Raw genomic sequence first — 60,948 nt, forward strand, 5'->3', positions numbered from 1 at the left:
CCGCATTGTAAATGCAGCACACCATAGGTGACGGAACAGCGGCACAGAATGACTAACACATCCCTGGTGATGCGCCAGTCATCATAAATCTATCCCTATGCTTCTTATCTTGTTAGAGATGAACCGCCATATGTATCATCAAAGTTATTTGCATTTCCTAAATAGCGAACTTTAAGGAATAAATAGCGATTCTTTACCATTCCTAGTTTGCGATGAGCTATTTGCTAATTAGCCGAATGTAGCCCAATGAAGCCCAATGTAGCCCAATGTAGCCCAAAGATGGCCGCCAGACACACAAAAAAACAAATGTAGCCCAAATATCAGCCAGATGTAGCCCAACTATAGCCCAGTGACAGAATGACCAATCAGCTTCGCAAACCTCCGTTACGCGAAGCGCAGCGCTGTTACAGATATATATCTTTTTTTGAACGTTAATTTCTCAAAATCCACTGGAGCACATATATTGAGACCTAGCAAAGGCACATCGGGCTACCAGTCCCTAATATTTTGCCAAGTTTCGTGCAAATCCATTCAGCCGTTCAATTATTATTTTTATTATTTTTTTTTGCCCCGCGGGGCCCTTTTAAAACCTCCACATCAAACCTAGGGGGTCAGCGAGGATCTACTATGCCCCCTTATAGTTATTTCCCCCTTTGTTTTGACCTCCTCTTGTCTCTCGATCCTACCGAGAGACAAGATGGCGGCCGCTACGGACTGTTTGGAATGTTGACAGACGCCGGAGAACCAATCAGCTTCGCTTCACAAAGCTCCGTTGCGCGAAAAGTCCGCGAACCAGAGCGCTAACCGGTCCGCTGTTACAGATATATATCTTTTTTTAAACGTTAATTTCTCAAAATCCACTGGAGCACATATATTGAGACCTACAAAAGGCACATCGGGCTACCAGTCCCTACAATTTTGCCAAGTTTCGTGCAAATCCATTCAGCCGTTCGGGCTAAAAGTGAGGCCAACCGCCCTATGGAAAACTCAATGTTAAAAACACGTTTTGGGACCCCCCTTTTTTCTCGGCCCCCACTGGACGAACCCCCCCCAAATTTTCAAGGGCTGCTCAGAAACAAAATGTGCCATTTTCCTGAAAATTTCAGCCAATTCCGTCCACAAACGCCAAAGTTATTAGACATAGAATTTTCAAAAAACCCATAGAGAAAAAATCCTAACTATATATACCTACTGGCGACCGCCAGTAGGTAATATATATATACACATATATATATATATATATATATATATATATATATATATATATGTATGTATGTGTATGTATATATATATATATATATATATATATATATATATATATATGTATGTATATATGTTTTGTCATGAAATGTGGCAGGAATATAGACTCATCCCCAGCCATCCTGTCAGGAAGACCCAACCTTTTACACCAAGGCCCCTTTGTGCACTGACTCCAATGCGCAGGAAAAAGCTAACTTTCTAAAAGTGGCATTTCTAAAGAATGTGTTAATAAAATCTGGCCTCATCATTAAAGAGGATTTTAAAGTACAAGTCAAAAGACTGTAAGAAATATTTTTCTAGCAGCTACGAATCTGAATTCCGCATTTAATAAATCTAACAATGTAGTCTAATGATTCCCTATGGCAACAGACAGCCTAACCACAGTGAAAATATTTTTTTCTGTTATTCCACTGTGAGGAGATATTCAACATTACTTTCGACATGCTCTGCTTTTAACTCTCTGCACCATGACTTTATGGGCACAAATGGGTGACTTAGCAATATTTAAAAAGAAGGTTTAGGCCTGTCAAAAGTTGTATTTTGACAGGTAAAATGTGCAGCTTAAAACTGCCATAGGGAGGCTACCTGTGTGCAGTTACCAGACTGCGCATGACTGTAGTCTTTCACATGCAGGATGTACCCAGCTGCATATGTTTTCACATGCAGCCAGCCCAGTGCCCCTTACCCTAGCTGCATCGTAGTGGCTTTATCTGAAAAGGCCAACCCTGGTGGTAAACATGTGCAGTCCAATTTACCAATAAATTACTGGAAGTGAGACTCAGGCAGGGAGACTAACCCACAATAAAGGCCTATACGTGGTGTACCAAATGGGCAGAACCCATTTGCAACAACATGTTTAACTCTGCATGTCAGAATATTTTACTGAAACAGATAAGCAAGATATTTAAGAAATCATAGAAAAAGTGATCTCTTTTTAGTATGTTACAGAGCTAACCATAAATTCCTATTAAAAAACGAAACCCATCAGTTCTTCATTTACTACAGTATCCTCTAAAGGAAATGCTTTTAGTTTTACAACTTTGATTCCAACAAGATGGTATTCAGGGATGCCACACTTTTGTCATAAATTCAGTGTTAGCACTCAAGTTGCTCATTAGAACTTTGTGGTAACTCTGCAGTTGATCGCAAGGGAATAAACTGCAGGCTGCTGATGTTGTTGGTATTTTATTGAAATGTAGGAGGGTGATATTTGAGAAGTCATAGAATGTGTGTCCTCGTTTTAGCTTTCTAGAGCACTAACCATAATATCTATGCCAAACAGGACCCTCTAATTTTGTTCATTTCTAAAAGGAATGCTTTACGTTTTACAGCTTTCATTCCACAAAAATGGTTTTAGGTGTGCCACACATATCAGAAATACAGAATGTTAGTGCTCTAGTTGTTCATTAGATCACTGTGGAAGGCTGCAGTAGAGCACCGATCAGGTAACTTACAAACTGTTACTTGTATTGAAAGTACGTGTTTCATTCTGCATGTCAGAATGTTTCACAGACCTGGATGAGAAAGATATGTGAGAACTGATAGACATGTGTCCTCATATTAGCTTTCTTGACCACTTTCTTGACCACTATGCATAATTACTATGACAAAATAAACCCCCTTATTTTGTTAATTTGTACAGTAAATGATTTACATATTACAGCTTAGATTCCATCAAGTTGGCTTTAGATGTGCCACAGTTGTGTCATAAATACTGAATCCTAGCACTCTAGTTGATCATTAGAGCACTGTGGGAGGCTGGAGTAGTTCACTGGGGAATCAACTGACCGGACTGCTGCTGAGGGAATTGCATGTTTTATTTAGAATGCCAGGCTTCATCTTCACATGGGTGAGAAAGATGAGGTGAATTTACAGAAAATATGCCCTAATTTTAGCTTCTGTAGCAGCTTGCATAACATCTAAGAGGAATCATGAGAGAAAACATGGTCAATCAAATACCAGTAGAGGATCAGAATTTGTCACAGGGTAAAATCACCATAGAACACACCACAGTTCCTAAAATTAGTATGGTACCACCAACACATGTTTGATATTGTGATTAAAATATTTTATACATTATATGTACTACTTTTTGTGACCTTCAAAAATAGGTTTTCTTTATGATTTAATTTAATGGAACACTGCCCTCAAGTCATGTAATGGCTGTCACAACATGTTGTCCATAAATTCAGTATTTCGGTGGCACCCCTGGACCCTGAACTTTAGATTTGATGGCCCTAAGAAGACAACGGACAAAGAAGAGCTGCTGACTTGAGAGAGAGAACACAGTACCTGCTGCTGAAAGTTTGGAGCAAAACCTGGCCTGCTGGGACTCGACCATTGTGGTGTGCTGCCTCGTCCTGCTGCTGAGGCCTCCAAGAACCCCAAAACACTTCATTTCCTCACCAATTGCCAGAGAACTCCCTTGGAGTAGAGGAACTACCCTGCAGTCTGCAGGCACCGAAACTGCTAAGTTTTTTAACTTGCTGCTCCCGGGCAACTCCGACGCAGTGCCCAAGCAAGAATAGGTACATCAGCTCCGGAGGGTCAGATCTGCCCCCCTACCAAGTGAGAGGCCACCAGGACCTACCAAAGCCACGCCATAGCGATACCCGAGGTACCGGACCACCTACAACAAACACAAAGATGAAGAGTCCAACCCCTACTCCTACTGCCCAGGAAACAAGATCCCAAGGAAAGACATCAAAACCCCTGAGACCCACTTCATGAGTGGCCCAGCTGTCCGGAAATCATCCCTGCAACCTACCTGCTTCTGACCACAAAGGAGCAAAGGTAGCAGTAATGTACACAGCAACTTTGTGCAAATGACAATGAAGTCATACGCTTTTCTGTGTGGTGTAAATGCAATGTTACTGTGAAAATACACCTAGAGACGTGCAGATGCTGTTAAAAGGTAATTAATCAATAAAAACAATGAAACTTTGACGTTAGGTATTTCTTCTGTGCATAAAATCAATTCGTGTAGCTGAGCTCTTTCATTTTCATTTAGCTCCTTTTTGCTGGAGCCTTTCACTGTTACTTATACCTAAATTTGCAGCTCTTGCACTCATTTGTGTAAAAAGAGTAACAAACTCAGCTGATGCAGAGCGCAACTTTAGTGTACACAGACCAATTTACTATGAGAGACGGGAGGGCTCTCTGAGGACATAATTAAACAATTAGTATTCCCGTGTTTCAATGCCAGACAAATATATTCAATACATATTGATGAATAACGTTATGTACTGTATTTATTTTATATATATTAAAATTTCAGTCTTAATCATTTGTGTCAAAATTATTGCATTATTTTTCTATCACTATTTAAGTGTTAGCATGCAATAAATAACAGGCAATTAATGAAGCTATAAAAGGTGTAAAAAAATACATCATTAGAAACATAATCTGCAGCATAAATTGCTTTTTGCAACAAACAGCCACGTCATTTGGATTTTCTTGCCGTATTTTTTGCCAATCCTGCCGCATATTTTGGTCTTGCACTGCTGCATAATTCCAGTGGCCCTGTCTAAAACTTATCTATCGTAGCTTGTCATCAGACTAAACTGTTCTATATCGTAATGGCTGAACCTCCATTCCAAGGTTAGTCCAAGGAATACAAAACTTGAACCACGAGAAGATTCAGCTATTCTAATCACTCCAGGAAACCTGTAGGTAAGTGATCTCATTTACTTAAGATGAAAGGGGGAGGGGGAGGGTGTATATGCGTGTGTGTGCGTGTGTATATCTTTGGCATGAGAAAATATGCTCCCCAACTCAGTATTACAAAGGCAACAGCAAAAAATGTCTATGTGCAGATGTTGTAGAGTTCAGATCCCAGCATCTGCACATTCACTTAGATATGGGGCTAGGTTGAAAGCTTAAGAACTAGTACACATGAGACTGAGTCCCAGCTTTCAAACGTTGTCAATTAAGTGATACTTGGCAAATTACTTGGAGATTTGAACAATTTTGCTTACTTGCGTACATTTCATTGCTCCAGTATAAGCATGCATGGGGCAAAATCCCTCTGAAAGTTCACAGAATTAGGAATGCTGCTTTAATGCACATATAAGGGATTTGCTCACACAGAAATGCAATCATTATGAAACAATTCCGTTTGATCAAATTTCCTTTTGTGGGCGGGTGTGTGGACTTTTTCGAGTGGTACCACATGATCAGGGGCTGCAAATTTGCTAGCTTTTTGATAGTCACAAACCTTTTGCTGGTAAACTTGCTTCCTCTCCAATGTGAAGGAAACCAGACATAGTGTTTTTATATCTTTTTTAACACTTGTAACCTCAGGTTATGGTGGGCCTTCGCGCGCCCATACCGCCGAGGATCATCATTACACTCCACTGTTCCTGACGAATGGCTGATTAACTATTTACACATAGCAGAAACATGTTCACCACAAGTTTATGGATAAAATTGGACCTATAGGTTTGGTCCTTTATCCTACACTTTTGTTTTTATTCATGTCCATTTGGCAAAACGAATAAACTACCTTTTTGACACGAATTGGACATTTTTAACTCACTTATTTTCACACTTCACCTATCACTCAACCAGCTCTGCAGTAAACTGGCATTGCAGCACACTAGGGTGGCATTCGGCCAGTACTGGTGGGACCCGATGATGAAGCATGTCACCAACTAGGTTGGCGAGTGAGGGCTTTCCGATCAACCTGAATTGGTTTTCCTCACATGTAATCCCTACCGTGAGTGTTGCTACATGCTTGCTCTTTGGCAACCTTTATTGGTATTACGCTCCTTTGTTGATTCCTTGATTTCTCTCGAGGGGAGTAGGAGTGTATGTTTCATTCCCTTCCTCTCTAGTTGTTACAAGTATTATATGCTACATATGGTCTCCAAATATATTAGCACACTGGAGTTAATAATGATAATACAATGTACGCCCCATAGGACGATATTTTGGTAAGTGATATTAACAACATTATACTTATGTAAGGAGATCTTTCCTTGGACACTATTCAGACATCAACTCTAAGTCTGTCTCAAACTAGAAATGGTGATGGAACACCCTAAGTATTGATGGATGTGTTGAAAGAAGGCTCTTCACATTGAAAATATTTTCCCATAGTGATTTTGGTCACTCGCGCAACTAATCTCTGTATGCCTCCTGTCACCTTTCAGAGCTGGTTTTGCTTACGATAGTAAACAGCTACATCACCAGGCTGACATCTTTCCCAAGGTACCACAAATGAAAATAAAGAAGTGAAATCTATTAAAAAAAGAGCCACTGCCCTTTTGCAACAAGGCAAACCTACATCTTGTAAAATGGTTGAGTGAACACTGCTGTTTAGGAGAGAATTATTCCTAAGTTATTATGCATTTTAACATGCTTAGGTGTAATAAAAAAATGGGTCCACTTGCTTATTAAAATATTGTTTTATTATAAGAAAAAAATGTATACATTTATCAAACACCATGCAACTGTTATTACAAACATGAAATCATTTTTGTTTTTGAATTGAACCACAACAATATTATTTTAAATGTTTCTTGCAATTACTCTCAACCTCCCATACTAAATGAGTTTCTGTAGAACATAAGCTTACGTTTACCCACCAAGTAACGAAATACCATTTATGTCTTAACGCCTGTTTCCTATGATCCAGTACGGACTATGGGCAGCACCACATTTCATCCTTTATGAAAAGGAAAAGGCCTGGAACAATCCAACAGAGTAGACCAGTTAACAGGTATTATTTAAATATCTCACTAGGTGTTGCATTCGGATGCTGTGGAAATAAAGGCAATTGTTGACATTCTAACCAGATATTCAATAAATAAAGTCTAGATGCAGAGTTTAGGAAAATGATACCTTAAGAACATTATGAAGAAAACATAAATTGGCCTCACCACTGAAACTAAACTGTTTAGGAATGACGAAAAATATCATTTCAAAATTTGGACGGACGGGTATGTATGTATTATCAAAATGTATATATATATATATATATATATATATACACACACACAAACACATATGTATATATGCATATATATGTACATATATATGTGTGTACATATATGTGTACATATATATATATATATATATATATATATATATGTATGTGTGTGTATATATATATCCAGCACACGTGATCGCTTAGGACACCTACCGCTTCCAGTGGCGGGCCTCGGACGGGATAGCGAATCCCCTCAAATCCAACCTTTCACTCCTCCTTAAGAAAAGATTGTCCGGGCCACTTGCAGTTGCAAAAGCGTGTTTATTGGGAAGGTTTCGCTCGACGCGCTTCGCAGGAAGAACCCGCTTTCTCACGAGAACCTCGGAGAAAGCGGGTTCTTTCTGCAAAACGCGTCGAGCGAAACCTTCCCAATAAACACGCTTTTGCAACTGCAAGTGGCCCGGACAATCTTTTCTTAAGGAGGAGTGAAAGGTTGGAGATATATATATATCCCACAATCCAAAGCACTGACCTCCCACACCTATTATGACAGCGAGCTCGCAGCGGTGGCCCATATATATATGCTTAATGACTGCTATGTGTTGTTTCTTACCATGTATTGTACACTGAAGCCAATCTAAATAAAATGAAACCAAATGAATTAAAATTAGGATCATCACTCACTAGCAAATGTAGGTGAAAGACATGAGAATGTGTTCTCCGCTGTGACAAAGATGCTTTCAGCATTGTCAGAATAGCCATTAAAATCAAAAGATGCTAGTGGTCACAGTGGGATGGAAGATTCTCCCAAACTATAGTGAAATGGAAATGACAGCTAGGACCATGCTACTTTTCCATCACCTTTCATATTGCTACGATATTTGCCCAGTTTGTAATATGCATTCATCTCACTATATTAAGGATATCTTTGGTGCGACCTCCACAGTGGCTGTAATCGTGATGCAATCAAAACGGCTATTCGTGTGGACTTGTTCTCATACTGTAAACTTTGGAATGAGTTTAAATGATTCATTTTCACCTGTAGAGAGTACTGCAAAATAGATAAATTCTGGACTGCTTAAGGATGTATCTGTTAATTAAAAAGATGCTCATTATTCTTTGAGAAGCTACCACAAGTATTCTCCTCTTACCAATGACAGATTTACTTTATTACATAATAGCTGCGTATCTATATGATTAGCATATATTAGGCGATAGCATGAATAAGTCCGTTTATTTACAATGAAGAAAATCGCCAGTGACTAGAATCGCATGAAAGACTGTCAGACAGTGGTCTTTATGTTGACAACCCAATGTCCTTAGATGGGCTCTCGATCAGTTCATCAATGAGTCTTCAATTTCCGGTGCCTCGCCATTCCCAGAGCCTGACGATGGCACGTCTGTAACAGTGGTCCCTATAGTGATGGGTCCAAGCTGGGAGTCCCCGGACGCAGCTCCAGAACCTGTTTCTCCCGGTTGGAACCGGTGTCTCTGATTCCTGGTCCCTTTGGAAAAACCAGTTCTCAGACATGGCAAGAAATAGAATGATTCCTTAAAGAGGGAATAAAACTTGTCTGAAGCAAAACAGTACAAAATGGGATCCAGACAGCAATTGGTTCCTGATAACATCCAGGTTATGTAATAAGCAACTTCCACCCGCTCTAATAGTCCACAATGTGTTGGAAAAAACAGCTTAATTGTGACTCCCATTGTCCTTGTAATATGCACCGGTACATAACAAATGATAAATATAACTAAAGATACACTTATGGCTTGGATGGATTTTGATTTCATTACTTTGGTCACTGTATTCATTGGGTTCATTTTTAATATGAATCTGCCCAATAATGTGTAACAAATGATGGTGATCCCAAAGGGAATAAGGAGTCCAGAAAATATGATGACCCAGTTCCACACAAAGTATAGCACGGCCATCTCAGTTTGATGGAAGCTCAAACATTTAGTAGTATCTTGTATATCCGTTGTTTTTAATATAAGAAAAAATGGAAATCCTTGGAAAAGGAGGCATCCCCATACTACAAGGGAAACTTTCTTAATGAATGAGTTTCTGGTTAGGATTGATCTCTTCACATTGTGGACAACCGTGAAGTACCGGTGTAGGCTGATGAGGGTAAGAAAATAGATACTTCCGTACATGTGAGTACTCAGGAGGAACACTTTGAACTGGCAGAGGAATGTACCAAAGGTCCAGTCGTCAGTCAAGGAATAGATGATGATAAGAGGTGCGGCGGGTGTTATGATGGCATCAGAGATGGCCAAGTTGAACTGGAGGATAGTGGTTGAGTTCCATTGCTTTATGCGAAACCAAAAAATCCACACACTGATGCAGTTCAGTATAAAACCACAGAAAAAAACAAAGCTCAGGAAAACTGGGATGAAAATGTGTATCTTCTGCGGCAGGCACTCTGTGTTATTGTCTGAAGCGTTCATTGCCAAAGCACCGATTGGCTACTACTTGACTAAAGTCCAGCTTCTAAGGTAAACCTAAAAGCAAACAAATAACAGAGTTTAAAACAAACTTTTTGCATAATTTGCTTTACAAATAAAAGGACAATAATCCAAAAACCAGTCACACATTCGCTTCTAGTTATTGTTTCATTATTTTCACACGGAAAAGGTCAGTTAAAATCTGAATCATCATCATCACTGAAAATGCAGATGTGGAAGGGGCCAGGTCGTGTTGTCCAGGTTCCTACTCTGGTGATGGAAACATTGTATTTATCTACTAGTTATGCTATTAATAGTGAATTTGACATCTTACATGTAAAAAACAGATTAACACTGCATTGGAGAAAGTTTGTGTCTACTAAATGCCAAAACCAATATCCCCAGTCCATCCGCATCAGTAAAGATAGAATTTACAACTCAGAAATAAATTATACTGTACAGTTCAGCAACTAAGAGGGAACAGATTCTGATCGCGCATGCATTTGAACAGAGCCAGGAAAAAGGAACCCAAAATTCACTGGATAAAAAAAGCGGAAAGAGGAAGAGCCACCAATCCTGAATTTGGACAGGCCTAACAGAGGAAGTATCTCACTATGTGGCCTAACAACGTTCAGAGCTTATTAACACACCTTCTTCCCTCCTTGCTGACTACTTACAAATGAAGGATCCCGAACATGGAATTGAATAGGATAACTGCAGAGTATTCTTTAATCACTGGAAGTATCCAGTTGTTTAGAGGAACAAACTACCCTACAAGTCTTAAAGTGGCTGGATGGCATCCTGATTAGAGGAGGAGGAACCAGACATGGATGAATGTATAAAAGATCACTGAAATGAAGATATGCAAAATGATAACTTTAAAAACTATAGGAGCAACGCGGAGACGTAGCAAGGACAGGGTATTTTAACTTTTGAACAAGTATCCCTCTATGTATCATTTAACAAAATGTTTTTAGAATCAATTGTAGCTTGTCAAATAAATCCACTTAGATAAATATATAGGGACTGTAGAAATTGGCACCTATAATATATCACGGTGAAAGGAAGAACCCTCCAAATGCTTCGATGTGGCAATGATGAATATTGCAACTTTGAATAGAGTGAGTCAGTTTCCTAGAGCTGCAGCGTATGCCTGAGTCCTGCTGACCTATTAAAAATAATGGTGTAACCCACAAGGCTGAAGGGCCTGGGTACAAAGTGATGCATTAAACAAAACGGTCCTAGCGGACACCTAGGATAAACTGAATTAATTAACGTTTCTTGATTCAACACAGCTAATCCTAGATTACAAATCTACAGAAAAGGGGTAAATATTGCTTCTGAAAAGGGAAAAGTATGCAGAAATTACATCAGACAAAGAAATACAATTAAATGCAAGACACTCAGATAGTATTGAAAATCAACAGCAGATATACATTAGTTACATACAATGGTTGCTCAATTGAGTGCAACAAGGTGCTAAGAAAAAGTGCTGGTGCATAAGTTATAGAAGAAAAAGGGAGAACATCCACAACATAACCAATTCCATTTGAACCAGAGCCTATCTGTACATCACATCAAGCAACTAAATTGTCTTCCACTATATAGAGGTAATTGCTTGAAGCAATATTGCCTCTCTGTGGATAGTCTATTCAATCCAGGCTGTAGAAAGTTGAAATTGTCAATATTTCAACCCGAAACTAGGGAGGGGCCAGTTAGAACCTTAGATGCAGGTCTTCATAATGACAGGGTGATCGAAAGGAGGGGAGCAACCTATGAAGGAGAGGAAGTATGCGTCTCATTAAAACCATAGTAATAAAGGTTTGTTGCATAGAGTGGTACGTACTCTTTTCCTAATGGTCAACAACTCTGCACTCATTCACAGTCTGATGAGAGGACTGACGGATGGATCCTGATGACAGGGAAGGCCAACCGGCTCCTCATCTGTAGGGGAAGCACCTTCCTTTCACTATAAATTCAACATGAGACTACCATTAATTGTGGAATCACAAAGAGGTGGCCCTACCTCTGATGAAGTCATTATGAAAAAGAGCTCACCCTGAATCTTAAATGTAGAGACTGGGAGAAAGCGGCCTTATGGTAAAAATCAAATCATGATCCGCACTGTAAAGAGAAGCGCTGTGGAAAAGTAAATTTTGCCATGTTCTGTGTCCCTACGCGTCCTCCATCATATGTTATGTGTGCATGATTAATATGCATATGTATTCCCCATGTTCGATTAAAGACGCAATTATAGTTGTGTCCACCTCTAGTATGTCAGTTTCCAGTCTTCGTGAATACAACGAATATTAGGCCTATGTAAAGTTGCGTTGCCACGTTTCCCAGTGTGCACGTTAATTCAGTAAAAGTCCCCGTTTCTAGGCCTCAAAAGGGCCCGGACACCAGATTCAGCTTCTGTCTCCTGAAGCCCTCGCTGAGGAGCGATACGGCCCCCACCTGTATCCCTGACCCTTCACTTACTTCCTGCCTCACAGTGCCCGGCTCAGCATGGCTCTGCCTCTGAGTCTGCCAAGAGTATGTTATGATTCTAGTTATCAGTCCAGCCCTCCTTCTCTGCATTCCTAAAGCTACTGAATCGCATCAATAGTTACCGTCATAGTCTAGCCTTTACGTCTCCATGTAAGAGAAATACTGCATTTAATGGTCATTTAATATTCTTCATCACGCACTACATGTAGAATATTGCATGCTCCAGTCTTAGTGTCTGTTAGCCTTTCCCCTCTTGACTTCTAGTTTATATCAACATGTTCTCTAAACATCAGATACTAGATAGGGTTTAGGTACATGTCGCCCTGACTCTCCAGACTTCAGTCTCTGCTCCTAGCACAGAGTTCATAGCCCCCAGCTTCTCCTAGTAACACGTCATCGCCAGTTTGCGCGCACCATTAGGTTAGAGGTCCCGGCTCCTAAGGTAGCCCCCTCCATTGTTTCCGCCCCATTCATGACATATTCTGTTACGTTCGCATCACATGTCTATGTATACACCCTGTTACACCCTCTTTCACCCTTATCTTTCGCGACTGCTACGCGTCACGTCTTCTGCTCCACCCACTGCTCCGCCTATCATATGTACTGTAATGCAACTGTTTTACTATATATGCTTGTGTATTGTTATTAAAAGTTGCTAGCCATTCGAGAGCTCTACCCTTCCTGCCCCCGGCAGCGCTTGCCATTCTGTTCCCGTGCAGGTTGTCCTGTTCCTGTCCTTTATGCTGTATTAAAACCTGCAAACTCCTACTACCTCGAATCTTGACTCTTATTTATTGAGCTATCTGTTATTGCTATATCCAGACAAACCTAGATCAGGTATTATTTATTTATATACCACATAATGGCGCCCGAATAGGGACTTGCCCTTTCCCCACGCGTCGGTGAAGCCTCGCCGACCCCCTGACCCTCTGCAGTCGTGACGGAACTCTTCTGCGCACCGGCAGATATTTCTGCTTCAAGTATCCCTCAGGCCCACGGAGGAGAGGGAGGAGGCGGTCCAGCATCCAGACGAGACGGTGGAGGAACGCGGCGAGTCCCGACCAGAGCCCAAGCCGAGAGTTCAAGGTCCGAGGTATCCGGAGGCCCACCCGTAACTGAAGTCCGAAGTTCGTCGTCCGGCGTCGAAGCAGTCCAGTCCAGTCCGAGGCCTTCCGTTCTTGCTGCCCGGTGAGTACCGTCGCTGGGGTAGTATCTAGACAGGGTCAATCTAATTGTCTCTGGTCCGTGGGTTGGTGGTACACAGACCCACAAAACGAAGTGTCCACTTCGGTGGATGCGGGTCCTGACGTGTCTCTTTAGGAGACCGGTAAGTTTCGTACTGTTTCAGCAGTACATCTAGTTTCTGTTCTAGTCAGTTCTGTTCTCGAGAAAATTCATGTATTCTGTTTTCAGTATTCCAGGTAGTATTCTGTTCGAACTGTTATTTTAAAATGTTCTTCATGTATTTTAATGTCGTGGTATGAATGTGGAGTAATTATCGTGTTCATTGTGTATTGTATTGTGTCTAGATTACTGTTCAGCCATGCCCTTGTTTTCTAAGTTACGTCAGTTAAAAACTAGAAAAGGTCTGCTGGAAGCAGCAGTTCCTGTCCCGCCCAGGGACAGCCCAGGTCACTTTATGTATCAGAAGCATGGCATAAGTGCCATATTATATCTAGATTTCTGGGTAGAGTATACCAAAGAGTTAGAGGAAAAGTATAGATGGCCCGTATCAGGTACGTGGGATGCCGAGTGCATCATGAGAGTAGAAGAAGCATTATGGAAAAAGAAAGCCAGACAGTCACAGAAAGATGCCATCGAGTTATGGCGCAAAGAATCTCATAAAAGAACCGAAAAAGAAATCAGAAAGTCAGAACTAAGTAGAGAATCCTTAGAGCGAGCCCAAGAAAAAGAATTAATCGAGATAGGTGAACGAGTTAAAACCGAACAGTCAGACAGACAGAGGAACGCCCTCATTAAGGGTATGTATCCTCTTCTTGCCGAGGGCTTGCCAAAAGCGACCCCGGAGGCATCCAGTAACTTTCCGCCACCATTAGTTCCGACCAAGATACGTCATAAACCGACCGCAGCTGATATTTTCATTTCGTCCTATTTGGACGACACAGTCCCGGAATATGCAAATCCCGCTCCGCCAGTCCCTGTAAATCAGGCACTTCCTGCTCCTCCAGACACCGGGGCTCCCCTTGCAGTACCTGCTACGGTACCCCAGATCCAGCCTGCATTTCAAATTCCCACTCTGCCAGCACGAAGAGCATCAGTCGATGGTTCTAGTTTAGGGGCCGCAGGAGGAGGTCCTCCTCAGACCCCGCCGCCAAATAGACGTCCAGGAGCAGTCGAGTTACATGAACGTGCGTTACAGCGTACGCCTAAATATCAGTCCATTGCAGAAATCAGGCGAGCTCTTACTGAATGCTGTTATGATCCAGTTCCAGGCGAAGATAGTATGGTTATATTTTCCGTGCGTGTTAGGCAGGTGTCCGAATACTTGGTCACTTTACCGAATATGAAGGAAGATCTAGACAGAATATACCGTTTCATCCGTACAGGGGATGATCCAGAAAGTATTAGTGACGTCATGTCTCAAAGGAAAGTTGAGACCCAGCTCATGATATTAAAGTTTCTGATTAATTGTCTAATAAGGGAACAAGATTATCCGACCAAGGATCAAGTCGAAATGAGAACCCTGACAAGGTGGAGTGAGAACATAGCCGAGGGTAAGCACAAGACTATCAGTAGTATAGAGAGTATGTACAAGAAAATTCGTAAAGAAATAATAAGGTTACATGATCAACGTAAAGCAGCACAAGTAAGCGAGAAAGAAAGTAACTCTGATACTGAAGAGGTAGACGACGAGAATCCCGCTAGAATAGCGTATGTAGGAAAATCCAGATTTCCAGACCGCCATTTACGCCTAGAACACAAGTCAACTTCCCATCATCCAGCACCAGAACAAGGTTCTCTAGAACAAGTGTTTCAAGCTACCGATCATATTCTGAAATCACGAATCGGTTATAGTGAATTAAGTACCATGCATGAACAAGAACTAGCCCGATCAGCAGTCCGATGGACTACTGATTCTACCACTTTTCCAGACGAAATAGTGGCACAAATGTTTCTGAAACTGCCCCCAGCCGAGCAGCGACTGGTGGGTATGTATATGATCCAGCACCTCATCACTTTGTATGAGGGTCAACATTCTGATCCAGGTCCATTACACGATGTCCTGAACGAGTTACTCCAGTATAGATGGAAAGGTCTAGGTACCGATTTGATTAGTGTCATTCTAGAACAGCGCCACAAATATAGAACGTTTTTGAACCCGCATTTTGTTCATGTCTCACCCCCAGAAAGTAAACCCTTTTACATGGAGAGACAGAATCCGTTACGAGAAGTCCACCCAGTTAGAGGAACGGGTGGCGAACTAGAACGAGTGTTTGTTTACACCCCGATTACAAAGATGGAACTCTTAGAGATGAAAAAATTAATTCCCTGTCATGATAAAGATCCAGCAGGGTTCCATAGAGAATTAAAAGACATGCTCCGTATGGGAGAATACACGTATCCAGATATTATTAAAATGTTAAAAGTCCTGTTTCCCGCAGGGGTATATGAGAAACTCAAAGAAAAAGAATGGGAGGTGGGAGAGAAAAAGATCGATTGGGCAGTTCTAGAAGCTGAAGATAAGGCACGAGTACCAGGTACCGGTCTTGGAGCGAAATGTAAAGAATTACCTGAATTATTGATTCAAGTTTTACCCAGATTACTAACAACTAAAAAGGAAGACTGGGATGCCATCTCAGCCTGTAAACAGAAACAAGATGAAGATATTAGTGATTTTTATTCTAGATTTGAGAAATGTTTTAGCATCAACAGTGGCCTCAAGACCAGTAGTGAGTCATACCCTCATCTCTTTGTTACTAAATTAGTCGAGAATTCAAGTCCCCAAGTTAAAAATCGGGTTTTGAAAGTCGAAAGTACCTGGCAAGCTAATACCCCGTCCCAGATGTTACAGATGCTCCAATATCACCAGAATAGAATCAGAGAAGAACAAGAACATGAGAGAAAACGTATGAAAGACACGAAAATGAAAGTACTAGTTGCACAATCTGTTCCTCAAGACAGTCAGAAGAGGGGTCCGAATCAAGCCAGTCATCCTGCAGCTCCCGTTAAAGGGACCTGCAACTATTGTAAACAGCCAGGTCATTATATAAACGAGTGTGCAGTTCTGAAACACAACATAGCTACCGGTAAGACTAAAGAAAGACCACGTCCGCCTAGACAAGAACAAGTTTCACAGACTCCTCAGCCACAGAATGCACCACAGACAGTTACAGTACCGCAGCCTATTGCTGCAACACAGCATGTTACACAGCAGATGTACCAGTATGCACAGTCTGAGTATCCAGAGTATCAGCCATATTCATGAAACAGCCTGGAGAGGGAGGTAGGCTTGCCTCTCATCGAGATACCTGTAGATCAAGACGGTCCCTATGTTCACAGTCAAGTATTAGGGAAAGACAGAAAGTTTTTGATTGATACAGGGGCAAGTAGGACCACAATTAGTCACGCCGAAGTTCCAGGGGCTCCGCTCTCAGGCTCTAGAAATGTTTCCCTTGGATTTTCAGGAAAACCCATTGTAAATGAGATATCAAAGCCAGTTACCCTAGAAGTAGGTCCATTGTCCCGTACTACTGATCTGTTACTTACTAAGTCATGTCCAGAAAATCTATTAGGCATTAAAACACTGAAAGAGTTAGGTGCAGTTATATGCTGTTCCCCAGAGGGAATACGTCTGTTCCTACGTGACTTTAAGGGTCACTATGTTTTACGTGATTTTGATCCAAGATTGTCCAATGTCCCACAGCATTTATAGGCGCAAGGTCCAACTGATGTAGGTTACATGCAAATCACACCCCATCGTGTGACTCTCAAGCCAGGTGTAGTGTTACCACGAATCAGACAGTACAGATTGCCATCTGAGGCTGTAGCAGCCTTATCCAAAATTATTGACGAGCTCATCGCTCAAGGAGTAGTTGTAGAAACTGACTCCAATGTATGCAATTCTCCGATCATTCCAGTCATGAAACGTACTGATCCGAATGCACCCCCAGTATATCGATTAGTGATTGACCTACGAGAACTTAATAAATGTATTATTCCTCAGTACCCAGTTGTTCCAGATATCTCTTCCCTATTGACAGCCATTGATTCCGAAGCCACGTTCTTTACTGTAATCGACCTTAAGAACGCATTTTTCAGTGTTCCAATTCATCCAGACAGCCAGTTTCTTTTCGGATTCTGTTTAAATGGAAGGAGCTACCAGTTCACACGAGCTCCTCAAGGTTTCACAGAAAGTCCTAGTATTTACAGTCAAGCACTTAAGAGACAACTTGATAATGTTCACATGCCAACTGACACTGCCCTGCTCCAGTATGTCGATGATCTACTGATCACAGCCCGTTCTGAACGTGCTTGCGAGCGAGCGTCACTGACGGTTCTGTATTTCCTAGCCGAGATGGGGCACAAGGTGTCCCCTTCGAAGCTTCAATTCTGTGTCCAGCAAGTGGTCTACTTAGGACACTTACTGTCCAAGAGGGGTAGGCAGTTGACACCAGACCGTATCCAGTTAATAGCGAGCCTTCCTCAGCCCAAGACCCAGAAGGAGGTACGTGCTTTTATCGGCCTTACTTCTTATTGCAGACAATGGATTCCTCAGTATGCATTTCTAGCCAAGCCACTGATACAGTTAACGACACAGGAGGCAGCCGCACCGACTGTTCTCCCTTGGACATCTGAACATACACTTAGCTTCAATGAGTTAAAGAAAGCTTTATGCCAAGCTCCAGTTCTAGCTACACCGAACTACAGTAAGCCTTTTACACTTTTCGTTACTGAACGTGAAGGTACAGCATTATCTGTTCTCACACAAGATCAAGCAGGACAATACAAGCCTTGTGCTTATTTTTCGAGCACATTAGATCCTGTAGCCCAGGCTCTGCCTGCGTGCCTCAAGTCAGTTGCAGCCACAGCACTAGCTATCAGACAAAGTGATTCCATAGTATTAGGACACTCCCTGACAGTACAAGTTCCACACTCCGTGGAAGTTCTTTTAAACCGAACACAGACTCAGCACTTGACAATCGCACGTTTAACAGGTTATGAATTGACACTGTTTCAGCCACACATAGAAATCAGACGCTGCAACGTCCTAAATCCTGCTACACTGTTACCATCAGCTAATCCAAAACCTGCCACACACGATTGTGTGGAAGTAGTTAACATCATGACGAAACCAAGACAAGATCTGACAGATATTCCGTTACCAGACCCTGACCTGACGCTTTATGTGGATGGTTCATGCATGAGAACTAGTACAGGAGAACTAGTCGCCGCGTATGCAGTGACTACTGATACTGAAGTTATTGAGACACACCGCATTGACACCCTGTCTGCTCAAGCAGCAGAGCTAGTTGCTCTGACTCAAGCCTGCATACACGCTAAGAACCTGAAAGTCAATGTATACACAGATTCACGTTACGCATTTGGAGTCGTACACGACTTTGGAGTGCTCTGGCAGGAGAGAGGTTTCATGACTTCTCATGGAACCAAGATTCAGCATGGTCTCCTTATTCAAGCTCTGTTAGATGCAATACATTTACCGACATCCATTGCTATCATGAAATGCAAAGCACATACGAAAGTTACTGACATTATTTCTCAGGGTAACGATCTAGCAGATCGCACAGCCAAGCTTACAGCTCAGACTCCAGACATTCCAGTTAATTCGACACAGACACATACTCCAGATCCGACTACATGTATGACAGTTAAGGACCCTACTCAAGATGTCATAGATATCCAGTTACATGCTACTCCCGAAGAAATCAAGAAATGGTCCGAACAAGGAGGGGTCCAGACAGATCAAGGATGGGTGACGAAGGGTAAAACCACATGGTTTCTCCCCGACTCTATGGTTCAAGTCATTATCAATACCGCACATAGTCCAGCACATTTAGGAGAAAAAGCTATGTTAGACAGTATTCAGAATATTTGGTTCAACAAGCATTTACGAGCTGCAGCCAAGCAGAAAGTCCGTACCTGTATGATATGTTGTCAGTTCAACCCAGGTAAAAGTGTCCCGGTGGAACAAGGGGGATTCCAGCCTCCTGACCACCCTTTTGAAGTCCTCCAGATGGATTATATTCAGATGGAGCGATGTCGAGGTTTCAAGTATGTTCTTGTAGTTGTATGCGCTTTGTCCAGGTGGACAGAAGCATATCCAGTCCCAGATTATACAGCCGCGACCACTGCCAAGCAGCTGGTTCGTGAGTTCTTCCCCCGTTACGGACTCCCTAGGGTCGTATATTCTGATAACGGCCAGCCATTCTCATCTGAGTTGATGAAACATGTTTCCCTTTTGTTAGGGTACCAGTGGAAGTTCCATTGTGTACGCCATCCTGAAGCAGCCGGTCTCGTAGAGAGACATAACCAGACCCTGAAAATTCGCATCGCAAAAGTTTGTAAAGAGAAAGGTGTGGACTGGCTAGTAGCTCTGCCAGTTGCTCTATTTTACATGCGCATGGTCGCACATTCCAGATCAGGTCTGTCCCCGTATGAGGTCGTATTCGGCCGCCCCCCTAACATGTGGGGTACACCCAGACCCCGAAGTATTACCGATGTTTCAAGTAATATGCTGACAGATTACCTAGCTTCCTTGATGTCTGCCCTCAACTCTTGTCGTTCACAGGTTGCCGCCGCATTTCCAGACAATACCGAGGTGGCACCGCATGAAATCGTTCCCGGATCCATGGTCTTAGTGAGAAATTTCGATCGTTCAAGTCCGTTGGAGCCTCGCTGGAAGGAGCCCCGACAGGTCCTCCTGGCCACCCGTCCAGCCGTGAAGTTGGAGGGACGCAAAGGCTGGGTGCATCTTTTGCATATCAAGAAATTTTATGGATTGAAGCCCGTTTCAAAGAACATTTCAGACCATTTGAAAGACTGCCAAAATATTGTTCTCAAGGACTGTCCCGCAAAAGACACTGTTACTGCACCCTCCCCGTTAGAGAAAACTCCGCAGCAGGAGTATAAATTGAAACTCCGGTCTAGTAAAATAAGTCAGCCAGTTTGATTGTCTAAGTCCTCCCCTAGGTGAAACGGTTAGACTGTTTCTGACATGTATAAAATAGACCCCCATAGTGAGAGAGTTAGTCAAAACTCAATCCGATGTATCGTTTTTCTAAGTTTCGTTTTGTTTCTCAGCATTATGATTTCCTGCACCAGTTATGCATTTTACCTGTATTTTCCAGTTTCTCATGAAAATAAGTCTACTAATGTTACGGTAGAGCACACGTTTAGTGATCTGCCCCCTCATGAACTCTCTTACCGCCTCGCTATGCGTAACAATTCTTTTATCCGCATGTTACATTATTCACACCAGACCAGCAATGCCACTAATTGTTGGGTATGTGGTCGACTCCCCCCTTTTCAGACACCGAAGGGAGTTCTGCCACTCTTTCCTTATCCATTTTCACATAATGGTTCGTGTGGAGCATGGTCCACGTTAACGTCATCTTCAACAGATATGTCTTTTCTTAACAGTACATGTTTTCCAGACAAGCAAGGTCTTTCCCATAGAACCGGGTTAGATCTAGAAAATGAAGTTTACAATTTAGGTAATTATTCTTCGAATTTTATGGTCCTGAATGTTCAGTCTGATACTACTCCAGACTTACCTGCAATTTCAGTACTACCAGTCAAAGGCGAATTATGTGTCCAAAAGAATGGTTCTGCACATGTAGGACATAGTGATTGTACTACTATTGTCAAGTATAGTGACAGTGGGAAATCTATTTTCAAAGCTTCACGTCATTCATATTTTATTTGTGGTCAGACCGCATATGTTCGCCTGCCCCTCGATTGGGAGGGAACCTGTTACATTGCCTTCCTACTGCCACCAGTTTTCTTAGCCCCATCTAATTATCATAGAAACACACATCTAGTACACATTAGACATAGAAGGGAGATCGAGTCCCCAATTGTCGATTATACTGAAACTGCTCTAGAACAGTATACAGATTTCAATAGAGGTTTCTTCTTCTTTATAGGACCTATCCAGAATAGTAAGCTAATCCGTAGGTTAACCAGAACCCTTGAAGCTGTAGTAAATGAGACTGCCTCTGCCCTAGGTAACTTAACCGAAGAGCAATCTGCTATGAGATTTGTAGTTTTGCAAAATCGTCTCGTCCTTGACGTCATACTGGCCGATAGGGGCGGGGCTTGTAGAGTCATCGGATCTAGTTGCTGCATTTTCATTCCAAATAACGCGCCGTCTGTTTATTCAGCTATAACCAGACTTCATAAAATTGCCCATCTGTTACACCAAAATCCAGGCACCTGGACATGGTCCGGTTGGCTCTGGAGTATTATTTCCGCCTGGGGATGGAAAGTCTTGTCCTTTCTAGGTATTGCAGTAGCGATCATATTCAGCTGCTGCCTCTGTATACAATGTGGCCCTGCGATTTGCGGCATTTGTGCTACATCATGTATTCCTAGTCCCAAGCCCTATTCTAAATCCCGTTCAAAAAGAATTCGAGACGAGCAAATGATACTGTATGAAATGATAGATGGTATCATGAATATTGATGTTTCCTGATGGAAACGTAGTGACAAGGAGGGAATGTGGAAAAGTAAATTTTGCCATGTTCTGTGTCCCTACGCGTCCTCCATCATATGTTATGTGTGCATGATTAATATGCATATGTATTCCCCATGTTCGATTAAAGACGCAATTATAGTTGTGTCCACCTCTAGTATGTCAGTTTCCAGTCTTCGTGAATACAACGAATATTAGGCCTATGTAAAGTTGCGTTGCCACGTTTCCCAGTGTGCACGTTAATTCAGTAAAAGTCCCCGTTTCTAGGCCTCAAAAGGGCCCGGACACCAGATTCAGCTTCTGTCTCCTGAAGCCCTCGCTGAGGAGCGATACGGCCCCCACCTGTATCCCTGACCCTTCACTTACTTCCTGCCTCACAGTGCCCGGCTCAGCATGGCTCTGCCTCTGAGTCTGCCAAGAGTATGTTATGATTCTAGTTATCAGTCCAGCCCTCCTTCTCTGCATTCCTAAAGCTACTGAATCGCATCAATAGTTACCGTCATAGTCTAGCCTTTACGTCTCCATGTAAGAGAAATACTGCATTTAATGGTCATTTAATATTCTTCATCACGCACTACATGTAGAATAATGCATGCTCCAGTCTTAGTGTCTGTTAGCCTTTCCCCTCTTGACTTCTAGTTTATATCAACATGTTCTCTAAACATCAGATACTAGATAGGGTTTAGGTACATGTCGCCCTGACTCTCCAGACTTCAGTCTCTGCTCCTAGCACAGAGTTCATAGCCCCCAGCTTCTCCTAGTAACACGTCATCGCCAGTTTGCGCGCACCATTAGGTTAGAGGTCCCGGCTCCTAAGGTAGCCCCCTCCATTGTTTCCGCCCCATTCATGACATATTCTGTTACGTTCGCATCACATGTCTATGTATACACCCTGTTACACCCTCTTTCACCCTTATCTTTCGCGACTGCTACGCGTCACGTCTTCTGCTCCACCCACTGCTCCGCCTATCATATGTACTGTAATGCAACTGTTTTACTATATATGCTTGTGTATTGTTATTAAAAGTTGCTAGCCATTCGAGAGGTCTACCCTTCCTGCCCCCGGCAGCGCTTGCCATTCTGTTCCCGTGCAGGTTGTCCTGTTCCTGTCCTTTATGCTGTATTAAAACCTGCAAACTCCTACTACCTCGAATCTTGACTCTTATTTATTGAGCTATCTGTTATTGCTATATCCAGACAAACCTAGATCAGGTATTATTTATTTATATACCACAGCGCAAACGTGTGTCACTGTGTACTTGCTCTAAATGGTATCATGAGTGTGAATGTTCACAAAAGGGGAGGAAGAACTCCCAGAGAAAACAGATCTAATCTGTACGGATCAAGGTGGGAGAGCCCTTCGCGAGTTAATCAACAAGCCAAAATAATAAATGAATTACTGCCATGTAAGGAACTTTGAATAAAAATGTGAAAAGGAAAAAGCGCACTGCAGCAAAACCAGGCTGCTTACCTCTCGTGATACAGGGTATCACTGACTCCCTCTCGGCCGCAGCACAGAGAGCGGTCAGAGAGAGAGAAGATAAAGATGATGTGGCGTCAGTGTGGTGGTGGTGCGTCCTGTGAAAGCAGCATTGGCGTGTCACGTCCACCCCTGCAGTGTTCCTGACTGGTTTGTTTGTGATCTTAGTTATTTAAAGGAAACCTCATTAATTCTAATTTGTGCAGTTGGATTGACAACTGCACAGACAAGCTCGCCCTGCTGCGCAACCCCGACAAGCAGTGCCCTAGAAAAGCCACCTGGTTCACCACCGATCTCCAGAAAGCCAAATGCTTGTAGAAGAACTGGAGAAACAGTAAGACACCCGACAACCACACCACCAACAAGAATTCTATGACTGTATACCATAAACGCATCAGAGCCACCAAAAGGACCTTCATCTAAAAACAGAATCCTCGCCAACTCCAAGGAACTTTTCAGCATCATCCAGGAATTCACCAAGCCCCGCAGTGAAGCCACTGACATCACCCCCTCTCAGGACCTCTGCGACAAACTCAGCTCCTACTTCCACCTGAAGATAAAGAACCTCTACGACAACTTCAACGACCACATGCCCAACACCGCAGTCAGCCCACCCGGCGGCAGCACCAGCCAGACCACCATCTCCGCCTGGACACTGATCACGACCGAGGAGACCGCCGCGACCATGAAAGGCATCCACTCCGGGGCCCCCAAAGACCCCTGCCCATCCCGCATATACTACAGAGCCACCACCACCTTGCACCTGTATTACAACGCGCTATCAACGCCACTTTCAAGACCGGCTTCTTCCCCGACTACTGGAAACGCGCAGAAGTCAGGCCCCTGCTCAAGAAGCCCTCAGCAGACTCGACGGACCTCAAGAACTACCGGCCCATGTCACTCCTCCCTTTTGCAGCTAAACTCGCCGAGAAGAACGCAGAACTGTCTAGGTTCATCGAAGATAACGCCATCCTCGACCCTTCCCAATCCGGATTCCGAAGCATCCACAGCACCAAGACCACCCAACTCGTCGCTACTGACAAAATCCGCACCCTCCTCGACCAAGGCCACACCGCGGCCCTGATTCTACTCAACCTGTCAGCAGCCTTCTACACCATCTCCCACAGCACACTCACAGACAGGCTACACGATGCCGGCATACAAGGCACCACCCTCGACTGGATCAGATCATTCCTTACCGGCAGAAGCCAAAGGATCAGATTACCACCCTTCCACTCCCAACCCACTGAAATCAACTGCGAAGTCCCACAGGGATCATCACTCAGCCCAACCCTCTACAACGTCCACATGGCCCCCCTTGCCACCACTGTCCGACGGCACGGCCTCAGCATCGTCTCCGACGCCAACGACACCCAGCTCATCCTCTCCCTCACCAATGACCCCAACACCACCAGACTCAACTTCCAGGAAGGAATGCAGGACATTGCAGCCTGGATGAACAACAGCTGCTTAAAACTCAACTCAGAGAAGACAGAAGTCCTCGTCCTCTGAACCACCCCTTCGGTGTGAAACAACACCTGGTGGCCCAATGCCCTCGGAAGCCCCTTGACCCCCACAGACCACGCCAAGAACCTCAGCATCGTACTCGACTCCCCCTCTCCATGAATTGACAGGTCAATGCCGTGACCTCCAGCTGCTTCAAGACGCTCCGCATCCTTTTTTGAAGCCTCATGCCCTCTCCGGTTTGAAATTACTGATCTGTACACATCTCTCATTGTAGGCCCTCTGAAATGAGCGTGGTGTCTGTGGGTTAATCTCTACTGAGTGCCATTTGAAGCCAATGTGACTTTGTCCCTGCCTGGAAACATGCTGAGACTGACCTTTTCTCTATGCAACAGAAATTCTTATTCTAAAGTGCTCACTCTTTCTCTGTAGGGATCTCAGTTACTCTTACTACAGCAGCATCATTCCATTTAGTCATTTGCTACACCACTTGAAAATAGGTATTAACTGGCTATCTTGGAGCAAGAAGTGGCTACAGTCTGAGGTACAGTTGTTTTGGGACGCAAAATCCCACAAGGAAGCAGAAGTGAAAACAGACGAGGATGGTCCTTTGGCAATAGCAGAAAACATTTGAAATGCAATTAAGGAAGTAAACAAATCCCCCACTCAAAACCTCAGCCTCTTGGGCAACCATTCGTCAAATCTTTAAAAGACTGCTGGGTCCATCCTCGGTCTCCTTGGTACACTTTGAATATAATCAGATGCATGAAACTCTCTTTTTAGGGTGTCAACACTCAGATAAAATGAGGCCCGGTGAAATGAGTGTCAATTGTCTTACTTGCTTCTTGAGTATTGAGGTATATGAGCATGTGCCAGTCATAACAAATTAATGGAGGGGCTGGAGGCTTGGTCTGTAGAATTGCGTTTTTATTGGTTAGACAGAGAGGTATGTAATCGTCAAGGCTTAGGAATAGAGCCTTCATCTCTTGCCTACTACTTCATTGTCCTTTAAATTGGTAGATCCCTAGCCCTGGAAGAAGCAAAGGGCTTTGTAAATACAGCACTTTGAGGCAACAGATTTTGCCATGGATAAGGGATCCATATCAGTGCATGCTTGATCAATGGCAAGGCCCTCGTTCCCAAAGCGAAAGTAGTGATTAATTGCATGAAAGCAATTGTCACCATGTTAAAAAAGAAACGAGTACAGATGTGTGGGCATGGTAATAAACGTTAGAAAAATAACCATGGGAGGTTCCAAATGGCAAAATCATGTATCTTGCGTGAAAGCGAAGTATAAAAATAAGACATCGTAAACACCCGGGGCCTTATTTATGAAGGCCTTGCGCCGCCGGTGCGTCACTTTTAACATGGGAAAAAGTGACGCACCGGTGGCGCAGGCCTTCATAAATAAGGCCCCCAGTGCATATTAGCTGAGCAAAAGAATTCAGATGCATTTGTATGGTTTTCTTGAATTTGTTTACCTTACGAAATACCAGGATTTATTAATTTTGAAATTGGAAATCCAAAAACAAGCGCGTTTTAGCCAGCTCGGTCCGAAATAAAACTGGACAGAGGTTTGTTGTTCCTCTGTTTTCTTTTAACAACTCTGTTTATTCTGAGAGTTGCAGTCTTTCTTAGCTTAACCTAAACAATATCAATGAACATGGAGAGTCAAGGACTGGAGTCCCAATGTAATGTAATGTAATGTAACGTAACGTGCACTTGTATAGCGCTGCTGTCACCCCAAGGGTATCCTGGCGCTTTGATTACCAGCTAGCGAGAACAGAGCGAAAATAAGCAGAGAACTAACCCTGCCAAGGGAACAGTCTAGTTTTCAGAGCCTTCTTAAAACACGACAAGGTGTAAAGTTTTCGGAGCTCCAAAGGTAATGCATTCCAAAGTCTGGATGCCGTGAAGCTGAAAGATCTGCCACTTGTTTGTGCTTTTTTAACATGAGGGACGCAGACCCGGTTGGCAGAGGAAGATCGCAAGGATCTGGCAGGGGAATACCAGCCAAATTTTCTTTGTAATACTTTTGCCCCGGTTTTATGTACTGCTCTATGGACAATACATAGTGCCTTAAAATTAATTCTTTGCAAAACAGGCAGCCAGTGGAGGTCTTTTAGAGCCAAGGAGGCCGAAGCTCCTCGTGGCCGATTCAGATGTCTGATGTAGATGGACCCACCTGGTAAAGCAGATATTGGAATTAACTGCAGGGCGGGATATGCATGATTGTTGCAAAGAGGCAAAGGATGTTATAGGCAGAGAGTGATCCCCTTAGAGCCACCACTGTCCACAGACCCCTCTATGATGAGAACTACGGTTCTCTACACATAACCTCTCGATGTGGGGCTGGTCAATTCCTGTCCTTAGACCTCCCTCCATGCGTGTGGAACTTCCACTGACCACAGACCACGTTCCAGGTCTCTATCCTGATCAGCTTCCCGCAGTGCTGTCCCAGAGATCAGACACCCATCGAGCTTTCCCAGTGTGTCTCTGTGCAAAGCTTCATCAGACACTACAATCCAAATACTGAGACATCTGCAGAACTCTATTCTAACTGCAATCCCAGTACACGCACACACACACACACACACACATATCTACCTCTTGCAATACGCCCATTGCTGTGACTTCTATCCTAGGCTTCTTCTTGCATGCGTGTAGTGACAAATCTAAGACCTTTCATAAAGCATATCTTTCCTGCGTGCAGGCTGGTGTTGCTGGAATATGTACAGCTCACACTCATGTGTTTGGTCTTGTAGGACTGACATCTCCCAGAACGCATTGCTGCCTGAATTGAGGTATACGCGGATATCTGAGCACTGGCGCCTCCCTCCAAACGGAAGGACCCAAGCAGCTCTTGCAAACTACCTTTATTCTGACTACAAGCTGAAATCACAGATCCATAGCCTTGTTATTTCTTACCTCAATGAACATTGAGACCCACACTACAGGTATTGGGCTCATCATGGTTTAATACTGTTGCACTCTGAATTATCAACACCCCACTGGTATTTGTATTTTTGAGGTGCAAAATTAAGACAGTATTGCAAAGTTAATACAGTGCTCTAAGGTATACCTTATGGAATGGACGAACCCCTGAACATTGATGTTTCCTCACCAATTTCAGCGCACCATTCTCAAAGTCTGGGACATTTTACAGGGCCTAATTCCTCCATTTCTGATCTAGTGAATTTGTCCACAGACAAATCCAGGGTAATTACCCACGAGGTAATACTGCACAAAAAAGTACAGCATTCCCTGTAATATTAATGTACATGCAAACTCCAGTTTACACCCAAATCAGTATTTGGTGGTCACTTATTTTGAGGGCCTAAGACATTGTCAGGTTTGATGGCACTATAGGAAATCAATAACTGTACATTAGGGGGTCCCATCTCTGTACCTTGCAGGTGGGCCTCAAGAATTTTGGTTATGCCACTGGATCCAGCAAGGCCTACACGATACTGATCAAAAGAAAAATGCCTAACACATCAAAACTTCAAATTATACAGTTCACAGGAGGGCAAATCCCTGCTGTTGTCTCTGAATATCCCTCAAGAGCATGGAAGAAGAAAAGGGAAAACAAGGAAAGAAATTAAAAGTCATTATTACAGCCCTGTAGACCTGTTCCCCAGAGCAGCTGTAGATAGTCGCATAATGCCTAAAGAGCAGCAACTACCCCATCCCTGACAGTACTGTAGCCAGTGTGTCATGGGCCCTAGTGCAAGGAAGGAAATGGGCCCCCTGGCTGCTGTTTGAATGATAAAACACAGCAGAAATCAGGAATCTGTGGGCCCTCGGGCCTCTGTGCCCTAGGGCCATACCAAGGAAAGCTATGCCCTTGATCCCTCAGAATACACCACAGGTCAGCCCGGCGCCAACAGTCATGAAAAAAAAATCATTCTAACTATGGACCCAGACTGGCCATGAATGTCTTTGCCAGGTGAACGTGTGAAAACATAAACTTCTTTCCCTTGTGTCCCGCTCTCAGTCTTAAAGGAGGGCCTGCAGAAGGTGTAAGTCTTTGCCACCACATACTGCCAGATGTACATAAAGGCCTTCTTCCTGGCTAGCACTGTAGGATGTTGGTCGGAAGTAGTAAAGCTGCTTCTCTCTGATGATCACCCCTGTCTTCCTTTAGATTATCTCCCACAGAATGTTGTCCCTACAGTCTGCTGATTGCATCACCACCTGCATTGAACCACCAATCTCATCCCTGAATTTCTGAGGCTGGAGTAAAGTCTGTAGGTTTTCCTTACCCCCTGATTTATGTCACTCAGTTGCAACAATCCAGCTAGCAATTACTCCTTAAGAACTGGGAGGGTCTCTGTAGAAATTTCTCATGGAACATCCAACACCCTTAAATTGATGTTCCTCTGCAAATTATCAAGCATCCCAAGCTTCTCATGAAGTTTTAAAATGGCTTCCACCACACTCAGTTTGAAAATGGTCATCTGGCTGACACCCTGTGGAGACACCAATAGAGTTAGCCCACACACAGCAGATAGCAGTCAGGTGGGCAGGGAGCACGCAGAGAACAAGAGCAAAAGTACATGACGTAACATGACACGGACAACTGGAGTCCGGGATCATTCGTAAGGGTAAGAGGAGTACAAATGAAATACTTTAAGAGTCTGATACATAGAGTAAAAAGTCAGATATGGTGGTTAGAGTGTAAAACATGGGGGCCACACTTGAAAACATTTGTTATGTGAGAGTGGTTGTGGCCTTGCATGAGGCAAAGCCCTGAGTCTGCCAGTCCATGTGAAACAAGCATTCGCAAATCCAACAGGTTTTGCCTTGTCGACCTATTGGTTTTGCCAATGGTTTTCAACCATGCTGCAGAACATTACTGTAAACATTAAACAATTAAAAAACGAATCCCCTGACATGAGGTGAGTTGCATTGGTAAGTAAAAAGAAAATGTAAAGCGCAGGTGAGGTGGGAATGGCAGGAAAGGGGGGTGGGCAGAGTCAAAGCAATGCAGGGGAGACAGGAAGGGGGCAAAAGCCGCTTGCACCTCGGGCAAGGGTGGTGGGCAGCAGGGACATCTTAAGGATTTAGGGGGTCCAGGGCTTAACATAATTGAAGACCTCAGCTCGGAACAACTCTGAATTTATTATACATCTTCAGCTCATTCACAACCTCAACTAACATGGTACAATCATTGACAACTCTCATATTTGGCGAGAGAATCAGAAAGACTGGTGGAACGAACAAGCCCACTGTATGTGGTGCAGTGGAATAGTGTCTCATCTGTTGGGCCTGTGCATATTGAGGGCACATTTTTATTTACTGCAGTTATGTACCTGCTGTGCAAGGAACAGGGATTCTGAGTCACTTGGCACTGTGATGTGATTTCACCAGCCCAGCAGCAGCTCCACATGGACGATGGAGTCAAGAATGGAGCATATATCATTTTTGTTGAGTATTGTATGATGGTCCGCCCTTGTACAGTCTACTTGCTTTGTGTACCTGATTGATACCTTGCTGTTTTTATTTCAATAAAAAGAAATATAGAAAAAAAAGAATGGAGCATATAATGCTGCTCTGCACTGTACATTGACGTTTTGCCTGCCCTTGTGGCATACCCTGGGTCTTACCCCGGCACAAGCAGTCTCCCGCTGGACTCTACCAGAAAAGCAGAAAGACTAGTGGTCCTAAAAAGCCTTCTACCCAAAATGAGTGTTGTAGTTTGTCAGCACAATTCAGGCATATGGTGCGGATGGGTGCTTGGTTTACTGCACTGCCTGTGCTGTGTGGGACTGGGATTTAGAGTCCAGTGGCAGTAGGATGTGATCGCACCGGTCTGGCAGTAGCTTCCAAAGACCAATGCAGTCATATGGGGAGCTTTCACAACACATCTCTATCCTGAACTACACTGTTTTGTTTTCCTTGTGCTAAAACTCCTTACAATGAACTCCCTGTCGTGCTACCCCAGAACTGAGAGACCCACCAAGCTCCACAAGGAATCTCTACTCTAACTGCAATCCCAGTTCTGACACTTATTATTTACTGAACAGTAAGTGGCACCAGTGACAAAGCCTGGGGGTCATGGGCCCTGGTGCAAGCAATGAAACTCAGCCTCCTCAGTCAACAATAAAATACTGCTATAAATGAGGTGCAGCATGCCCATCACATCCCTGGACTCCGGTGTCACTACACCTGCTACACTAATGTAATACACGGATCTCCAAGTTCCTCATTCTACTCGTCTTTCCTTCCCACCATCCTATATCCATCTAACCCCACTCTCCTGAAATGAAATGAATGAAATGAAAAGAAAATGTATAAAGCGCGGTGGTTACCCTGAGGCGTCCCAGCGCTACAGACTATGCAAGCTGGATACAGGGAAGTTTAGCCAGGGTAAGAGAATAGTACAGTTTTCAACTGTTTGCGGAAACGGAGTAAATTAGTTTCTGAGCGTAAATTAAGAGGAAGGGAATTCCAAAGTTTAGGGGCATTATAAGAAAAAGAGCAGCCTCCACTTCTGGATTTTTTAATCCTAGGGACTGTGGCCAATGAAGAGGAAGATGACCTGAGGTGTCTTGCTGGTTTGTGAGGGGTAATCAGAGGATGGTTTATGAGGGGACCAGTTTTCCAGTAGGCTTGGTGGGAGATGCAGAGGGCCTTGAACTCAATTCTGCGCCTAATTGGCAGCCAGTGTAAAGTACGCAAACCGGCCTTTATTGAGAGACGCCGGGGAATTTGAAGGAGAGTCCGGGCTGCAGCATTCTGCGCCACGTGGAGAATGTTAAGGGTAAGTTGGGGGGCACCTAGGTATAGGGCTTTCCCAAAATCCAATCTGGATACGATTAAACCTTGAACCATCATTTTCCTTGCTTCAAAAGGAAGCAAGGGAAGGATCTTCCGGATTAGCCGAAGAAGGCCAAAGCAGGTTGCCGAGAGTATGGTGGCTTGGGCATTAAAGCTCAGGGTTTTATCGAGCCATATCCCCAGACTCTTAATTTTTTCCCTAGGTAGGGGAGGCGACCCTAAAGAAGGAGGCCAGAATGAGCTGAGAGCCAGTGGGGAAGGATTGCTTAAAAATATTAACTCAGTTTTGTCACCGTTCAATTTCAGGTATGATAGTGCCATCCAGTTTTAGACTTCTTCCAAGCAGGTCCTCAAATTGTCCAAGTTTGTGTCAGGTTGATTAAGGGAGACCACCAGCTGGGTGTCGTCCGCGTATGTTATAATTTTGATGCCAAATGGACGGACTACCTCAGCTAGTGGCCCCATGTAAACATTGAACAATGTGGGGCTCAGAGATGAGCCCTGAGGAACACCGCAGGGAAGAGATTTACTTGGGGAGATGGAGGAACCCTCAAACACCTGAAAGGAGCGGTCAGTGAGAAACGATTCAAGCCAAGAAATGGCCGTGCCCGCAATCCCAATATCAGAAAGCCGTGAAAGAAGTGTGCTGTGATTGACAGTGTCGAAGGCGGCACTGAGGTCCAGGAGGATTATGGCCGCTGATCCTCCCTGGTCCATGATCTTTCGTGCCTCTTCCCTCACTGCCAAAAGCACAGTTTCTATTCCGTGCCTGGGACGAAAGCCTGTTTGGGAAACATCGAGTAGATGGTTGGATTCGATGAAATCTACCAAGGCGGCATTGATGTGTTTTTCCAATACTTTGCTCATCCAAGGAAGCAACGAGATGGGCCTATAGTTTTTTAGCTCGGACTGGTCGAGATTTGTTTTTTTTAAAAGGGCCCTGACCATCGCTTGTTTCCAGGGTGTTGGGACCACACCTGAACCTAACGAGGAGTTCAGTAGATTAAGCACTGTGGGAAGAATGATGTCATTGGCCATTTGCAGTGAGCATGGGGTAGCTGGGTCCTTGGGCGAGCCTGATTTAACCTGAGGTACTATGGAGTTTAAGAGGCTGGGGTTAAGTGGCGGGAAGGCTTGTATGGTGACTGAATGATGAGTGACAGAGGTCAGGGTGTTTGGGGGTTGAATGGTAGGGGAAGGGGGCGGGAAGGCGGAGTAAATGATTTGAATTTATTCCGAAAACAATTCAGCTAGATCATTACAGCGGGTTTGTGCGGGGGCAGGGTCTAGTGCTTGCCCTTGCTCTGGGCGCTCTAGAAGGGCTTTTGCTATCCTATAGATTTCTTTAGGTTTAGATGCCGCAGAGTTGATTTTTTCAGCGAAAAAGGATGATTGGGCCGTTTTGATCTCCTTTTTATACTCTCTAAGCATGAGTCTATAGTTGCTTTTGCTAACAGGGGAGAAATCTAGTCTCCATTTCCTTTCGAGACGTTTGCACTTGGTTTTTAATACCCGAAGTGCAGGGGAGTACCAGGGAGCCGTCTTGGCACTTCGCTTAGAGTCCACGATACTCAAGGGAAGTACCATATCTAGGGAATTGGAGATCCAGCAGTTAAACTCCTCATTGGCTAAGGTAGGGTCCGAATTATCAGGAGGTCTGGTATTCGCCAAGGTCGACCTCCATTCCTCCAACGGAAGTTTGGGCCAATTCCTGCGCTTGGCGGAATGGGCTTGTGCGGCTGGAGGAAATTTAGGGACCGTCCAAATGAGAGGAATTAGATAATGGTCCGACCATGGGACTGGGGAGGGGGTGTGGACCGCTAATTCCAGGCAATTGCTAAAAATAGGTTCAAGGAGGTGGCCTTTTAGGTGAGTTGGGCTGGTCACTAATTGAGTTAACTGTAGCGCCGCAAGACTAGCCAGCAGGTGACCCACAGTAGTGTTAGTAGGGTCATCAAAATGGATGTTAAGATCACCCAGCAATGTGAAATTGGCTGGTGTGGTTGTGAGGGAGGCGAGCATTGATGGGAGATTGGAGGTGAAATCCCCCAAGGGTCCCGGGGGGCGGTATATAAGTACTCCCGAAAACGTATTAATAGGGGAGAAGTCTATAGCAAAAGAGACACTTTCGCAGTCCGGGATGGAATGACAAGAACTGCGACCCTGAAAAGTGTCCCGGAAAATAATAGCTAAGCCCCCTCCCTTCCCAGTTTTATGGTCAGTACGAGATATCTGGTACCCGTGTGGGATGGCCTGAACCAGATCGGGTTCAGAATCATTAGTAAGCCATGTCTCCGTCAAAAAGATAATGTCTGGGTCCTTGTCCTGAATAAAAAGATTAATTTCTAGCGAATGCTTTACCAAGGATCTACAATTTACCAGGTACATCCTATAATTTATTGACTGAGTTTCCTTAGATGGTGATCCCCGAAAGAAGAAACCACATCCCGGACAGATAGACTGGGGGGAGGCTGGGTCCCAGGAGTGGTCACAGGGTTTTTGAGTGACGGGTTTAAGATCATGAAGCTTCCTTGGGCTATATGATGTAAGGGACTGGGCAAGAGATCCAGGGTTTGTGGCTCCTGGCCCCGGGCGGCCGCGGACGGGTGCAGAAGGGCTTGCCTTTGGCGCGCCACCGGTGCGCCCGCTGCGCGGACGGGAATTCATCGTTTTTATATACGTTGTGAAGGAGGGTGGGAGGCGTCCTACAGCTGGACCGCTACCCTTTCCTCCCACTAAGATGGCGGCTACCCCCTTTGATTCCCAGCGTCAGCGCCTCAATCGGCTGCGCCGGTAATGTGATCGGGTGCTGGGAGCCTCGGTGCAACGCAAATCTCACACACAAGGGTCCGGAATGCTTGGTAAGTAAAACGAACCAATAAAATATTTACAGCATTAAAAACGTCTTACCCGCAAAATATAAAGTGGAGCAAGAGGGATAGATAAGAGAGCCCCCGGCTTCCGCCTCAGGGGAGAATGAGCAAATGTCTGAATGTTGGCGGTAAATGTCCCTTAAGTATTCTGGGAGGGCGGGAGGCGTCCTACAGCTGGACCGCTACCCTTTCCTCCCACTAAGATGGCGGCTACCCCCTTTGATTCCCGGCGTCAGCGCCTCAATCGGCTGCGCCGGTAATGTGATCGGGTGCTGGGAGCCTCGGTGCAACGCAAATCTCACACACAAGGGTCCGGAATGCTTGGTAAGTAAAACGAACCAATAAAATATTTACAGCTTTAAAAACGTCTTACCCGCAAAATATAGAGTGGAGCAAGAGGGATAGATAAGAGAGCCCCTGGCTTCCGCCTCAGGGGAGAATGAGCAAATGTCTGAATGTTGGCAGTAAATTTCCCTTAAGTAATCTGGGAGGGCGGGAGGCGTCCTACAGCTGGACCGCTACCCTTTCCTCCCACTAAGATGGCAGCTACCCCCTTTGATTCCCGGCGTCAGCGCCTCAATCGGCTGCGCCGGTAATGTGATCGGGTGCTGGGAGCCTCGGTGCAACGCAAATCTCACACACAAGGGTCCGGAATGCTTGGTAAGTAAAACGAACCAATAAAATATTTACAGCTTTAAAAAACGTCTTACCCGCAAAATATAAAGTGGAGCAAGAGGGATAGATAAGAGAGCCCCAGCTTCCGCCTCAGGGGAGAATGAGCAAATGTCTCATGCCTCATTTCTTTTCATCGATTTATTGCTCTCTTCTCTATCTCCAGCTCAGTCTCTCTCTTCCCCCTCTTCTGTCTCTCACTCATCCTCATCTCCTTCCTCCCTTCTCCTAATTTCCAGTCCCATTTCCCTCCTTTTCCCTTGCCTCTTTGCTCATCCTTTTCACCCTTCTCTTTCTTGTTCAAACTTATTTCCTCCTCCCATTCGGTCACCTTTTCCTACCCTTCTACTTATTCTTTTACCCTCCCCTTTTCTTTGACCCCTTCCCTCTCTCTTTTTTATTGCTTCCACATCTGGGCACCAGCACATTGCACTGGCCGCAGCAATGGTAGCTACACTCTTGAGTGGCACATACTCCATAAAAGCAAAGTTTTGAGAAGTTGTGCTGGAACTTTCCACTATAAATTGTTAAACACTTGCAAAATGTAATCAAAATCTAATATAATCTGTAAATATGTTATCTTGTCTTGAGTACTTGACTATGTAATCTGTAAATACGTGCCCTTCTTTCCCTTATGTGTCCTGCTCCCCACACCTCTACTACTCGTTCTGTTACTGGTTGATTCAAAACCTGTCTGTATATTTCTACGTTCCCCTTTAAAGTGCACTGATACCCTCACGGGTCAAGTTTGCGCTCTATAAAACACATAAATAAATAAATAAATAAATAGGTATTTTTCTTTAAAGCTTACTATCACTCAGATAGAACCCAAAATGGCTAGGCAGCCTTGGCTGGCTAAAAAAAGGAAGTTAAAAAATGGTTATTTAAAACTTTATACACTCTAGATCAGTCACAAAGCCTAATGAGGTGGCCCCTTGAAAGGTGGGGGCCCTGGACCGGAGCCTATCTTGCATATGACTTAAAATGTCTCTGGTGGTCAGCCAAAGCAACAAGGAGGAAGTGGAAGAAACAGGAAAGCAGCACGGAGGGCAAGAGTGTGAGGAAGCAACACGGATCATGCGGTGAGGCAAAGGGGAGAAGCACACAGATGATCACAACTGGTAGGGGACAGGAAGTGGCACTCAGACAACAGATAGCAACACAGGGGGCGAGGGGAGAGACGTTCATGAGGGCTACAGTTCGATATGCAATGGTCGGGCTCCAAGCCGCCCTTTGTACTTGCTAAGCCACAATGTGGCTCGTAACAAACAATGCATGCCCTGTCTAGTAGGCTCTGATACTAGGCTCTAAACTATAGGTGATAGTTAGAGATGCGGACATAGTAAGGGGGTGGGGCTTCATCCAGACACTGCCAGAGGTGCGACTCATACAACAATCCAACAAACATTTGCAATGCAATAGGTCTCGCATTTACGCGAGTTTGACAATGCCTTTTATTTATGTGTTGGGTTTTAAAACATAAAAAAAGGCATTGTCATTTACAATGCTAATAGCTTAAAGGTGTGCGACTTCCTTTTTTAAAGATAAAGTGCAGAAAAATCGCAAATCTTGCTAAGGTTATCCATGTAAGCATAAACAAATCATGTGTACTAAATAAAAATGAAAGCGCGCATGGCACGCTGAATGTTGTAGGAAAGCCTGTTGCAGGAAAGCCCGTCATGCCTGCAGTACCAGAAACTCATTAAAGAAAATAGTGCTTACGGATGAAATAAGACGTACCGTGTAACAACCAAAGTAAAAGGGCCAGTCCTCATGGGAGGTTACAAATCAAGACAGGGCCGTACTAAGGAGGGACTTACAAACCTATTAACTAATCAGAAGCCAGCCTTTACGAAGGACAATGAGAGGGACGGGGCTTCAAGTGTATACTCTAATAGAACATGGCTCTCAGAGCAGTGCATGCGCTGCCAAGGCTCGACCTAAAAAAACAAAAATAACAAGGGCTTTTGGTTCAGTAAAGTAGAAGTGGTTTAGAAAAAAATATTGAATGAAAGATACCAGCCCGATGAACAGGCACAAAATGAATAGTGGTTATATGCTTCAGGTGTCTGACTTCCGTGTTTGCTTGTATTACCCCTGAACCTTATCAGCCCTGCTTGAGCTTACAGGGAATATGAGCCTTAGCATTGTTAACAATTGATGATAAAACAAATCTGCTAGGATTTAAATGTCTGAGTTTCTGATTGCTCAGTCAGTAAGCCTGATGAGTGAAGGATGGCGATCTCTATAGTATTGGCTGGCTGCTGCTGTTCTTGAGGTGTCTAAGATTTAAGGTTTTATTCCACCTGATCATTTCATGGCAGAATAATTCATTTGTCCATCTTACCAACACCTTCCTAACTATCTGAACATTGTTGAGTAGTTACTCTTAGATGCCTTTGTAAATTATCCCCAAAACATCTAAAATAGGAAAATTCATGGATCTGGGTACGCATCACTACTCGTATAAATGCAATTGTGAATTGGGCCAATCAAATTGACGTTACTCCTTGGAGGAATTTAGTCTATTGTGTTAGAAATTATTTGTTGTATTTAATTCTCTCGTTTAATCATATTAAAATCCACTCACGCATTTTCAACCTACAAACATCTCGTTTCTTTTGCCTGTGATAACGTTTTTCCAATCGCATTTTCACTATGACGTATCTCCGAGCAGGGAATGGTGCAGTATCGCTTTTTCGTAAAGACAAAGTTGATGCTTCCTCTGCATCGCTCGAAGGAGTTCCTCTTAGTAAAATGTCTCTAAGAACAGCACAGAATTCGTTACTGCACCACAGTGGAAAGCACCTGCTGTCCCAGCTCAGCTTTTGGCAATCTTGACCCGGGTGTCCTTAAAGTGAACAATAACATTGAGTTTGGGCAAACATCTATTCAAGTAGGTTCTCATTTTGGGCCAGCCCCGTCGCAGTCATTGTCAAAAGCAGTACTATTCATTCTTTACGCATTTTATATAATACTTATTTCAACTAGTGGTGTCACTGCCGTAAAAAAATGGAACATAAACAAGTCCAATAAACCACATAATACACATTACACAGATTACAGAGCAGGTAACAAATTCAAATCACTTGATTTTTCCATCATAATGGCAAAGCAATTGATGATAGGGTAGGGTAGTCTGAGACAGTGTTTTGTGTATATTATGAGGCTGGGCTGCTGTAGCCTCAGATGGAGTCTTGCATTCATTGTGAGGGTGGAGTGCAACAGCCTTCAGGGTGTCAAGTGCACATCAAGCGAGTGGGGTGTTGTAGCTTCAGATGGCGTCTTACATTCATTGTGAGAGTGGAGTGCAACAGCCTTCAGGGTGTCAAGTGCACATCAAGCGAGTGGGGTGTTGTAGCTTCAGATGGCGTCTTACATTAATTGTGAGAGTGGAGTGCAACAGCCTTCGGTGGCGTCAAGTGCACATCAAGCGAGTGGGGTGTTGTAGCTTCAGATGGCGTCTTACATTCATTGTGAGAGTGGAGTGCAACAGCCTTCAGGGGGTCAAGTGCACATCAAGCGAGTGGGGTGTTGTAGCTTCAGATGGCGTCTTACATTCATTGTGAGAGTGGAGTGCAACAGCCTTCAGGGGGTCAAGTGCACATCAAGCGAGTGGGGTGTTGTAGCTTCAGATGGCGTCTTACATTCATTGTGAGAGTGGAGTGCAACAGCCTTGGGTGGCGTTAAGTGCACATCAAGCGAGTGGGGTGTTGTAGCTTCAGATGGCGTCTTACATTCATTGTGAGAGTGGAGTGCAACAGCCTTCGGTGGCGTCAAGTGCAAATCAAGCGAGTGGGGTTTTGTAGCTTCAGATGGCGTCTTACATTCAATGTGAGAGTGGAGTGCAAAAGCCTTCAGCGGTGTCAAGTGCACATCAAGCGAGTGTGGTGCTGTAGCTTCAGATGGCGTCTTACATTCATTGTGAGGGTGGAGTGCAACAGCCTTCGGTGGCGTCAAGTGCACATCAAGGGAAGGGGGTGTTGTGGCTTCAGATGGCGTCTTACATTCATTGTGAGGGTGGAGTGCAACAGCCTTCGGTGGCGTCAAGTGCACATCAAGGGAGGGGGGGTTGTGGTTTCAGATGGATTCTTGCATTCATTGTGAGGGTGGAGTGCAACAGCCTTCAGCGGTGTCAAGTGCACATCAAGCGAGTGGGGTGTTGTAGCTTCAGATGGCGTCTTACATTCATTGTGAGAGTGGAGTGCAACAGCCTTCGGTGGCGTCAAGTGCACATCAAGCGAGTGGGGTGTTGTAGCTTCAGATGGCGTCTTACATTCATTGTGAGAGTGGAGTGCAACAGCCTTCAGGGGGTCAAGTGCACATCAAGCGAGTGGGGTTTTGTAGCTTCAGATGGCGTCTTACATTCATTGTGAGGGTGGAGTGCAACAGCCTTCGGTGGCGTCAAGTGCACATCAAGGGAGGGGGGTTGTGGTTTCAGATGGATTCTTGCATTCATTGTGAGGGTGGAGTGCAACAGCCTTCAGCGGTGTCAAGTGCACATCAAGGGAGGGGGCGTTGTGGTTTCAGATGGAGTCTTGCATTCATTGTGAGGGTGGAGTGCAACAGCCTTCGGTGGCGTCAAGTGCACATCAAGGGAGGGGAGTATTGTAGTTTCAGATGGAGTCTTACATTCATTGTGAGGGTGGAGTGCAACAGCCTGTGGTGCTGTCAAGTGCACATCAAGCGGGTGGGGTTTTGGGGCCTCAAATGAAGCCTTGTCATCATTGTGAGGGTGGAGTGCTGGAGCCTCAGCTGGTGTCTTGTGCACTTTACAAAGGTGGGGTTAGTCAATCGATGTCCCATGAACACCATGAGGGGTTGGTTTTGTAGTGATTGTGGTGTCTGGAACATCATGTGGGGTGCATTTTGTGGCGATCGACATCTCGTGACCATCATGAATGGTGAGTGCTGTGGTTACTGAAGACTCATGAAAATTAGGGGTGAGTTTTGTGGTAATTGAGGTCACATGAACACCATGGAGGGGGGGGGGGGTTGTTATGGCAGTAGAGGTCTCATAAAAATCATAAAAGGTGGCTCTTGTGGTAATCGAGGTTTAATGGACATCAGAGGGGTAGGTGTGGTCAGACGGCTACCGGAAGCCTGCTCTTAGCACAGTTAATAAGGGTGCAGCTATTATTAAGGCAGCAAGGGCAGTGTCAATGTGTGCAGTGAGGTGCCCACTGCAGGCTGCTCCCAGCATGGAACACAGAATTGTAACTGTCACTTCTTTATTTTATTTTTATTATTATGCAGTTTTACATAGCGCAGACTTTGCCCGAAGGGTATTGGAATTCTTTATTGAGCACCAGTTACATTACCCACAGTCACGTTAATTTTTTTTTCTTTTTTTAACACCTTGGCTTCTGCGCGAATTCTGCCGCGGTGCTGGACATTCCAATCGCGGGCATGGCTCGGACAGCACCCGGCCGTCATGAGCACACGCCCACCGTGATTTATGATGGCCGGGAGTCATCCTGGGTACTTGAGCGCCACGCCCAGCCACGCCCAGCCCCGCCCCCCCTCGCACCGCGGCAGAATTTGCCGCGCGGTGAAGAGATTAACCGCATGCGTGCGGCGGCTTTTCCCGCTGTATGCGGCATTTTAAAAATTACCGCGTTACATGGCGAGCTCAGCTCGTCATCAGCACACGGCAGGTAACGCTGATGACGAGCTGAGCTCGTCATCAGCATGGAAGGGGTTAAGGTGCTCAGCCCAGCACTCAATTGTCAACACCAGCGCTTGTGACAATCTGTCACAAGGTGGCACTGTCTGGCTAATTTAGAGATGATCACAACAGGTAATTATTAAGTATATACATTAAAAATGACTGTTACCTGCCATTCTTACAGCTTTGGAGGCCTGAAATTGTCTGATTGTCACACTTATAGGCGTGTGATGGTTAGTAGTCGTGTTGTTACTATGATTGGCAGCATAGCAAGGGCATGTGGGGAAAGCTGCAGAGGCCTCCTGACGAGAACCCTGGCAATTCATTTATTTACAAATTATAACTGGCAGAAAGTGCAGTTGCACCAGGGTCTAGGGGTGTGAGGAACCCACTGCATCCTTCTCCCAGTCCAAGGACAGGGCTATCATGAGTGCAGCGGGTGCAGCGTCGCAGGGGTCCAAGGGTGTGAAGAGCCCATTGCAGCTTCTGCTTCCAGCACAGGGGTGCTTCTATCATCAGTGGAGCAGTGCTAAGGGTGCAGGGGTGGGTGAAACCCGCTGCAGTCTGTTCCCAGCATAGGGGCACAGCACTCATTAATGCAGCAGGTGCAGTAGCACCTGGGCCCGGGTGTCTAGAGTTCACTGCAGTCTTCTCCAAGCACAAAGAAAAGAGGTTCAGCATAAGCACAGCAGGTACAGTAGCACCGGGGCCACAGGGGCAAAGAGCCCACTGCAAGCTGCTCCCAGCACAGTGACACAGCCATCATTCGTGCAGCAGGGGTAGTGGTACCTGGGCCCAGTGGTGTTAGGTGATCACTCCAGCTCGCTCCCAATACAGAGGTGTAAATATTAGTGCAGGAGGGTCAGTGACACTGGTGCCCAATGGTCTGAGGAGGTCACTGCTTCAAGCGACGAGTACAGGTGCACAACTGCCATTAGTGCAGCAGGTGCAGTGGCACCAGGGTCCACATGTTTGAGACGCACACTGCCCCTTGTTCCCAGGTCAGGGGCTCATTTAAGTATAGTGCAGCAGGTGCAGTGGCACTAGGGTCTATGAAGCCATCTGCAGCCTGCACCAAGCCCACAGGCACAGATGTCATGAGTGCAGCAGGTGGAGTGATACCAGGGCATAAAGTGTAAGGAGCAAATTGCAGCCTGCCCCCATCCCAGAGCACCGAGGCTCACTAATTGTCAATGCATCTGCTTCAGTGATACCGGGGCCCCAGAGCATTAGGAAACAACTGGAGCCTGCAACCTGCACAGAGCACAGGGACACAGCTATCAATAATGCAGTAGTTAAACAGCACCAGTGCCTTGTGGCGTGAGGAGCCCTCTGTAGCCTGCTCCCAACAGAGAAGCTCCACTGTCATCAGTGAAACCGGTCGGGGGGCGTGGCTTAAGCGCCGATGTAACCAGAAGCGGGACTCCGGAGCTCCTCCGCTCCCGCCTCGCTCCCAGCCATATCCTGACCCCCGGCCCGGACCCTGGACCCTCAGCCGCGCATGGGAGGACCTGGGGAGCGTGGGGAGTGACCTTGGCGGCCCCGGAGTCCCTGTAGCGGCCCCGATAAACATTTTGAGCACCGAGGCGCGCCTGGGTTCACGGGCGCCCAAAATGGCGGCCGCGGTCCCTGACGGCGGAATCCTGTGGACGCTGAAAGGTCCTGGGGTGCAGCGACGACCACCCGCTCGGCGGAGGGGACCCCCCCCCCGGTACTGGTGGAGGCGGAGGGCTTTGCCCAGCTGAGGGGCGCTTGACGGCTCAGGCGGCAATTGCAGCAGCAAGCTGCCTGACCCCAAAATGGCGGCCCGGAGGTGACAGGAGCAGGCCGGGCTCTCTCGTCGGCGAGGATTGACGGTTGGAGGCATCGCTGGGCACCTGTAGCGGAGGCCCTGGAGACCCTTGCCCTGGGGGAACTGACGCTCGCAGCAGCAGTGGACACGAGGTGAGCGGCCCGAGCTGGGAATTCTGAAGTGAGGAGCGCCCCGCATGGCGGCTGCTGCCCACAACTGAAGGCAGGGCGCTGTTGGAGCTGGGAGGCCCAGGAGAGTGAGGGGCATCCTTGCGGCGACCCCCCTGACGCCGAGGAGAACTGAGGGCACAGCAGCGTTATAGGGATTGGAGTGCGAGGACATAGAAGACTGCCGGCCCCTCATTGACGCCGCCCACGCACTGAGGGCTGCCCTGGTGACACTGTCTTAGGGGGTCCCGAGGCCCTCGTGGGAGGGTGGGGCCGCCCCGCTCCTGGTGAGAAGACCCCGGCGCCTCACGCCCTGCAAAGATCGACGCCAACCCTCACTGCGGATCAGTGGTGCGCGGGCTCTGTGCGTGGAGGACACGTAGGGACGACGGGCCGCGACTGACTCGGGGACCCTGGTGCCCCGTCGCCCTGGTGGAGGAGGAGACCTGCCCCTGGAGCCTCTTGGAGAGCTGGTGCCAAGCCTGAAGGGGGTGCGGAGTCGCGACGGAGCCGAGAGCCCCCGTGGAATTTGGTGGGGGGGTATTGGAAGAGCCTGCTTCGCCGGTGACCCCCGAAGGGGCGCGCAAGACTTGCCACCCGGCAGGATGGCCCGAGGGGGCAAGAAGAAGGGCTTTGGCGCCCTGAAACTGGATGACCCGGGCCACCTGGTGGAGGACGATGAGCCGGGGCCTGGAGCGGGGGGCACAGCCTGCCAACGTGACCCGTCTCTGGGGGATATCATGCAGGCGATAGTGGCGTCGCGGGAAGCCCTCGAAAAACGAATGGACACCATCGGATCGGACTTGACCTTGCTGAAGGACGACCACAGGAAACTGAAGGAGCGAGTGACGACTTCAGAGGTGACCCTGAAAGAACTGCCGGGAGAAGTGGCCGCTCTGAGAACATCACTGGCGGAGATGGCACAGAAGGTCCGGGTACTGGAGATCAGAGCCGAGGACAGTGAAGGACGCTCCAGACGCAATAACCTCCGCCTCGTGGGGGTCCCAGAAAAAGTGGAGGGGCAGGACGCGGTCTCCTACCTAGAGGGCTGGCTGCGATCTGAGGTGGCCCCGGATGGCCTTTCCCCGTTTTTTGCCATAGAACGGGCACACAGGGTCCCTGCTCGTCCTCCCAAGCCGGGGGAACCGCCGCGGCCGATAATACTGCGTCTCCTGCACTTCCGAGACAAGGACCACATTCTCCGGAGGGTACGGGACCTACCGGACCTGAGAATCGACAACAGCAAGGTCATGGTATTCCGGACTTCACAAGAGATGTGCAAAGGCAACGGTCCTCTTTCCTAGCGGTCAAGCGGAAGCTGAGATCACTGCAGCTGCCCTACGCAATGCTGTTCCCGGCTCGGTTGAGAGTCATTGCAGGAGACCGTACCCACTTTTTCCTGACGCCACAGGAGGCCTGGAGCTGGATTGATGGCAAGGGGGGGCCGAGCGCAGATCCCCGCCGGAGACCTCGCCCAGGAGGCGCTCTGCGGAAACGACGCCGACACGGAGATCTGGTTCCCCGTCGGGATGGCAGCAGGAGAGAGCCCAGGCGGTGTTGGCAGTGGCGGCCATCAGCCAGGGAGACGCCAGTCCCTCCAGTAGTGCATCGGAGCGCTCGAAGGTCAGTGCTCCCAGTCCGGGATCCAGCAGTGGACAGGAGCTGTCAGAAACGGACCTGCCGGTGGTGACTCCCCAAACAGCTGATGGAATACTTGGCTAAGATGGGCCGCCGGACACTGCTCCCATTTGTCAGGTACCGGGGGGCGGTCGGGGGGATGCTTCCGAACGCTATGCGGTGAGGGCTGGAAGCCTCCTGGACTTAACTCTTAGATGTGGAGGGGGGGAAGGGGGACGTGAGCCGGGGGTCCTCTCCTGAAGGTTCTGGGGGGTGGTGGGGCGGGGGCGGGGGGCTTCGGGTCTGATTGGGTCGGTATCACGGTCACCCAAGCCCTATTCTACTGAGATACGCTTTCATTGACTAAGTTTGGATGGGGTTTCCATGTTGGGGGTCTGTCCTAGGGTGTGGGAGTTGGGGAAGTTCTATTGTTCGGGTGGGAGGGGGAATAGGGGGGGAACTCGGGCGTGCCAGGGGGGTTGCTGTGAGAATGGATGAAGCGAGATGGGCTCCACAATGGGACCCGACCTAGACTACAAATGTCTCACGTGGAATGTAAGGGGAATGCACACGATGCAGAGGCGCCACAAAATCCACTCCTATTTAGTCAGACGGGGCATACACTTCGCCTTCCTTCAGGAAACGCACCTACTAGATAAGGAGGGCAGGGCACTGCAAAGGAGGTGGAGGGGACAGGTCTACCACACTGGGTACTCCGCATACGCCAGGGGGGTGGCCATCTGGATACGGGCGGGGGTTCCTTTCCAATGCACGCAACACCTGATTGACCCGGAGGGGAGGTATGTCATGGTGAGGGGCAAGCTGGATGGGTGGGATCTTACTCTGGGCTGTCTGTACGCTCCGAACGTAGACCAACCTGCTTTTTTCTCCTTGCTGTCCAAAAAGCTGGCCCCGTTCCTGGTAGAGCCCCTGCTCCTTGGGGGATACTTTAATAGCGTCACTGACACCACTCTAGACAGATCACACCCCCCCCCCTACCCAACGCACCAGCTGGCAGACTGGCACTTGCGCGTACTGCGTGGCAGCGTCGATGGGGCCTGGTGGACTCATGGCGGGCTGGCCACCCATCGGACAGGGACTATTCCTTTTTTTCCGCTCTCCATGAGCTACACGTACGCATCGATGCCTTCCTGTGCTCTCAGAGCGTGCATGCAGAGGTCCGCCACAGTGAGTACCTCACGCGTACGATCTCGGATCATAATCCGTTGCTTTTGCAATTGAATTGGTCCCAACACCGCCCGCGTATCCCTGCCTGGAAGCTGCGTCCGGAGGCACTGGAAGATCACCTATTCCGCGCAACAATAGCCTCGAACATTGAGGAATACTTTCGGGTCAATGAGGGCACGGCGAGCTCGGCCACGATAGAGTGGGACGCCTTCAAGACGGTGGTAAGGGGTCGGTGCATTGCGGCGGCGTCGGGAGTTAGGAAGACGTTGTTGGCTGACATCACGAAGGCGGATGAGAAATTGCGAGACCTAGAGAGAGCGAGACCGGAGCGGCCTGACACCCATGTGACGCTACTTGAGGCGCGGGAGGCAGTGGCGGCCGCTGTGGAGCGACTCCGGGGCTTCGATTACAAGGCCTACCTCACGCGCGCGCACTCGGAGCGCGACAAGTCGGGAGCCCTCTTGGCCTGGCTGGCCAACCCGGCTCGTCGGAACTCGGTCATTCTTGAGCTGAGGGACCACTCGGGAGCGGCACGGTTTGATCAGGAGGGGATCAATGGAATCTTCCACGATTACTATACGGAACTCTACCGCAGCAGGATCCTGTTGTCGGAGGAGGAATTCCAGGGTTTTATTGAGGGCCTGGAGTTACCCGAGTTAGACAAGGAGGGAGCGAACGGCTCGGGGGCAGCATTCAAGAGAGAGAAGTGAAGGTCACCATCAAGAGTATAGCGCGGAACAAGACGCCGGGCTCCGACGGGCTCCCAACGGAGTTTTATCTCACGTACATCGACCTTTTGGCGCCCCAACTGGCGCGGGTATACAATGAGGCAAAGAGGCTGGGCAGCCTACCGAAGACCGCCGGCGAGGCACTCATAGTCTATAAACATACGGGGATGCAAAGGGTCTAAAAAATATATGTACACTCAATAGTGTATACTCAATGATATAGGTGAGTCGCTAGTTGTTGTAAAGGAGAGACAAAAAGATTTGTGAAAAGATACCCATCAGCCCACCTATTGGCGGAATCTCATCCTCTGGGTTGTTTTGAAACTGGTATCTGCTAGGTACCTCTCTGATGTGTAGAGGAATACTAGCCTTAGATCCACCAGTGCGAGACAGTCAATAGGATGCGTTTGAGGGTCTGAGGGAACAAGAAAGTTGCAGTGCAAAGAAGAAGTGTGTAAAGTAGTGAAAGAGAAAAATGTTAACATTGCCTAATATGATGTCAAAAGAGTACTTTATTGGGGGAGACCATCATAGTGGCAAGGTTAAAAGCAGCGTGAAGATAGTGTACAAAACAAATATCACTATCAATTGTTGGAATTATCTGGTCAACATGTTTCAGCCTTACCAAGGCTTTCGTCAGGACCCGTCTGATTACACTACTGCAACATGAAGAAATAAGGAAAGACCTACCATTTGTAGATTGCTATAAGGTGGTCTTGCATCTCTGTGATTAAAGAAACTCTCCTAAAAAACAAAACAATTATGACACAGACTGTAACACTTATTTAAACATTATCTGCAAAGGTGTCTGTGTGTATCCATATCCAAAATTCTGCAATTATGAGATTTGGAGAAAACTCACCTAAAAATTCTAGGGAGATTACCTCACCTCGCCTGGCGCTCGCTCAGGTTAAATGAGGCCCCGCTCTAAAGAAAGAGGGAAAAGAAAGGAAAAAAGGAGAAGATAAATATTGTTGGTTGAAAGCAGTAATCTGCTGGCCTTATATCTCTCCTATTTATTTTCAACTGAATGAACTCACTTCTGTTTTTTTTTTTAAATGAACAAAAAAAGGAGAGGAGACCTCTAGAAGCCCAATTGGTGACGAAGAAATCTACTAAACCCATATGTCTGTTAAAATAAGACTGCTGACTCTCTCAATATATATAAAAAATACCAAAGATTCAGTTTAAGGAACAGTGGCACAATCTATATTAATTCTAGCACAGTCTATAGTAATTTGTAAGCAGTCTAGTAGGCGTAATGCCCATTACCCTCGAGTTCTCATATGCAGGAAGAGAAGAAACGAAAACCCACCTCTCCGTCGGTGCCTCTGGCTATCATCTGAGCCGAGGGGAAGGTGAGGGGCATTCTATTGCGACTTTGTTTTATTTCCGCGCTGCGGACCTGAAGGGAACACATAATATTGTTCCATAATAGGTCGTTATGTTAAAAGGAACCGGAAATAAACTAGTCTCAGCTTACACGCCCACCGTGTTGTCGTGGGCCTGAAGGGAAACCAGTAGTAGTATGCCGTAATTGGTAGGCATATTTGGCTGTGATTGGTTCTAACCTCTACCGGAAACCGGAAACCAGAAAAGAAAGAAAAAGTACCCGGCAATGAAAAAGTCACGCCTACAGCGTTTGAATAGTATGGCGGACCTGAAGGAGACATACATGAATATACCGTGAGGTTGTCATTGAAGGGCATGGTGGACTGTAATTGGTTTTGTAGCGGACCTGAAGGAGACATACATAAATATACCGTGATAGGTTATCGTAGAAGGGCATGGTGGGCTGTGATTGGTCTGTAAAAAAAACGGAAAGAAATGCAACCGGAATTACATCCAAAGAGTCAAGCCATCTACGTATTGGTACGCCTGGCGCGTTAGAATATTTGCGGCGGACCTGAGGGAAATGCACCATCATGCGCCGTAACAAATTGTTACAATGCGTAGAATAGTGACGGACATTAATCCCACTCAGTGACAAGTGATAACAGACCTAAGGAAAATGCACAGCAATGTACAGTAAAAAGATGTTTTGCACGTGTTTAACTGTCAGACCCCACTTCAAGTCAATGGTAAATTGCTGGCGAACAGTTCAGTCGAAAATGTAGCAATCCTATCTCCAAACGGAGAGAAAGCACACACTTCCATGTAGATTATAACACCCCCTGTGGTTTACAAGAAGTTAAAATATATATAAAACAAGGGGATAACAGCTTCATATTGCCCATATATTTTAAAGCTACAGATCAGACCAAGGGAAATAACGATATTCCCTCGTGGTCAGGCACTACATATTGGTGGAACATAGTGGATAAAAATATATATAGCGGATGAAATTGCTGCAAAGAAGCCATGGCTTCTCTATCAGAAATGTTATCATACAAAAAAGAGACACAGATGCCAGTGATACTGTGAGGGGAATCAAAGTTGAGTCCAGGGAATTTCGTCATTCAATCCGGTTATGTCACACTTAAGTTTGAAGATCCATCTTTGTTCTCTCACAAACAGATATTTGGAAATATCCCTCACATGTGGCGGAATGAAAGGTTGTTCTAAAACTAACCATTGCATATCCTCAACAGAGTGTCGCATAGTTAGAAAGTGGTTTGTGAGTCGTGTTGCCTGTTTGTTGCACCTAATGGTGCTTTTATGTGCCTGGATTCTGAGTTTAACTCTCCTGGATGTCATCCCAATGTAGCGGAGTGAACAGGGGCAGGTGATCAAATATATCACCCTCTCACTATTGCAATTTGTATGCCGTTTTAGTACCCAAGGACGTGAGGTGCCAATATCCACTGTCAGAGTCCTATTAGTTTGTGGGCATACTGAACAATTGCCACACGGGTAGTGTCCTTGAACCGGTGGCATGTTCCAGAGCGTTGTCAGAGACTCCTGTGGTTCAGACCGTGGTCTGGTGTGTACCAACTCATCTTTCAAATTAGAGCTTCTCTTAAACGAGGATGACACCTTCCAAAACTTGTCGAGAGCAGAGAAAATGGCGGTGGAAACACTATCGAAAGATAAAAATATCATTATCAAACCCGCCGACAAGGGTGGTGCGATAGTAATCTTAGACACCACCACTTACAGAGCAGAATGTTTAAGACAACTACAAGACACAGGAGTCTCTGACAACGCTCTGGAACATGCCACCGGTTCAAAGACACTACCCGTGTGGCAATTGTTCAGTATGCCCACAAACTAATAGGACTCTGACAGTGGATATTGGCACCTCACGTCCTTGGGTACTAAAACGGCATACAAATTGCAATAGTGAGAGGGTGATATATTTGATCACCTGCCCCTGTTCACTCCGCTACATTGGGATGACATCCAGGAGAGTTAAACTCAGAATCCAGGAACATAAAAGCACCATTAGGTGCAACAAACAGGCAACACGACTCACAAACCACTTTCTAACTATGCGACACTCTGTTGAGGATATGCAATGGTTAGTTTTAGAACAACCTTTCATTCCGCCACATGTGAGGGATATTTCCAAATATCTGTTTGTGAGAGAACAAAGATGGATCTTCAAACTTAAGTGTGACATAACCGGATTGAATGACGAAATTCCCTGGACTCAACTTTGATTCCCCTCACAGTATCACTGGCATCTGTGTCTCTTTTTTGTATGATAACATTTCTGATAGAGAAGCCATGGCTTCTTTGCAGCAATTTCATCCGCTATATATATTTTTATCCACTATGTTCCACCAATATGTAGTGCCTGACCACGAGGGAATATCGTTATTTCCCTTGGTCTGATCTGTAGCTTTAAAATATATGGGCAATATGAAGCTGTTATCCCCTTGTTTTATATATATTTTAACTTCTTGTAAACCACAGGGGGTGTTATAATCTACATGGAAGTGTGTGCTTTCTCTCCGTTTGGAGATAGGATTGCTACATTTTCGACTGAACTGTTCGCCAGCAATTTACCATTGACTTGAAGTGGGGTCTGACAGTTAAACACGTGCAAAACATCTTTTTACGGTACATTGCTGTGCATTTTCCTTAGGTCTGTTATCACTTGTCACTGAGTGGGATTAATGTCCGTCACTATTCTACGCGTTGTAACAATTTGTTACGGCGCATGATGGTGCATTTTCCTCAGGTCCGCCGCAAATATTCTAACGCGCCAGGCGTACCAATACGTAGATGGCTTGACTCTTTGGATGTAATTCTGGTTGCATTTCTTTCCGGTTTTTTTACAGACCAATCACAGCCCACCATGCCCTTCTACGATAACCTATCACGGTATATTTATGTATGTCTCCTTCAGGTCCGCTACAAAACCAATTACAGTCCACCATGCCCTTCAATGACAACCTCACGGTATATTCATGTATGTCTCCTTCAGGTCCGCCATACTATTCAAACGCTGTAGGCGTGACTTTTTCATTGCCGGGTACTTTTTCTTTCTTTTCTGGTTTCCGGTTTCCGGTAGAGGTTAGAACCAATCACAGCCAAATATGCCTACCAATTACGGCATACTACTACTGGTTTCCCTTCAGGCCCACGACAACACGGTGGGCGTGTAAGCTGAGACTAGTTTATTTCCGGTTCCTTTTAACATAACGACCTATTATGGAACAATATTATGTGTTCCCTTCAGGTCCGCAGCGCGGAAATAAAACAAAGTCGCAATAGAATGCCCCTCACCTTCCCCTCGGCTCAGATGATAGCCAGAGGCACCGACGGAGAGGTGGGTTTTCGTTTCTTCTCTTCCTGCATATGAGAACTCGAGGGTAATGGGCATTACGCCTACTAGACTGCTTACAAATTACTATAGACTGTGCTAGAATTAATATAGATTGTGCCACTGTTCCTTAAACTGAATCTTTGGTATTTTTTATATATATTGAGAGAGTCAGCAGTCTTACTTTAACAGACATATGGGTTTAGTAGATTTCTTCGTCACCAATTGGGCTTCTAGAGGTCTCCTCTCCTTTTTTTGTTCATTTAAAAAAAACAGAAGTGAGTTCATTCAGTTGAAAATAAATAGGAGAGATATAAGGCCAGCAGATTACTGCTTTCAACCAACAATATTTATCTTCTCCTTTTTTCCTTTCTTTTCCCTCTTTCTTTAGAGCGGGGCCTCATTTAACCTGAGCGAGCGCCAGGCGAGGTGAGGTAATCTCCCTAGAATTTTTAGGTGAGTTTTCTCCAAATCTCATAATTGCAGAATTTTGGATATGGATACACACAGACACCTTTGCAGATAATGTTTAAATAAGTGTTACAGTCTGTGTCATAATTGTTTTGTTTTTTAGGAGAGTTTCTTTAATCACAGAGATGCAAGACCACCTTATAGCAATCTACAAATGGTAGGTCTTTCCTTATTTCTTCATGTTGCAGTAGTGTAATCAGACGGGTCCTGACGAAAGCCTTGGTAAGGCTGAAACATGTTGACCAGATAATTCCAACAATTGATAGTGATATTTGTTTTGTACACTATCTTCACGCTGCTTTTAACCTTGCCACTATGATGGTCTCCCCCAATACAGTACTTTTTTGACATCATATTAGGCAATTTTAACATTTTTCTCTTTCACTACTTTACACACTTCTTCTTTGCACTGCAACTTTCTTGTTCCCTCAGACCCTCAAACGCATCCTATTGACTGTCTCGCACTGGTGGATCTAAGGCTAGTATTCCTCTACACATCAGAGAGGTACCTAGCAGATACCAGTTTCAAAACAACCCAGAGGATGAGATTCCGCCAATAGGTGGGCTGATGAGTATCTTTTCACAAATCTTTTTGTCTCTCCTTTACAACAACTAGCGACTCACCTATATCATTGAGTATACACTGTTGAGTGTACATATATTTTTTAGACCCTTTGCATCCCCGTATGTTTATAGATAATTAGAATGGGGGATAGGATGCATGCAGGTCTCTAAAAATTCTTTCCCCTGAGACCCCTCTTCACATTTGTTTTTTTGAGGCACTCATAGTCCCCCTCCTGAAACCGGGTAAGCAACCGTGGGACAGGACAGCATATCGCCCATTGTCGATGCTAAACCTGGACTATAAGATCTTGAGTAAGATCTTGGCGACGCGCCTGCTCCCCCACATGGCCTCGCTGATCCACGCAGATCAATCCGGCTTCATCCCGGCCCGTAACACGGCGCTCAACGTGCGACGACTCCTGCACGTGCTGGAGGCCGACACCTATGATGATGGTGAAGCAGCGGTGTTTGCTGTCGACATGGAAAAGGCCTGTGACAGCCTGGAATGGCCTTACCTCTTCCAGGTAATGCGCACAATGGGGCTGGGCGAAGACTTCGTGGATTGGACGGCGCTACTATACCGAAATGCTACAGCCAGGGTCAGAACTGGAAGAATCATTTCCGAGATGTGTGCGGTGAGCAGGGGCACTCGTCAGGGTTGCCCTCTCTCCCCCCTGTTGTTCGCCATAGCGATCGAGCCACTCGCGGCGAGAGCCCGCCTGGGGCGGACATATCAGGGACTGGATGTCTATGGCCAAGTACACCACATAGCTTTGTATGCAGACGACCTGCTAATGTTTCTGGCGGACTCGACTCATTCTCTGCGAGGCGCTAAGGCCCTCCTACAATCACTGAGTAAGGTGTCGGGCCTCCGGGTAAACTGGGCGAAATCATACCTGTTCCCAGTCCGACCGCGTAGACTAGGCCCACAAACCTCGGAGGGGGTGACGTGGGAGGAGAGGTGCCTGCGCTACCTAGGGACCTCGATCTTTCACGACACAGTGGATATTCTTGAGGGGAACGTCGGTTCGGCGATCAGGCACGCCAAGGAGAACTTCGAGTTTTGGGGCACGCTCCCGTTGTCGCTCATGGGGAGGGTGGCACTCCTTAAGATGGTGACCCTTCCACGGTTGCTTTATTTCTTTAGGACCCTCCCGATCTGGATCCCGGCGAGCTACTTCAGGCGGTTAAGGTCACTAGTGATCGACTTTCTGTGGGGGACGGGCAGACGCAGGGTGGCGCACAGCACACTCCTCCGCCCTAGGGAGGAGGGTGGGCTTGCGGTGCCAGACTACGAGCTATACTACCTGGCGGCCCAGCTGCAGTGGCTGACGCAGTGGGTCGCTCGAGCCAGGAGAGAAGGCGATGGCTCCGGAGAACCGGCGGGCCCGGTTCAGGTGTTATCCAGGATCGTTCTGGGGCTCCCATTGGGTGATTTCCATCTTACTCAAGAATTTGCGACGGTCCGGAAGTGCTGGAATAGATACCGCCGAAGGGGCCGTACTGGGGTGCCGTACGCCCCTGAGATACCGCTCCGACTATGCGGAGCACTGCCGCATGGTGGTTCGTGGCGCGGACTGAGCGGCTGGGAACAGCAGGGACTCAAGTCCATGGGAGACCTCTATGAGGACGGGGCGATGTTGCCCTTCGACCTTCTGAGGGACCGCTTTGAACTATCGGGAGGGGATTTCCTCCTTCATGCGGCACTAACATCGGCAATCCGCAAGCACTGGAAGACGGGTATGACGGAGCCATCGCTGTCGCTGGGTTGCCAATACGTGGTGATGATGGCGGGGACGGTCAAGGCAGTCACGTGCCTGTACAGGCGCATGGTCTCCGAAACTGTGGCTCCTCTGCAAGCTCTGAAGACAAAATGGGAGGCGGATCTGGCGACGGAGATCCCTGACGAGGCGTGGACTGGCATTGTGGTGCGGGCCAGGAACGGTACGCGCAACGCTCGGTTCCAGCTGATGCACTTCTATGTCCTGCACCGGGCCTACCTGACACTTGACAAATTACATAGATACTTCCCAACGCAACCGGCGGCCTGTCCGCGATGCCCGGCGGCCTTGGCCGACTTTCAACACATGTTCTGGTCCTGCCCAGAGCTGAGCTCCTTTTGGCAGGAGGTAGTAGACACTTTGAGGGAGGTCACGGAGAGGGACTTGCATTTATCCATGGCACACTGCATCCTGCACTGGTATCCACACACGTCAAAGAACAAGATCACTAGCAAGTTCTTGGACCTGGGCCTGCTCCTGGCGAAGCGAGCCATAACATCACAATGGAAGGCGAATAGGGGCCCTGGGGTGGAGAGGTGGAAGGCTGAATTGCTCAAATGGGCCCGCTGTGAGGGGGAACTCCGTATGCGGGCTGCGCTCAGAGTAGACAACGACGCGGCACTGGAGAGGGCCAGGGCATGGGAAGGGCTGATCTTAGACCTCTCACTTGTGGGCCTGGAGGAGGAGGACACCCCGACACATAGCCCTGCCCCGGCGGGCCGCTTGCCCGGTGGGGCGGCGACCTAGGCTCCCTACCTTATACCCCTACTTCCTGAGTGAGGACAACGAGTTGTTTGGTGGATGCTCCTGATGGCCCACTTTGGGGCTGCTTTGGTCGAGGAGACTTTGATCTCGCACTGGTGACGGACTGGCACGCCCGGGGGGGTGGGGGCTGGAGGAGGGGGGGGGTTGGGGGGATAGTTCTGGAGGGGAGGAGGGGTGGAGGGGGGCGAGATGGGCGTTAAGGGTGGGAAGTTATTGTTTGGGCACAAAGAAAGAGGCCTTCCTGACTTTGATGGACACAGTGTTACGGCGAGAGAGCGAGAGAATTGGAAAGCAGCATTGTCTTTACACAGAAAGCTGATTTCGACTGTTACATGTTATTTCACCCTACACACATATATTGCTGCAAGCACGCTGCTCGACCTCCGGGGTGTGAGCTGAAAAGCTGTGTGACACATGTATCGAACATTTATGAGGGGATTATTCACCGAGGGGACTAACAAACATCTTGTGTATGTACAAATAACTATGCTGCAATAAAAACAGATTTACAAAAAAAAAAAAAAGAAAATCAGTGAAACCGGTCCAGTGGCACCAGTGTCAAGAGCCCACTGCAGTCAGCTCCTAGCTCAGGGGCACCACTATCACTAGTGCTGCAGGTGCAGTGGCACCGCACACAAATGCTGACAACCACACATACGAAATGACAAACACAAACAAGCATTTGCAAAGCCAATATATCTAGCATTGGTTTCCACTCTTTTGGTTTTGCCAATGAGTTTTTGTTTTGTAATGGTTTTTGTAATAACTTATAACAAAATAAATGTTTGTTTCATCAGAAAGCACAAACTGGGCCACTAGGCCTTGGCACTAAAGAGGCCTAATATTCCTGTGTACGTGCACGTTGTGCAAGAGCAGGATGTCATCACTCACAGTGAAGTTGGCCAATGGCTGAAATGGGCTGACTCGTTGCTGCATGCTACATGCTGTAGTGGGCAGAAGGAACACGTGAATGGCATAACAACATAACAAACCAATGGATGAAGAGAGAGCTGGGGCGCCACTACTCACAGTGAACTTATCCAATGGCTGAAGTGGGCTGGCTCGTTGCCTCATGCTGTATGCTTGTAGAGGGTGGAAGAAAAATGTGAAAGCCACAACAGACCAATAAAGGAAGAGTGCGGTTGAGAGCCCCTATAAGTTTTACAAATTTCAAAAAGTCTTGACCACCACAAGACACACATTCACACTTACAGGTACATTGACTGACAGCACATCAAGAGAGTCAATCAAGAGGGAGGGACCAGGAGCTATTAAAGGTCCAGCCACCCATGCTCCTAACTCCAAATATTCATAGGAAAGGTTCAAATATCAATTGGTTCTGGGTAGACTTCCTCTCCGGATTCTAAAGTCCTTACGCACCCAAAAGGATTTCTTGCTTCATCTTTGGGCTTTTGCTCTTCGTGGGGCCAGCGCTGCAATGCCCCACGGGCCCCGCAGGAGGGCTTTTAATCGGAGTGGAGAAGCGTGGCTCAATGGTTAGAGCGCAGACCCTGATGCAGAGGTCTGGCCCGGGACCAGGGTTCAATTCCCGCCTCGGCGGCTCTTGGACTCAATTTCCCGGACCTGATAATTCTCGCCTCGGTGCCTACTCTAATCATGGGTCCCACTCTGTGACTCTGGGCAATAGCTTGCTTCATCTCCACAACAGCCCCAGCAGCGCTGTGGATGCCTGGCTTCACTTTGGGGGTGCCCAGGAGTGGACATTTCACAGGAAAGCCAGGATGGGTTCCACAGCGGTATGAATACAGCGCTACGAGGCCTCCGGGTAGAAGTGCGCTATATAAATACTCTACATTTACAGATCTTCACTGTTTGCTGTTCTGGTGAGTGCTGGAATGTGAAAGTAGGGTAGTGTGTGTAATAGTGTATTAAAACTACCTAAGGTGTGCCGTATCATTTTTAATCAAGTGGTACCCTTGGTAGGGATAAAAATTAAGATCTGAGTACTGTCATTAGGAGACTTATGAACCGTGACAGTACCACAGTGGTCAATATTAGGGTTTTTCTATATGCTTAGGTCGACATGTTTCTTGCCTTTATTGTCCCAAGGGGATCCGTGGCGTTTCTTCAGGACCTGAACATAAATCCTCTACCCTACACTCAAGCGGGATGCGCATCTGAGGTGTAAATGAAGAAAAACAATTTAGGATTCCCTATACCTATGTGCATGCTGAATCTAAATCCCTAAATGCAACCCATCTGGTGTTGTGGTGCTTGCCCCTTAGATCGAGGCAGAGGACCGCGTCCCAGCTGCAGTATCTATTCGTCCTGCACGGATTCACGTTCAAGACCTTCCCTTCTCTGCCCGTCTGTAAGTCTAGGAACATAACATGGGGCATGACACCCATTCCCACACACCTTCCCATACAGACACACTGAGCTGGAATCTCATCGAGCATGTGCAAAAATTAAAAAAATACAGTGAGTGGAAATACTAATGTCAACACAAAAAGGAATTGACTGAGCCAATGTGAAGTCACTCTCCGATTAAAGGGGTGAATCTCTGACTTTGCCAGTGTTGTTTTGAAATAGATTTTATTTAAAAATAGCAAGCAGAATTTTGCAGGAAATAAGTTTAACTATAAAATGTATCACCAGCTATTTCAGGGTCATACATCTAATTGTTATTCCAACACCTCACTTGCTAATTGAAAAAATATACTATCCTGGCGATAGAAAGGCAAAGCCACGTTGGCATAAACCACATACTTGTTAAAGTTTACTAGCTACATTTCTTGAAAGGCTAATGCTGTCAAGGGTTCCGAAGAGACTTCGAAAAGCTAGATGAAGGGTCAAGAAGGGAACCGCTTCAAATTAAAGTGAATCAGTTCTATAAGGGATGCAATGTCTGATATGTTTCCATTCAGCTGAACTTGGTTTGGATGTCATGCAGCAAATAATGACCGATTTACGTCCTTCAGTTGCAAAACTTACTTCGTCTTGCTTAGAAAAGGCAAGTAAAAATAAAGCAGTACTATGTGTTTTATGTCACAAGAAACTTTTCAAAAGTATTGTTGTAAAGTCTATCAGTCGGAAATGCCTTGAAAATATGGAAGTTGTGCGGAGTCCAATCAAGAACTTAGATGTCACTTCTGCGTTTCAGGTGGCATCGCCCGAAAAGATGACAATATCTTTATGAACAAGCAGCACATCACGATGTCACCCTAATATCTGAGACCACAAATGACTTCCCTGTTCTTTTAATACAAATAACCACCTTGGGTGAAGAAATGACGGCAGATGTCGGGAACACCCCTGGGTATGAATCACACTGTAGAAAAAACACAAGATCAGGAAGTACTTCAAACCCATCATAAGAAAATTAGCTTCCTCAGGAGTGGAGCTAGGCAAGTCATTGGGCAGAAAAAGTACAATGAGCCGCTACCAATGAGCCACTACACAGGCTTTGTATAGCATAAAAAACGCCAAGACGGGCCAGGCAACAGAGCAGAAGAGACCAGCAACTAAGTAACTCCAGGGCTGTTCTAGTAAACGCCAAGTTATGCGACCATCAAGCACCACTCAATGCATCGCCAGGAAAGAGCAGCAAAATGCCTTGATGTACTAAAACTATAAGTGCCCGGAAAGCCACTAGGAAATGCTACTGAACTCCATCCGGAGGCACCAATAAATAGTGCTGGGATAGGAGTCACCAAACACCACCAGCAAACAAGAAATATAGGAACCAGCAAACATAAGAAAAAGAGACCAATAATCTTCATCAGAAGGGGCCATCAAACACCATCATAAGGGATCATCAAATGATTTAATGATAGAATACCAAAATCACCAGCAGTCCAAATGTCCACCAGGAGGTAATAGCAGACACCAAAGAAAGAATAAATACATCTCAACAGATAGGACCTGAACACATCACACAACGGACCAGCAAGCATGAATAGGTCACCATGATGAACCAGCAAGCAGCCCAGAATGGGATCAACAAACTCAATCTGAATGGACTATCAAACACCACCATGTAGAAAGAGTGAAAATCATCAGTCGGGGCAACCAGTATAGAATAGCAAATAGACAGTAGCAACTATCAAACACAACCAGGAAGGGAAAGTGCCATTACCACAAGGGACCCCTTCGAATACTAAAAAAAAAGCACACAAGATGATGGACGGAATGTTGCACAATGGCAAAACATTCACCCCCAGTCACAGATCTGCGTTTAATCCATCGTTATTTTGCTCACCAAGCCACCCCAGTTCAGACATGGCCATATGCAAATCAGACTTGACCCTGTGCCTCGTGGGAACAGTCCAGACCGAACTGCCAAGCCATGTCTTCCCTGGACCGGAATCAAGCATCCTAGGACCAGTTTCTGGCTATCAGCCGTGTTCAGCCAGGATAGCTTGACTCCAGTGGCTTGGTGAGCACAGGACCCACGTCTGGGCAAACCCTTCCCACATAGGGTGAACAGCAAAACACACAAGATGATGGCAAAACATTCACCCCCAGTCACAGATCTGGGTTTAATCCATCGTTATTTTGCTCACCAAGCCACCCCAGTTCAGACACCCCTTCGAATACTACCATTTGGGACGTCCACATATATCAAGGAGTCACCCACAAAGATCACCGGGAGACATTTCCACAGACCAACAGGAGCAAACACCACTACTAGGGCTCAGTAAGCACTAGCAGGAGGGGCCAGCTGACACAGCCATGAGAATATATACAACTAAAGGCAAATTGAATATGAATTGTGCCATACCACCAAAAACGGAACAATGTGTTTCCCCAAGTGCTAATCTCACTGAATGCCGGATGATGAGTTAGCCTTCTACTATCATTAAGTGATTTCCAGTGTATTAAATTGATGTCATTCGGTACTCCACCCCAATGTGTTTCAATATAAAATAAGAGGCTCGTTTCTTATTACTTCTGATTACCCCTGGGTTTCTGTGCCCATTTGCAACTAACGAGAGTAACCTGATCATATAGATAACCCTCGTGGGACAAGTTATTATGAATATTCCATATGTGAAATACCGAAGAAGTGATAAGAATATTGTGAAACACCGGATGGCAATTAGAAGAACTCATGAAGGGTGATGTTATTTCATAGTAAACAGAAGTGTTAATCAATGACGTACTCCATACTTTATCAAAGTATATAAGGATTGCAAACCCTTTGAAGTGCCCCTATCCTACAGTCCTATAACCAGGACACCCAATTAACACCCAGGTACCAGCAAACACTGCCTGAAGGCACTAACATCCTCTCCTAAGATAGGACAAACAAACATCACCAAACTCTTATCAGGAAGGGAGAGCAAACGCCACCAGAATGTTTGTAAATTTGTATATTTGTTGTATTTGTATAGTACAACGTCAGAGGCAAAGATTCAGTCAATAAGTGATTTGCTGGGAACCTGGATCCTCAAAGTGGAGGTGGAAAGTTACTGCATTGAGATTGATTGTTCTTTGAGCAGGTGCGTTGTCTGCTTTTTCCAAAACTAGAGTTGGATTGGCTCAAAATGGAGCAGAACGGGCTAATGAACACTACCAACAGCAACCAGGAGCACTATCAATAATGAAACCTAATCAACCTCAGCAAAGGTCAGGTACACCAATCAGGAAGGGCGAGGAACCAGCATATGCAGGATGGGCTAGCAGAATGAACCAGATGAAATGGGCCTGCAAACCCCACCAGGAGAGACGAGTAACTACCCCAGGAACCAACAAACAGCAGGAGTGGGGCCAAAGGATTTGATCATTTGAAGTTTTAGTTCCTCAAATAACTAAAAATAATTACAGTAATTATGATAACAAAAACAACATCAACAATAATAATCATAATACATGGACTGGGAGTTTCCATAGTTTTTGGTATTTTTAAATATAATTCACATTTAAAAAAAAAAACTTTATTTGAATTCTAAACAGAAGTACCTGAATAAGTCTTAGTCAAGTAGTTTCTCGGCGAACAGCAGTGCTCCTCAGACAGCCTCCCGTAGACTGCTTCTCTCAGACCACAGGGGCTATGTAATATTCCCCGGGAGTTCCTCTTTCACCCCCTCAGTCTTTCCGAGGAGACATCACATCCTGGTGCTTTCTGAACTCCGCTACGCAATCATGTAATTTCACCCAGCAAGTAGTAGTGGTGCCCTAATAGGAAGTGAAAGTGGTGGCAGAAGACACAGGGAGCGTTGGCACACGTAGAGGACACGTTCACCTAGAGTAGGCTGCCTTTTCCCCTAAGGACGATTGCAGTGGCATAACAAAACGAGAGGGCCCCCCTGCAAAGTACATGGAGGCCCCCCCCCCCCATGCTCTGGACCCAGTCAGTAGCTCTCAGGCCAGGGCCGGACTGGGAACCCAAAGCAGCCCTGGCATATTTTGTCAGACCAGTCTCTCTATGGTACGTAGAGAGCCAGCCTGACTTTTG

At 46.1% G+C, this 60,948-nt stretch overlaps 1 protein-coding gene across 1 annotated transcript; it reads right to left on the bottom strand.

The window, feature by feature from the left end:
- Nucleotides 1–8,341: 8,341 nt before the first annotated feature.
- LOC144753098 (lysophosphatidic acid receptor 6-like) lies at nt 8,342–60,566 on the bottom strand. The gene is made up of 2 exons (XM_078640885.1): nt 60,453–60,566; nt 8,342–9,697 (listed from the first exon to the last, which is right to left on the bottom strand). The coding sequence occupies exon 2, from the start codon at nt 9,641–9,643 to the stop codon at nt 8,528–8,530; it is 1,116 nt and encodes a 371-aa protein (XP_078497011.1). The 5' UTR covers nt 9,644–9,697; nt 60,453–60,566; the 3' UTR covers nt 8,342–8,527.
- Between the last annotated feature and the right edge of the window lie 382 nt (nt 60,567–60,948).

This window comes from Lissotriton helveticus, chromosome 5_1, assembly GCF_964261635.1.
Source record: "Lissotriton helveticus chromosome 5_1, aLisHel1.1, whole genome shotgun sequence".
Taxonomy (NCBI): Eukaryota; Metazoa; Chordata; class Amphibia; order Caudata; family Salamandridae; genus Lissotriton; species Lissotriton helveticus.

What these genes read in the sequence shown, in the direction of transcription:
- LOC144753098 (XM_078640885.1), bottom strand. Translation starts at nt 9,643, where the DNA reads ATGAACGCTTCAGACAATAACACAGAGTGCCTGCCGCAGAAGATACAC.